The sequence below is a fragment of the Notamacropus eugenii genome, chromosome 1 (assembly GCF_028372415.1).
Source record: "Notamacropus eugenii isolate mMacEug1 chromosome 1, mMacEug1.pri_v2, whole genome shotgun sequence".
NCBI classification, from domain to species: Eukaryota; Metazoa; Chordata; class Mammalia; order Diprotodontia; family Macropodidae; genus Notamacropus; species Notamacropus eugenii.
In genome coordinates this window covers 285326034-285398122 of record NC_092872.1, presented here as the reverse complement: position 1 = coordinate 285398122, position 72089 = coordinate 285326034, and the positions used below count along the sequence as shown (strand labels likewise).

The window sequence follows — 72089 nt, the reverse complement described above, 5'->3', positions numbered from 1 at the left end:
TCGCACACACACGCACACACACACACGAAAATCATGGCTTCCTATTTCTTCCAGAATAAAATGCAAATTCCTTACATGAGTGTTTAACACATAACATGTCTCTCATCTACCTCTTCAGATTTATTGAATATCTGCCCCTTTGCCACAATCTATATTTCACCCAAACACTATTGGTCATCTACTTATCTCATATACATTTTCTCACTTCCATACATATTCATATAGATTTAACCCAGAAAGGGAGCTCAGTGTCAATATTATGAACTCCTAATTTCCTATTCAGAATAGGTGGGATAGATTTCTACTTCCCAGTCAGCGTGATTCAAAGATTTTTCTAGTCAACTCAAGACTGAAGCGTTGTCTTAAAGGTAATGCCAATTTAAAGAGCTCAGAGGCCTCGCCCCTAGAGAAAAGGGAACTGATTAGAGAAAGAAAAGGATCTTAGACATTTTGTTATTAGCAGGGTAACAAAGTATAAGGGTATGTCATGGGAGAAGGTGGAGAAGGAATGAGGTGTGGCCAGAAAGTAGGATGTTGCCACCCTTTGCTGATTCAGTAAGTATTGGGACAAGGGAAACCCAGTGGAGGTAGGGCTATGACTATCTAGCTGCCCTGGTGTGTGTTTGTTTTCTGGATGAGGACGAACAACACGAAACATGCTGGCTCTCCATAGGGGAATGGGGGATGTACTAGGGAAATCTCTTTGGGAGTTCTGTGGATTTGTCAGAATTTTCATGTGCAATCCCAAAAGGATTTCTCAGCCATTATGAGTATCCGATGTGTTTTCTGTAACTTTTTCTGGGCTCCTATGAGCCCTTAATATATGTTGTATTTTCTTTGAGCTGTAATAAAGGTTGTCCTCTACCTATATGTGTATTTGTTACTTTGAGTTCCTGTGTGGGAGCTAGGAACCTGTAGTTCTCATTTGCAGAAGCTTAGAAACAAATAGAGTGTTCCCCCAATTCTTAGTATAGTTAAAACTGCTACTCTAGCTTAAACTTTATGACTCTGTGTATCAGGATATTTAGCCACAGTAAACCCCTGCTGGGGTCAATGAGACGCAGATACTGTGAACCTTTGGGGTTTTGTCCCAAGAACAGATCTGATCCACTTGAACCCAGAATCTTGGGATTTCTTGGTCACTGGTTATGTATGTCAGACTGCTTCCTTACATCAAATTTACTCCAAACTCTTTTCAACTATGCCCATGAGTGGAATGATGCCTTTGCCATAATCCAGTGACATCCCTAGGAGAAAGTTAATCAGTAGTTTCATGACTCAGAATGGTGTGTGTCTCTGTGTGCATGTGGTGGGGTGGAAATTAGGAAACAAGGCCTACAGGAAGTATGTATGATAGGTGTGCTTTGATTGAGATATGGTATAGGAAGCTAGGTAGTGCACCGGACAGAACATTGGGTCTTGAGTCAGGAAGACCTGAGTTCAAAGGCAGCCTCAGACACTTACAAGCTTTGTTACCTTGGGCAAGTCACTTAACCTCTCTGCCTAAGTTTCCTCAACTCTAAAACGGGAGATGCTAATTGCACCTGACCTCCCAGGGCTGTTTTGAGGATCTGTTGAAATAATTTTGTAAAGCTCTTATCATAGTGCATAGTAGGTGCAATATAAGTGCTAGTTATATGAGGATGTCATCATAATTACTTTTATGTTTTATGGCAAAGATATTCCATACCTTCATAGCTGGATTCACATGCATTCCCAGTGGTCATTCAGAGTTTCACATTCCAATTATATGACAAAATGCTTTTACTTTTTGATTCACTTTTCTTGATTCACTGCGTCGGAGTCCACAAATCTCTGACTAACAGGGTTCTTTGTATTGGACCATGGAGAACAGGGAAGGACTAACAATTATTCTCAAAGAAAGAGATAGCCTTTGCTGACCTCATGGCCTGGTCACTTTCCTCCATTTGGTACATGTAAGCCTCAAGAAATTCAGGAGGTTTTCATTGAATCCAATACTTATGTCTTTAACAATAAAAACACCAGCCCAAAAGCCTACACTAGTTCTGCTTTTATGGGGACAGTCACTGAAAGGGAGAGAAGCTGCAACCTCATGCATTATAGTGACAGGAGCTGCCTTTCTATCCATAAATAAATGGGCCTGACTGATATTGTCACCCACTGCTTCCATTTTAGAACTACAAAATCGATTTTTAGGTGGTTTCAGGATGTTTATTGATGTTTTTATTTTCCCACATTTCTGTTTCAATTCTAATATCTGTTCAGGAAATAGAGAATTGTACACAAGTCCTCTCAGAAGCTCGCATTTTGCCCTGAGGTTATTAGAAGAATCCATTTAATGATGCCTTAACTAACATACGGAATCATAGATTTTCAGAGTGGGAGGGACTTTAGTGGTTGTAAGATCTAACACATACCTCCATACAGGGTCATCTCCAGTCGTCTTGATCTATATCTGGCCACTGGATCCAGATAGCTTTGTAGGAGAGCGTGAGGCTGGTGACTTTGCACAGCCCTGCTTCACTTAAATCCAATTCACTTGCAAGTCATGACATAGGAAAGGTGATGTCACCTTGGAGAACAAAGGACAAACAGCAATTCAACATGTGGTCAGTTAGTCTATCTTTGCTGAAAGGCCTCAATTAAGCAGAACCCCACCACGGCCCAAAGTAATCCAGACACTCTTGGATCAGTCATTAGAATGAAGGTATTCCTGACACTAAACCAAAATTGTCATTTTGTCCCTTCCAGGTTTTGCTCCCAGTTCTGCCCTCGATGAACAGAAAGTACCAAATGACCCTTTCCTCACACAGTAGTAATTCAAGGACTGGAAAGCACAGTCACGTCCTGCTCTGTGACCTCTTGGTGAGTCAAGATACCTAGTTCTTCCATCTAATTCATTAAGCCATCTAGCCAACAGCTAAGAAGCTCCTACTCTGTAGCAGGAATTGTAATTATATCATCATTCTCTGGTGATATGAAGACAAAAAACAAAATAGTCCCTACCCCTGGGAATCTTGCATCCTGCTGAAGGAAATAAGAATAATAATATTCGTAAGGTACTTTAAGATTTGCAAAGTACTTTACAAAAAAATGTTTTGCTTGATCCTCACAACAACCTTGCTAAGTAGTTATTACTATGACACCCATTTGACATTTGAGGAGGCTAAGACGGATAGCAAGGGACTAAGTAACTTTTCCACATTCACACAGTGATTTTGAACTCAGATCTTCCTGACTCTGGGCCCAGTGTTCTATCCACTGGGTCTCAACAGGGATATCTAGGAAAGGAGACCTCCCTGATGACTTGGTGCTCCAGGATCTTGGCTGTGAAGTACATGGAGGGCCATTGGTTCTGCACCAGGAAGCCCAGGTTATAGAGGAGAGAAGAGGCATGGAAGGTTTTCATTTTCCCCTAACTATAGGTTTGGAGAACATTTTAGTACTTGCTGATATGTGGAACCTACTGAAAAGACTATTCCCTGGCACTATAATCAATGTCCTATTGATTTGGCACCTGGCTGTGGGTGGTGTTAATACATTTCTCCATTAATAAAGTTCTCTAAATTTGAGCAAGGCTGTAAAGCAAGATTTCTTTTTTAAGCTCCTGATGGATCATTTGGGGAACTTTAAAGAGTAGAATCCTCCAGAGCCTCAATTAAAGGTTGGTTAAGGCAGAAGGCTTAGGGTTAGGGGTGGTTTGAGATTCAACAAACAAACAAGTGCTCACCTCCCCTTTGATCACATTTCCAGCTTCTCATCTCCTCAGATATCTCCCAACTGCCACTGGTGTCTTCATGCTGCTCCCTAGGAGCTCACCCTGAGCAGAATCCTGGGTCAGGACCCAGGGGCTTGGGAGGAGCTGCTGCTGGGAGCCCCCTCTGAGATCATGTGTCCCTTGATCACATGTATGACTATAGATGTAGGGCTGAAAGAAAACACCCTCATTTTAGAGAAGAAGAAACAGGGAGATCCAGGAATGTCAGGCCATGGTGGAGAGTTGTGGCATCTTTCCTGAGAAGGCTTGCCCGGTAACCCAGAGTCTCCCATGAAACATAATGCGACTGACAAATGTAAATTCTTGCTAGAAGGAGACCTCAAGGTGATCCAGTTCAAAGCCTTTGCTTTGTGAATGAGAAAATTTAAATATGGAAAGATGAAGGAATATACATGTCCAAGGTTATCCACATGGTCAGAGCCAGAACTGGTCTTAGAACGCTATTGCTTGTCTTTCCACATCTCTCTCAGTCTCCTGCTCTATGTTGGAGAAGAATGTGGTTTGACTTACAACATTCCATTAGTAAATGTGGCTAACCAGAAGTAAGTGATAAAAGGTTCTTTGAATGATGACCTGAAATGGTTGCTCCAAAGGTTGAGATGTGCGCTCATCACCTCATCTGATCTTTGCCAAGGCAGCACCTGCTTCCCAGTGATTCTCTAAAGCAAGGACACATCCCAGGCTGCTTAGAATGATGCCTGTATTGGCGGCAAGCATCAGATCTTAAAGGAGCTGGGGTCTGGTTCTCCTGTGACATTCCATCGTGGCACAGCCTTATGAAATAAACAATACTCACATCAGTAAAAGAACCCAAATCTAAAGGGGTGCATGTCAGTCCAGCTATCAGGAGCAGATCCCTCATCCATCTGGAGTTTGTGGAGAACCCTTTGCAATCAAAATAGATTCAGGGAAAAGCAAGGCAGATAAATCAGATAAGACCAGATCCCCAAACATTAGCATTTCTCAATACACCCTCTGACAGTCAGCCTCTCCAATACGAAGTTGGGTTCATTTATCCCATAGCTTTTGGCTCCTTTCTCCCACCCCAACCAATGTCACAATTAAACTCCAAATGTTAGGCCTTGGTTTGATTTTCTTAGCAGAGATCATGATAGATTCAGACCATATGCAGGGACCTGTCTTGTGTCCTTCCATGAAAATTTCACGGTCATGTAGCTTGGCTTTAGCTAAAAGGGAAAGGGTGTCCCAGGGATGGTGGGGGTTGGAAGTGGAGGATGTTTTCACTTGGAACACTGAAATTTCACCCTGTTTGACCTCACACCACCATACTTTTCCCTTAGTGTTCCAGTGACTTTTGATTTCACTCAGGCTAAAGTCCTTTAAAAACTGATCACATTTCCAAATTTCTGGAAGCATTTGGGAACGCTGAGATGCAAACTAATAGTTCTAATTGGTCAAGTTATAGGAATAGTTTCATTTTTCTGATATATGTGCAAGTGTACATATATGTTCACACAAGTATGCACGTGTGTATGTATACAAATATGCATGTGTGTATTATCTCTGTGTGATACACACATGCACATACTCATGTATATGTGTGCAGGAGCATGTGTTTATGTGTATGTAAATGTGTAGATATGTGTTTATGTGTGTACACATTTGTATATATGAGCATAGGAATGTTTGTTATATGAATGACTATGTATAGGCATATGTGTTAGGTGTATATGGATTTTGTTTAGTCATTTCTCAGTCATGTCTGACTCTTCATTACCCCATTTGGGGTTTTCTTGGTAGAGATACTGGAGTGATTTGTCATTTCTTTCCCCAGCTCATTTTACAGATGAGGAAACTGAGATAAACAGAGTGAAGTGACTTGCCCAGGGTCACATGGTTAGTAAGTATCAGAGGCTGGATTTGGACTCAGGAAGAGGACTCTTTCTGACTCCAGCACTCTATCCACCAGGTCATCTAGCTGCACTATGCATGTGTATGTGTATACATATAAGGATACATTGATGTGTGTTGTGGATGTATATATGAGTGCATATACATTTTGTGTACCCTCTTGCTCATCACTACACCAATCACCTAGCTAGTTAGAGTACTACATAGGGTCATTGTCTTTTTCCTGACTTCTTCAGAGAGCTGTTTGTCTCCTATGAGGAGTAATCCACTGGGAAACTTTACTGAGTATCCCATATGTGTCTCAATGAACCAGATATGGTGGAGAGTAGATTCTTCTCAAATATCCTTGATGCAGTTTTTCCCAATCAAGACTTTAGCTTCACATTCTCGCTACATTGATTTCATCTGTTCAATGTTTCAAAGTACTGAAATCAAAATCATCTCCATTTTCTGTCTTTTGTATATAGAAATACAAATCTGCAATATATATTCTACATAGAAATATATAGAAAAATAAATCTATATATCCATATAGATATATCTATATTATATCTAAAGTAATTATCCATACAAAATTATATGACAAAAAAACTTAAGGATGCAAAAGAAATTGCAGATAACTCAAAAAATAATAAATTCTACATATAGAATTTACATATTCTCTCTCTAATTATATCTTGTATACCTCCCTATAATTTCCCTTGAGATTCTAAGTGTTTTGTTCTATATATCTATATAGATATACATATCTTTGTCCCCTATATAGCATGTGCACACCTCACATTACTTTATAAAGCAGTGATCATCTAAACTCTTTACTGCTGTGGCCCTACTCCCTCCCTATTCAAAAATATACACTTTCCTGGCGCTGGGATTCTTGCCACATGGGGAACTCCTATCCAAGGAACATCAGTGCCAGGACTGGATAAAATGTAGAAAAAAAATTAATCAGCAGAACAACAAGATCAGAAATAATTGAAATCACTAATCCAATGTTTGATGATCCTGAGAAAATCATTTCAAATACTTGGGGAAAAACTCGTTATTTGATAAGAGTTACTGAAAAATTGAAAAGAAGCTTGGTAAAAATGTGATTGAGATCAACATAGTATACTATTAACCACTCCAAATTTGTATGTTACCTGAATATATAAGGTTACATCATTTAAAGAAGGAAATTAGGAGAACTAGGTTAGTTATTTTTCTCAGTTCTAAGTGGGAGGAAAACTGTTAATTAAATAAGAGGTAGAGAAGATAATAAAACATAAAATAATTTTGTTTATATGAAATTAATGCACTTCTTGGACAAAATCCACATATGTGAGCACAGATGGGGATGTATAAAATCCATGGTGTCTTTAGAAAACTTTATAAAACTGTGGGCTGTGACTGAGAGAAATATCAAATCATGTGAAAACGGAAAATAATCACGGTAATACTTCTAGTTCATAACATGATTGAAATAGTTACTAGTGCAGACAACACAAGAAGAAAACAACAGGTCTGAAGACTAAATGGTAGACTGAATAATTAGTAGGTCAAAGAATAAATCACATAAAGAATTAATAGCTTGGAAAGAGAATGAAAACAACAAAGTAATATACCAAAATTTCTAGGATGCAGCTACATGTCTTAGAGAGAAAAAAATATTCTATCTCTAAAAATATACATCATCAGAAAAAGAAAAAGGAAGAATTGATGAACTGGATATATAATTAAAAATAAACATGAAAACCATGGAATAAACCCCAAATGAGCACAAGAGAAAAAAAAAACAATCTTTGAAACAAGAAGAAATAGAGATAAATTAGGAAACGCAAAGACATCAGTAGCTTGGTGGTGCAGTAGATAGAGGGCTGGACCTGGAGTCAGGAAGACAGGAATTTAAATCTAGCCTTAGATACCAACTAGTTGTGTGACCCTGGGCAAGTCACTTAACCTGTGTGTGCTTCAGTTGCTTCATCTGTTAAATGGGGACAATAACAGTGCTTACCTGTGACGGTCCAATGAGATAATTATTGTAAAGCACTTAGCACAGTGCCTGGCATATAGTAGAAATTATATAAATGTTTATTTCCTTTCTTTGCTAAAATGATAAATAAAATTAAAAGCCTTCTTTTCAAAAACTTAAAAAAAGTAAAAAAGATTTTCAGCAAATGTGATTTTTTTTTAAAAAGGAGGAAAATAAGTAACATAGAATGCTGGACTTGAAAACAGGAATCCTGAACTTTCGTTTTATTTATTCATTCATTTGCGTGTTTATTTATTTTTTGCAGGGCATTTGGGGTTGGGTGACTTGCCCAGGGTCACACAGCTATTAAGTGTCAAATGCCTGAGGCCGAATTTGAACTCAGGTTCTTCGGATTCCAGGGCCAGGTCAGCGTTGTATCCACTGCACCACCTAGCTTCTTCCTTGAGGATTAATCTTGCTTCAGTCAACTATTAGTTGTATGACCCTGGGCAAATAATCACTCTCTTTCAACCACCTCCTTATCTGTAAAAATGGACAGGAATAGCATCTCCCTGATTTGTTGGGAGGACCTAATAAATCCATTTGTCCAAAGTGCTTTGTAAGCCTTTTGAGTTCATATAAATTAGTCGTTTTTATAGTTTTATTATTTTATTATTAAATCAAGAAACAGAGAAGGAATACAAGGAATCATCTAAAATAATTATCCATAAAAAATTATATGACAAAAAAACTTAAGGATTCCAAAGAAATTGCAGAGAACTCAAAAAATAATAAATTCTACATATAGAATTTACATATTCTCTCTCTAATTATATCTTGTATACCTCCCTATAATTTCCCTTGAGATTCTAAGTGTTTTGTTCTTATAAATGAAGGTTGTTATTATTATATTTAGTTCTATGAGTTATCCCCTTGATAGTTTCCTCAGGTTAACACTACTTTTCTAAGTTAACATATAGAATCTATTTATATTATATTGTTGTGGCCTCAAAGTATATGTAATTTTTTTTATTATTTCTTTAAAGATTGCTTTCTTATTGTATTTTGTTAAGTATTCAATATGTCTTGGTAGATTGACTCAAATATATTTTATGTGGTTTGTATTTACTTTAGATGGTGTTGCTTTTTACATTATTTGCTCCTGATTTTGTTTTTCTCAAAGAAAATATGGATGATTTTTCTATCCTGCTACTTTCCTGAAGATACTGCTTATGCTATTCACTAGTTTCTTTGCTCATTCTCTAGGATTTTTCTATCAAACTATCATGTTATCTTTTTTCATGGAGGCAATTTTACCTTCTCTCTGACGATGTCTCGTCATTGCTATTACTGAGATTTCTATTTCTACCAAGACTATCATTTGGAAGAGGTCACTTCTTGCTTTACTCCTGAATTCCTTGGAAGAGTTTCTAGCATCTCTCCATTGTCTGCAAAGGTGATCTTGGGATTTAGAAATATCTTTCAATTTTAACCATGTTTGAGTGACCTACTATAGCTTTATTTAAGCCTAAATGAATACTATACTTTTGTTATAATATGATTTAACAAATAGAATTTCTTTTGACTTGGAGATAGAAATTTCTGTGTTAACATCCTTGCTAAGATACTTAGTAGCTGTGAGACCTGGGACAAGTCATTTAACCAATTTTAACCTCAATTTTCTCATTTATAAAATGAGGATGACAATAACTCCTACCTTTCAGGATTGTTGTGAGGACCAAATGAGATAAGCTTTGTACAGTGCAAAAGTGCAAAGTGCTATATAATTGTTAGCTTCTTTTTTTTTATTAATACTTCAATCTGTGCTATAGATATATTTGTGAGGACTTTTTACTTTTTAATGTGATTATGGTATTTTTTACTGATATTGAAATTCCAGCCACCATGCTCATGGTGAATGTTTTTTAGGTTCGTTGCTGTAAATTTTTTGCTACAATTTCATTTAAAATGTTTGCACCCAAATCCCTGAATGGCATTGTTCTTACATGAAGCTTTCTTTTTCTTTTCTTTGTCTTTACTGAATTTAGTAGTAAAATTTAAAATTTTTAGAATAATTTGTGTAGTATAGATATAAATCATTTCATAGGATTTGCCCATGAAGCTATCTAGAACAGACCTTTCTTTTTTTTTAATTAAATTTAATTTTAATTGAATCCTTATTGTGGCATCTTCAAGTTTCTCTTCCACAGTCAGATTTTGTAAACCTCTGTTGAATCCATTGACATTTAAAATTGGGACTATCTGGTGCCTACTTTTGCTTCATTTATTATTTCCATGATGATTTTTTTCCCTCCTACTTAAGTCACTCATTTGTCCCTGTGATTACATCGGTAGGTCCTGCTTTAATGGGATCGACCTATTCCTCCCAGATCTCCTGCTGTCTGTGTTTAGCTGTCCTCTCTGAAATGCCAGCCAGTGGAGCCAAGTGGATGGAACATGAAGACCTGGCTTCAGTCTCTGTCTCTCATGTCGATTATCAAGAACCTGGGCAAGCACGGTAACTGGCATACAGAAAGTAATTCATAAATGCTTGTTGATTGACTGCCTGAAGTCTCAAGCTCTCAGTGCATTGGGGAACTCACTCTGACTGTGGGTTATGGAAAAGTACCCAAGTAAATGGAATGAATGATGTTTTAGCTAGTGATTTCACTAAACTATAGAAATCCCAATGAATGTCAAAAGTTGTTTTTACATGCAACTGGAAAATAAGATATATAGGCAATGGGCTACAGAAATCTATCTTACCCTACAAGAAAATAGATAGGAAGGAGAAAAAAGAAGGGAGGGGTGTAATAGAAGGGAGGGCAGATTGGGGAAGTGGTAATCAGAATGCATGCTGTCTTGGGGTGGGGAGAGGGGAGAGATGAGAAGAAAATTGGGAACTCAAAATCTTATGGAAGTATCTGCCGAAAACTAAAATAAATAAATAAATAAACTTTTAAAAAATTGAAAAAAGAAAAGAAATCCCAAGTCCAGTCTCCATCGTGACTTGATTGCTTCTCTCCTCACTTTGACCCATCTTTTTTTTTCCTTCTCTGCATAAAAGTTCACTGCATAAATCTTTTTCTGCTACCTCTTTTTAGTAAAGTTTCTGCTGTATCTTTTGTTAAGACATTTTTATTTTCTTTGTATTCATTTTTCTTGCTTCTGGTTTATTCTGATTTCTGTTACCTGAGTCTCAAACTCTATCCTTACTTATTCCTTCTTACTTCTATCTCTGACATCCCAAAGGAGTAGGTCTTTTTAATGACCAAATCTGAACTCCTTTCTTTATCTCATTTATAGATTCCTGCATTTAGAGGTCTTACTTACCCATTCTCCCTATTCTCTGCTTTGCTTCATGATTAGAAATATCAATCCATGATGAAATCATAATTAATAGGAACCTATGCCATGGGACAAGATGGGTAGTTACTCTACGTCCTAAATCTCAAGCCCAGCCCTACTCTGATCATTGTTCAATCCTAATACCAGCTAATCCTGCATCTCCTTCGAGGTCTTTCTTATCACTGTGTGCAGGCTGTTTCAAAACCCAGAAACCTCTAATCCTTGGGTGTGGGCAGTCTTCTATAATCCAACTCTTTTTCCAAGATGGCAGTCTCCATTATATTCCGATTTTCCTCAGTGGAAAGCCATTATTGATCCTCTGCTGCTTACTGGACATACAACTCCCATCCCATAGAAATATACTTCCGTGGCATCCTTATCTTTTCTCTTTATAAGGCTGTTCCACTTTGCTATCCACTTCCCACTTCCTCCTCTCCATTGTTCTCATATTCCCTAATCTTATTGGAATATTAAATAAATGAATATTCCTTCACTGTTTACCCTTGGATTTCATGGGGGACCATTTCTAGTTCCTCTCTGTCTCTTGCCTCTGTGCCCCCTGCCCTTTCCATCTGTCTTCCACAGGATTCACCTTCCCACCAAAGATCTCTATTCACTTATAGGAGTTCAGGGGATTTAGCCCCAAAACTATTAATTTGCCTCTTCCTCCTTTGCTTCTCCTGATTATTTAAATTTCTCTCAAATAGATACTATTTGTCCCTTGGTAATCCTTCTTTGTTCTTTCTTTTACATCTCAGTTCAATTATTTTTTAATAGCTTACATACAGGAGATAATTGATTTTATCATTTGGCCTTTATTTATAATTGTATTTATTTATCTTTATTAGTTTCTGTTCTGGGGTTATTTACAAGTCAATATCTGGCTCACCTTTTATTTTTGATGTTTCTCAGCTGGATGGTTAGTACAAATTTCTCAAATGCCTCTCTTATGAATGATGCTCTTTTAATATTGATAAGCAGGCTGGGGTTTGCAGAAGATCATATTCTGGGGTTGCAGCTTTTGCTTTCTTCCCTTTCCTCTGATTTCTCATGACTGTGAAGTAATCTATGGGTAGGGAGGCTAGGGGTTGTTCAGATGAGCATCCTGCTGCATTTGGAGTCTTTCCCTTGTGTAGTTAGAAAATCTAGAGTTAGGTATGGAAACTTTCACTACCTTCTGACTTGGCCTGAGTTTTGTTGTCCCTATTCCTGTTTTCTCCCAGCACTAATCTGTGACCTCTATTCATTCCTGATTTCTCTATTGTCTTCATTCAAATTGTCTCTGGACAATTTGTTCATTTTATTTACTCTACTGTGACATGTAGATTTGCTTTGTTTTCTCATCCTATCCTAAGAGACATGATTACTCACTTGTGTCTGCTCATCCTGTCCACATCTTTTGGGTTGGTTTATTTTAGTTGCTTTGGCTTAGACAGATTTATCATTTGTGTAAACATTGCTACCGTTTGCTTCTCTTTTGTCAAATGGTCATCTATTTCCATAGTCTTCTTCTCTAAAAAAGTTGCATTCCCTTTGACAGTCTTTTTTCTTTTAGGAAGAATGGCTGCCCTCCATTCCATTCTCTTCCCTTTGTTTCAAAGCTCTATTAAAACCTCGGATTCTGACCTAATTGTCTTCCTAAGATCTTATTTTAATAGCTTCTGAAGCATTATGAAGTTTCTTGTCAATGTTCCAACATGTCTTAGGAATTCTCAGAGTAGGTATTTGATCTGTACATTTTGGTTAATTGCCCTTCATGGTATAACACATGTTCATAATATTTTCATTTTTCTTTGAGCTCTGCTTCTTCTTTGTTCTGTCTTTATGTGCCTCTCTCTGTGAGCTCAGTATTTACTTAGGTTTTTCTCACTCTGACTTTTGGTCTTTGAACTTTGACTTGTAGGGCCCAAGGACTGTTTTTTTTCCCCCACTCTTTGGTCTCTTACCTTTCTACTGTCACACAGTCCTTTGAGAAGGCTGTATTCTATCTCTTTAAATTGAGAATGTAAATAAGTTGGTTCATCCTCAGATAATAATAAATAAATAAATTGGAAATGTAGGTGTGGGGAAGGAGATGAAAAATAAAGACTTTGGGGAGAGGACTGGACACAGAAGGATTTCCAGTTCTTTTTTTCTGCACGTCAAAGCCTAAGGCATTACTCTGCGGGCATTCTCTACAGCCTGCTTATTTATTTGTTTTTGTGTGAGTTTTACCACTAACACTATTTAACCTGACTCAAGTTTCTTCCACTCACTGGGCCTCAATTTTCTCCTCTGTAATGTGGGAGTGGTGAGTAATTACTAGATTTCCTTCCTTCTCACAGAGTCTGAGACAAACATAACCTTTCACAGTACATTGCGAGATTTTTGTTTCTCAGTCCAGAAACATGGAAAACTGAGACAGCAAAGAAAGGAAATGAGAAACTGGGGGGAAAATGACTTTTCTTTCTTAATGGCAAAGAACAAAAGTAGAGAAGTCTTGGTGCGGAACCCAGGTGGAAGCACTGTTATTTTCATTTTATTTTATGTTTTCCCATCCCTAATCAAGCATACCAATCAAATACGATCATTTAATTACCATATCAGGTTCAAATTCATTTTTACTGATACAATTAAAAGATTGGCAAATATTATATTACAAGTGGCTTTGAATCGCGTTAACAAAACCGTGATTGTAATTTGATGTGAAACTCACATGATCTGATGGAAAAATTGATTTTTAATTGTGTCGGGGGGAATCCTCTGCCTGCTTCTGCTGGCTCTCCTCACATCCACAGTATCTCTGAGAATTAGACAACAGAGGCATTTCTCTGTTTGTGGAGGAAGTTGAGCTTACGCTGAAGGTACAGATAACCAGCTCCTGCTACTGAAAGCCCTGGCTCAACCCTGCTCCCCAGCTGTCTGGCTTAGATGCTCATTTTCAGATCACATACCCTGAAAGTGTTTCATTTAAATCCAGGGTAAATTGAAAAAGATCTGCTTTGTACAAAGAGTAAAGGAATGCCAGTTTTGGCTTGGCCTGGCCCTTCCTTGCATAAACCTATGGTAAGTGTTCATTGTCTGCCACCCCTCCTAAAACAATACATTCAAGCCCAAGATTCTTCTAAAAGCCCCCTTTGTATCTGTACAGATAACACAAAGTGAATTCTTCTCCCCACAAAGCAAGTGAATTATTAATTTTTTCCACACACAAAAATCTGAACAAGATTTTTTTTCAATTAATGTTTTTTTTTCTCCCGTTTCGTTGGTTTCCACCTGACACCACAGATGTAATGTTGTCTTTCTCACAGCTGGAGACCAACTAAAATGGCCTCTGGGATAATGGGAATATGTCAAGCAACAAAGAATACGGCATTTAAAGCAAGAGAAGGCCGTATTTATGAATAAGCCTTGCCCTTTTCTCATGCTCCTTAACCAGCTAATTCGGAGGGGTACCTGCAACTTTCTGACCTGCCAATTAGCTGGAGAATGTGCAGGGAGGGAAATGACCCCAGCTCTCCTCCCTGGCTAATATTCTCACTCCCAGGATCTTGACCCTCTCTTGACTCCAAACTTCACATGATGTCACTTAGTGTTCTGTGCCCCAGCTGATGGCAGGGTAAACGTTGGTCTCTTCTACTGAGGTGATCTCCCAAGCACCACTCACTGCAATCCCCTCCCGGGGAATACAAGAGTGAGCTCTTCTCAAATCTCTACACTGCTGACTTTGGGGCACAAAATGAGCCACTGAACTCATGGCGCAGCCAGTGGAAACATTAAATATCCACTCTGGGCAGCTATTTGGTTGAGCAGAAGAAAACAGTGTTGTCGTCTCAGCTTTTTCAAAAAAGAATTTCATCAAATCGGTTTGTCCAAGTCAATATTGAAACTCAACTTACAGGCTCTCAAGGACTGAAATCCCTGGGTCTTGTGTATGGATGCTGTGACTCCAGTGAAGGATTAACAAGTGTTTTTTTGATGGTGATGATGATGACAATGATACATTTGAAGATGAATTCAAATAATCTTAATGAGAAAACCCAGATCCTAATGATTAGTTGTTTCTTTGAATCTTTGTGGTTTGGCTTCTATTTCTTCAATTTTAGACTTTACAATTATTCTAAAGAGATTTGCTATAGCATCTGGATTTGAATCTCAGGTTTTATATTTCCTAGCTATTTGACCTTATGCAAATCACTTCCCCCTTTAGGGCCTCAATTTGTTTAAATGAGCAGATTGGTCTAAATCTTTTTAATTATTATTTTATTTTTTTCTCAACTACATAAAACAACGATTTTTAACATTCATTTTTTTTTTAAATTTTGAGTTCCAAATTTCTTTCCCCCACCTTGAGAAGGCAAACCATTTGATATAGGTCATATATGTATAGTCAAGAAAAATATTTCCACATGAGCCATATTACAAAAGAAAACATAACCAAAATAAATGAACACAAATAAAATTTTAAAAGTATGGTTTGATCTGTGTTCAGACTTAGTTCTTTCTCTGGAGCATTTTTCATCCTAAGTCCTTAGGAATTGTCTTAGATCATTGTATACCTGAGAAGAGCTGTCATAGCAGTTGATCATTGTTACTATGTAACTGTGTTATGTACTATGCTGCTATGTACAATCTTCTCCTTGTTCTGCTCACTTTATTTTGCATCAGTTCATGTAAATCTTTTCAGGTTTTTCTGGAACCTTCCTGTTCATAATTTCTTGTAGCACAACAGTATTCCATTCTAATCACCTACCACAGCTTGTACTACCATTCCTCAATTGCTGGCCATCCCCCCTGCACTACCCTCAGTTTCCAGTTCTTTGCCACCACAAAAAAGAATCACTATAAATATTTTTGTATATATAGTCCTTTACCTTTTTCCTTGCTCTCTTTGGGATACAGACACAGTAGTGGTTTTGTTGGGTGAAAGTGTATGCATAGTTTTATAACCCTTTGTATATAGTTCTAAATTGCTCTCTATTGGTTGGATCAGTTCACAAATCAACAATGCATTAGTGTCCTGAATTTCCCACATCTCCAACATTTATCATTTTCCTTTTTGGTCATATTTACCAATCTGAAAGGCATGTGGTGGTGTCTCAGAGTTTAATTTGAATTTCTCTAAACAATAGTGATTTGGAGCATTTTTTTATATGACTATAGATAGCTTTAATTTCTTCCTGTGAAAACTACCAGTTCACATCCTTTGATTATCTATCAATCAGAGAATGACTTGTATTCTTGTAAATTTGACGCAGTTGTCTATATATTTTAGAAATAAGGCCTTTATCAGAGACACTGGTCATAAAAATTCTTCCCCAATTTTTTGCTTCCTAATCTTAATTGATTTCTTCTTTGATAGATTTGTTCTGTAGTAGTAGATTATTCTGTTTCCAATTAATTTTAAATCTGTTTCTATTACCTACCATTAAAATGTATTTTTATTCGTTGTTATATGAAAAGATGAATTTAATTTTTCTGCTTTTCTTCATTTGGTAGTTAGGTTTTTATACCCTGATATATGGTCAATTTTTGTGAAGGTAGAATGTGTAGTTCCTTTCTGTTCTCATTCAGTTTTCTCCAATGTTCTTCTTATCTAACTCTTCTAAAATTCAGTTTATCTTCTTAACTTATTTCTCTTGTTCTTCTTATTTTTTTTTGTTGTTGTTACATTTATGTAGTTCTGAAATGGGAAAGTTGAGGTCCCCCACTAGTTTAGCTTTACTATTTCTTTCTTCCTGTAATTAATCTAACTTTTCCTTTAAGTATTTGGAAGCTATACCATTTGGTGAATATATGTTTAGTATTTATATTAATTCATTATATATGGCATCTTTTTAGCAAAAATTAACTTTCCTGCTTATCTAATTAGATCTGGGGTTTTTTGCTTTTTCTTTCTCTGAAATCATGATTACTACCCCTATTTTTGATTCCATCTGAAACATAATAGAGTTTGCTCAAGCAGCTTATTTTTATTCTGTGTGTCTTTTTCAAGTGTGTTTCTTGTAAAACAACACAAAAACAAGCAAACAAAATGTTGTTGGATTCTGGTTTTTAATCCATTTTACTTTCCACTTTCATTTCATGGGTGAGTTCCTCCCATTAACATTCATATGCATTTCCCTCTATCCTATTGTCCCCAGTTTCCGTCTCTCTCTCTCTCTCTCTCTCTCTCTCTCTCTCTCTCTCTCTCTCTCTCTCTCTCTCTCTCTCTCTCCTCTCATCTCACCTCAAAAGTCTGTTTTGCTTTTGACCACTACCTCCCTTAATTCACCCTCCCTTTTTTCAGCTTCTTCCAGTTTCTCTTATCCCTTTCCCCTGCAACTTTCCTGAATCTTTCCCTCCACTGTAAAAGCTCTTTCTTTTGCATATCTTTTAGATGTTATAATTTCCCCTATTCTACCTCTGTCTTCTACTGCATTCTTCTTCGTTATCCCTTAATTTTATTTTTTGAAATCAATCAATCTTTGTCAGCTTACTCCCATGCTCTCTACCTAGGCATACTACTTTTAACTGGAATTCATTGGAAAAACTTTGATTTTTGGAAAAGATTGAAGACAAAAAGAAAAGGGGATGGCAAAAGATGAGATGGGTAAATAGCAATAAACATGAACTTGGACAGACTTTTAGGCATAGTTGAGGACAAAAAAGCCTATCATGTTATGGTCCATGAGATGACAAAGAACTGAACATGGTTGAATGGCTGAACAACAACTTTTGTGCCTCTTTTACCAAATTGTTAATTCTCTTTTCATAATTTTATTGCATCACAGTCTTTTCTTTTCCCAATTTCTCCTCTAACTCTCTTATTTGATTTTTAAAATCTCTTTTGAGTCTTTCAGAAGCCATTTTAGGCTTGTGTCCAATTCACATTTTTCTTTGATGCTTTGCATGTAGCTATTTTGACTCAGTTGTCTTCCAATAAATTTACATCCCGATCTTCCTTGTCTCCATAACAACTTTCTAGGTGAAGTTCTTCTTGTTGTTGCTTGTTCATTTTATCATCCTATTTCTTGACTTTTAACTCTATGTTAAAGTTGGACTGTGCTTCCAGGATGAAGATGGCATTGTCACTAGCTTCAGGTTTTTCATGCTGCTATTTTCAGAGTTAGAGATTTCTGTGAATCTGTAAGTTTTCAATTCTTTCAAAGTGGTATGCTCAAAAGATAGGTGTGATCACTGCTTTCCTGGACTGAGCACACTTTTCCACCCTGGCACTGTGATCAGGGCCCCTGCTCCCCTGCTGTCACAAGTTTCATATCTCCTTTTGTCCCTAAAATGTGATTCAGCTGAATAAGGTGTAGTATATGACTGTACCAGAATACTATTGTGTTGCAAGAAATGATGAATAGATTGATTTTGGAAAATCATGGAAAGACTTGCATGAAATAATGCTAAGTCAGACAAGCAGAGCCAAGAGAATGTTGTGTACAATAATAGCAATATTGTTCAAAGAGTAATGATGAATGGATATAGTATTTTGAGTAATATGAATATGCAAAACAACTATCAAAGACAAATCAAGAAAAATTCCATCCACCTCCAGAGAAAGAACTAATCTATAGAACTATGCATTATATGTTGATACACACACATGTATATGTATATGTATGTGTATGTGTATATGTATATATGTATATATATATATATATATAATATAAAATATTAGCCTTCTCTAATGCAGGTTGGGAAGAAGAGAGGAAGACAATTTAGAACTCAAAATGCAACAAAAGTTAAATATAAGTCATACATATATATGAGTGTATATGTATGTATGTATGTAACAAAGAAACCCTATGATGAAGTATACTGTAGAAAAGTTATTGAAAACCCTTCCTGCTTGACTTTCTGCTCCTTTTATATGTAAACATTATTGACTTTTCCACCATGTTTAATGAATAATGTTCAGTCTCTACAAAGACATCACAGCTGACTCACCAACAATAGGGTGTAGATAGAGAATGGTTTTCTCAATAAGGCTGATGGGTTTAAGGCGAATCAATTTGATGTGACTGGGTTTCCTTTGAGAGTGAAGACACACATCCAAGAATCTTGTCTAAGACTACAAAACAGAGTAGAGACAATCGGTGCAGAAGTAGCCAGAACCCAAGACCTCACTGTGTCAAACTGTAACAGACTGAGTGAATCAGGCATCACTGTTGTCTGCAGTACATTTGGAGATTTGTAGTCACCATGGAAATGTGAGACTGTGGTGGCTGTGTGTGTGTGTGTGTGTGTGTGTGTGTGTGTGTATGTGTGTGGAGTGGGGTGTTGAATTTTATCTGTCTGTGAGAAAAGGATAATTTCTGGGATTTCCTGACATCCCAGGATTCACAAGGGATCAAAACAATGTCTCTGAGTTCCTTTGAATTCCTCCACAGAAGCACAGTGGAGTTTAAACTCCCAGCAGATACAACCCTGGAGTTGCAACAAAGAGAAACCTAAGGTCAAGCCTTAGCTCTGACCTTTATTTACTGAATGGATGACCTTGGGCAAGTCAATGACTTTCTGAGTTTCCCCTTACTCATCTCTCAGCTGAGAGGGGCTTCCCTTCAAATGTCTATCTGTAAGCCCCTGGAAGTTAGATTATACTCAATTTCCCATTTTTTTCAGGAAGGAAATGGGAAATGGAAATGAAAATGGGAATCAACAACCTAGAAGGTGTTTTTTTTCTTCTTCTGTGCCTCTGCTTTTTGTTGCTGTCTCTGCCATTTTCACTATTTTATGGATCATTGATTTCCTCCATGTGGTATTCTCTGCATCAACATAGAGTCCAACAAAGGAGGAAGTGATCTCTGAGATTATAGGCCACAAATGACTAAAATGAATCCCACCTAGTGATGAGGCTAGCTTGCAAGGTCCTCAAGAAACAGATGTAGTTCATGGCCAAGTCTACACTTGAGCCCTTCCTAGCTTGGCAATGAAACCTATTTCAGTTTCGACTGCTCTGGCAGAGCCCTACATCATCCCTGGGGTCTGACACAACCGGAAGAGGCAGCAGAGGCTGATTTCATGTTTCTTTGATGTTCAGTTATAATTTTGGTATATAATAAGGACTTGGAGCCTGGCAATATCCTATGATGGCTTCTGAATCAATTCAATTCATCTCATTTCGATTTCATCACTCCCACATGCAACACATTTCATTTAGGCATTAAAGAGTCATTTTTTGCCCAGTAAAGACTGAAGTTCAAAAGTATTTTATTCTGATTAATTCTTTGAAAACTAACAAGTCATGTGAAGCAGATACTGGTCATTACTGGTTAAAGGTTCCCAGTAATTGGTGGAGAGAAAAATGTTCTCAACATGAAGTCAAGAAGACCTAAATTCATACCCAGCCTCAGACATGGACTAGCTGCGTGATCCTGGGCAAGTCACTTAACCTCTGCCTTGACTTGGTTTCTTCAGTTGTCAAATGGGGATAAAAATAGCCTCTGCCACACAGGATTGTGGTGGCGATCAATGAGATGGTATTTGCAGAACTTTTTGCAAACCTTGAAGCATTATATAAATACTAGTTATTATGATGATTAAATGAATCAGAGCCCTCTGTTTCCTGGTAGTTCTTGATAAAAGAGACTTTGACAGATCATGTTGCATCTGTCTCATCCTCCACTCTTCCCACGCCTTCCTTTACTAACTCAAGGGTCCTTTATTCTATGAAAGAATATTCAGCTTCTAGAAAGAGGGATCCTAACTTCAGGCAGATTCTTCCATATCCACGTCATCAACCTGGCCTGTTTTCTGCATTAACTCCCTGTACATATTATATTCCAACAGATTTTTCAGACAGTGTTTACCCTTTATGAAAATGGACTGGCGACTTGATTTCTCCAGATGTTTTGTGATCTCATCTCTTATTAATGTCTCCAGGATTTCGCCAACCACTGGGGTCAGATGATTATCTGCTATTTATGTGATTTCCTGGTCCTTTTCCTAGTCCCTTTTTTTCAGGGATCAGTTACTCTCTTCAGACTATCAATGCCGCACAGTTCCAAAGGGGCTAGTTTTAAAAAGCAAGCAAACAATGATTGAAGCACTTTGCTTTCAGTTCTCTTATTAAAGATTCTAGTGATTATAACTCTCTCATTTGAGTCTGCCTTTGTCTTGGTTTAACATCCTAAACCACCTTAGGTTCCTTCTATTAAAAACAAAAACTCATATTCCCAAGTCTTCTTTCCATTTCTGGCACCTGATTCCTAGTCATCAGGCAACTCAGCAAACATTTCTTAAATAGCTACCATGGGCTAGCAGTATGCTAAGTGCTACTGATACAAAGGAAAAAAGAAACAAACGCCTTTGCTTTCAAGGAGGTCACAGTCTAATGGAAAAGATAACATGCAAACAACTATGTTCGTACAAGATATAGACAGGTGAGAACTGTCAACCTTGACCAGCTTGGGACCATTTTTAAGGTTAGTTCTCTCAGCAGTTATCTCTCTGGGTCTTTGTGCATGACTTCCATCAGAGTCAGTTAACAAACATTTATTAAATATCTGCACATGCCAGACACTGAATAAACAGAAAAAAAGGGCAAATTCCTCCCTTCAAAGAGTTTGTGTTCAACTGTGGCAGGGCATTTTGTAAAATCCGGAAATGAATTATTCTAAGATTTTACCTTAAAAATAATTTAGATAGAAGTATATTTCTTTGGTAATGAGTCCAATTGTCCAGCACATGACAAATCATTCTGGATGAATCGTTCTTTTCTTTCTGTAACCTTGGGAGCAGAATATATTGAAGGAGCCTCTTGCCTCAGTTTCCCTTTATGCTTTCCATAAGAAGTTTTCAAAGAAAGTGAAATCCAAACCTAACAATTAATATCTTGAGTTCTATTACTTACTGGAAAGAATATATATATATATATATATATATATATATATATATATATATATATATATATATATATATAATGTCAATTTTACTTTAGCTGTGCTCATACCCTAAGGAGATCTTTTGTGAAGGGGAGGAATTTCAATTTGAATAAATAAACAAGTAACACACCTATTTTGAGGGATGATGGGAAGGTTTTTTTGTTTCCCAAAGTGTGTCATATTTATATGCTGTAAACCTTTATTTACAATTTCTTGGGATACCTTCCCTGGGCATTTTTTTCCCTTGAGCAAAACACCCATTACTTGAGGCAAGAGAAAGTTTTACTCCTAGTACTTCCCACTCCCATTTAAAAAAAGATTCCATTAGGAAAATCACAGGGAAGGACTTTAGCCTGAGCCCAATTTTAAGAGAGAAACAAAGCCCCATAGTTAAGAAAATCTAACCCTTCTCTCCACTCTGGAGGACCTTTATTAATGAGTGTGTATTCCTCAGGCTCTGATGATTTTCTCTATCCACCCCCAAGACAAGAAGAGAAGAAACTTACTACCAAAATGAGGATTTAAAAAAAACCCTCCTCTAGCCTGGCTACTCACCCAAATTAATCATCCCTTCCACTCCCCCAGTATCTGGGAAATTGCAATATTTGTCTTAATCACTTGCATTCAAAATATGCTGGGAAAGATGTAAATTCCAATTTCAAAGCTGTTTGGTTGGAAACTGGATTTCACATGGAGACTCTCCCATTGCCATCCCAACTAGTTATCTCAACCTGTTGAATATTTCCCCCTCTTCCAAAAGTCATTATTTTAGTGGAGATCTGAATTGTTTGTTACATGACTGTCTCTGATGACTGACTCACAGTTAAGAAGCTGCAGGATATTAATATTAACAACGTAAATAACAGACAAGTCATCAGAGGACCCAGGAACTTGTCTCTAATTTTCAAAGGATATGCTTTACTTAACTAAGGCTAATTAGCTGTGATCTCCACATAAGCAAGAAAAAGTCTGCGCTTCCTTTCACATTTCAGCAGACAACCCTTTTGCAAAGGGAACTTGTGATCATTCACCAATTGTTCAGAAATGCACACACTCTTCCCTTTAGCTGTTAATGGGTTTCTTTGTGGATGCCTGCTTGGTAAGGGGTGTGTTCTCCCCACCAAGCAGGCTCCCAACTGTTCTCGAAGGGTCACCTTTTCCAGCTGGTTTTCTGTTGTTGAACAACTTTCTTGGTGTCCTGAAAAGTCATGATTTTTAGACCAAGTTAATTTTGAGCTTGTTTTCATCAGGGGCTTTCTGCACAGACAGCTCGTTGACTTAATTCCTTAACCTTGTAGTCTGTGAGATGCTGTGGATACTGCATGGTATTAAAAGAATATTAAAATCCATAAACAAAGGAGAAGAGAGGATGCTATGGCTTAGAACACTTCCAACCTCAAACCATCAGTGGTGACAGCTGTCTCCTCCCCTTGATTTAAAGCAGATTGGAAACATCTTCTATGTTTTCATTGCAATAATTCTGTGTCTTTGTTTGCTTTTCTTTTATGACCCACTGTGTGGGTGCGTGTGTGAGTATATGTGCATGTGTGTACACACATACATTTACATACATGTATCTGTAGATGTATACATGCAATTTGCTTTTTCCCAAGCTAGGCTCAAAGCAAAGCCCCAACAAAGATCTCTGGGCACATTCTTGATTAGGACAGGATGTGACCGGATGCTTCAGAAGCTGTCCTGCAGCCTTCTCCTCCCAGGGCTCTTCCAGGCTCACCAATTCAGGCTTTGATTTCTATTCTTTAGAGATGTTCTCCATTTTCTCTATGACTGTTACTGTAATTACGTAATTGATCTGGTACACCGTCACTTCTAGTTAAAGGTGTCATCAAAAATTTAAAAATTCATGTCAAATCTGGAAATACAACTTTTAAGCAGATAGTTGAGACCTAATAGGTTTCTGTTGTGGTTTCTTTAACCCCTTACAGGTAGGCAGGATATTTTTGGAAGTGTGTGTGGGGGGAAGAGAAGGTGGCCCTGCAATTTGTGCAAAGTGCATTCTTGTCTTCAGAAGCCCAAGTAAGACCTGAATGAGTCCAGTGCGATTAGCTGATATTCTCTGGGGGCTCTCTAGGGATGCAAACAAGAAACTCCACTGCCTAGACCCAGAGCCTGGGGAAAAGAAATAAACAAACACACCCACGTATACAAACACACACAATTTATAACATGGAGAGAAAAGAGGGGATTGGAATGTTTATCCTTTTCTTTGTCTCTTTGTCATGATAAAGTATATTAATTAAGATTTTTGTGGTACAATTATATTTATAAAATGACGTGGAGATATTTACTGCTGGACAGGACCTTAGAGGTCATGCAGTTGAACCTCCCTTTTACAGATGAGGAAACTGAAACAAAGAAAGGAGTTAGTTGCAAAGTGACAAAGTCAGGATCTGCACCTGGGCCCTCTGATTGGAAGTCCTGTCCCCTTTCCTCTCTACCTAGGACTCCAGGGAAAGCAAGAGTTCCCACAAGCAATTCTCAGTCATTCACCAATAGAATTGATTGTGCTGTTAGATGATTCTAGGATCCAAATTAGGATAGTCCTTGAGAGGCCATGTGGTCCAACTCATTGATAGATAAGTACATAGAGGTTCTGTTATGTAGCCCATAGTGTCTCAGATCAGAACGGTAATGACATGCATCTTGCATGTCATACTTGAAAGTTTTGCAAAACAATACCATGTAGCTGGGAGTTTAAGAAGTGGTTATCTTCTTTTTTCCAAAGAGGAAATTGAGACCAAAAACCAGGGACAGGAGTAAGAGAGCCAGCCCCCAATTCCCCTCACCCCAGTTCAGCAACTTCCACAGCCTTCAGTAAATTTGTCGTTGATGCTAAGTGAGACTTTTACTACATCCAAAAACACCATTTTATAAAATTTAAAAGAAAATATTTTATTAAATCAAATCAATAGAGATGCATGCTTTTGGCTCTTGATAGGATTTATAGTAGTCAATACTGATGTCATGCTTTGAGGTTATGTTGTCTCAGTAGATCCCTCCAATATCCCCCAAGATGTAGGTTGTCCACAATCACACTACCAGTATCTGAAGCAGGATTTGAACCTAGCTCTTCCCAATTCCCAAATCTACTACTGTGTCTACTATAGACACAGCAGAATCCAGGCCTGGTGGTTCAGAAATAACTTTTTTATGTACCTTGTGAGTACTGACCTGACAATACTATCTGAGAATTAATTGAAGAAACAATGATTGACAATTACTTCCTCTTGACTGAAAGGTGGTAGCCTATGGATGTGGCATGCTACATCCTATGTCAGTCACTGTAGATACATAGTATAGATTGATTAAACAAAAGCAACAAGGAAACATTCCATGTTTAATAGGAAGTTAATTATGAATTGTGGAAAATGTCTTTAAGTCATTTAAACAGAAGATATGTTTAATCTCAAAGTCTTAGGACAATGAAAGTTTCCACCATTGACTGGACATTGTGGAAATCCCTGACTTCCACTGGCAAACCTCTTTCTTCAAGACACACACACACACACACACACACACACACACACGCAATCATGCACTCACACGATCCAACAAGCAGACAATACAATCCTACACACATACACAATTGCAAATATATATATATATATATATATATATATATATACACACATAACCCCACAATTACACACATACACATAATCCCACAATTATACATATATAAAACCTCACAATCCCATAACCCCACACAATACAATCCCATAGTTATATACATATATACATATACATATATATATATATATAACCCCACAATTACACACACACACAGACAGTACCACATCCCTACAATCCCACACACATAAAGCATATACCCAAAGAGAGATTTCAATGACAATACAAAGACACCAAGAACAGGAATGTTGTGGGCTGCTCCAGTCCAGCTGAGTGCCCCCCAGCCCACCATCCTGACCCTTCCCAGTCTGCCCTGGGGATTTGAGATTGTGCTCTGTGTGGCTGTTTTGACATCGTCAAATGGAATGCCTCTTCATGCAGGCGTCTTCCCAGTTAGTGGGCAGAGATATGTTTGGCAGCATCTGGTTATCCCTTGGCTCCTTTGCTCATCCTGAGTTTGGTTGGGACTGGCAGCTTCTCCCATTGGCTGCCACTGCATATTTTTACCAACAACTCACAGGTTGGCTATCTGCCTCCAAGTGTCCACAGGTTTGAGATTCTTGAAGTGTGGAGTGACATCCAGTGCAAGAACCCCATGTCCCCAAACTTGCACAGTAGAGAAGCAGCAAGTCTCCTTGACCTGCTCCACCAGGAAAGTGCAGAAGGATTCCTGGTTTCATGACACAAGCAAATTCTTTAATGAATAGATTATGAAACATGAAGAAGGGAAGAGAACACAGCTGTTCTGAAGCTCTTGGTAAGTCTAGTGACTGTTTCCAGGCTGCCATGAACATGTAGAGGGTCCAGATTCTCAGCAGATCCCACAGTGCCTGATATATTGAGAAGGGAAGAAAAAGGAAAACTGGATGCCCTCATATCTGCCAACTACTGTTCCCCTTCATCTGGAAGTGTTTGGGCTCCATGGACTTCTTTTCAGCTGTTTGACTGAACTGAATACAGTGAATATTATGGCATGAATGTTGACTCACATTACTGGCAAGAGCAAAAATTCCCTGCTGTCATAAGGGTCTGTGGTCAGTGCTTTCTTCCCAACCCAACAGGTACCTGAGATCCAATATAGTCAGGACACTGAGTCCAGAGAAAGCTCCCAGGACTGGACTAGGTGCCTGCAACTCTGCAAAGGGACAATTGGTCAGAGAGCTTCACCCCATCAGGTCATAGAGTGTACTCTAGGGGCCTACTATGTGCCAAGCACTGTGTTAAGTACTGGGGGTAGAAAGAAAGGCAGTAACAAAACCAGTCCATCTCTCAAGGAGGTAGGTCATTGTCTAATGTTCTAATAAGGATAAGGAAGGATGACCAGGCCTACAACTCCACACCAACAAGATTTCTGCAGGATAAATGAGAAAGAATCAGAGCTAAAGTATTGGCATTGAGGGTCAGGGTCAGATATTGGGTAGCAACTTCTAATCCACTAACCCCTAGGTCCAACTAGGACAGGCTAGGAAAGTCAAACATAAAATTTTCAGTGTGATCATTTATACCTCAGAAATTGGCGAAAGCTACAAATCAGTGGGTCTTATTTTATTGTTTTGTTTATTGCATGGACTTAAGGAAGTGGGAGATGTGGAAATGTTAATGATGAAGATCCAATTTAAAAATGTGCTGGATTACATTTCCTCCCAGAAAGCTGGTTGTTAAATATTTTCCAGTACAACACTGTCATGTACAGACCTTAGAATCCAACTCCCTCATTTTATTGGGAGGAAAAACCCAACAACAGCAACCTGAAGTAAAAAAAAAAAAAAAAGGTTCAGTGAAGAAAGGAGAAATAAAAGCATAAATGGGGAGGAGCAGGTAGGATTGAGAGAAAGACACAGATAGTAATTGTAACTGAGAATGTGAATGGGATGAATTCTTCCAGAAAATGGAGGAGGACAGTAGAATGGATTTAAAAAAACATACTGCTACAATATGTTGCTTACAAGAAACACATTTGAAACAAGGGGATATGCACAAGGTAAAGGTAAAAGGCTGGAATCGAATATATTATGCTTCAGCTGAAGTAAAGTAAAAGCATGGGTAGCAATCCCAATTTCAAACAAAGCAAAAGTAGATCTAATCAAAAAAGATAAGGAAGGAAACTATATCCTGCTAAATAGCAGCATAGAAAATGAGGAAACATCAATACTAATCATATATGCACCAAGTGGATTAGCATCCAGATTCTTGGAGGAGAAGTTAAGGGAATTAATTATAGGAAGAAACAGACAGCTAAATTATACTAGTGGGGGACCTCAACTTCCCTCTCTCTGAACCTGATGAATCTAAACACAAAATAAACCAGAAAGAAGTTAAGGAGGTGAATAGTATTCTGGAAAAGGCAAATATGATAAACCCTCTGGAGAAAACTAAATGGGGATATAAAGGAATATAGTTTTTTATAAGCACTACCTGACACATACACAAAAAATGACCATGTACAAGGGCATTAAAAACCTCACAGTCCAGTGAAGAAAGGCAAAAATAGTCAATGCATCCTTTTCAAATTGTGATGTAATAAAAATCATATGTAGCAAAGGGCCATGGAAAGATAGATCAAAAATTAATTGGAAATTAAATAAAGTAATACTATAGAATGAGAGGGTCAAACAGTAAATCATAGAAATAATTAATAACTTCTTTCAAGAGAATGACAGTAGACAACATACCAAAATTTATGGGATACAGTGAAAGCAGTTCTTATGGGAAGTTTTATATCTCTGAATGCTTACATGAATAAAATAGAGAAAGAGGAGATCAGTAAATTGGGCATGCAAATGAAAAGGCTAGAAAAAGAAAAAATTGAAAATCCCCAATTAAATAACAAATGAGAAATACTGAAAACCAAAGGAGAGATTAATAAAATTGAAATCAAGAAAACTATTGTACTAATAAATAAAACTAAGAGATGGTTTTATGAAAAAAATAAAATTGATAAACCTTTCATCAATTTAATTAAAAAAAGAAAGAAGAAAACCAAATCACCAGTATCAAAAATGAAAAGGGTGAACTCACCTCTGATGAAGAGTAAATTAAAACAATAATTGGAAATTACTTTGTCCAAATGTATGACCATAAATTTATGAATGAATATTTAAAATAATATAAATTGACTGTATTAACAGAAGAGGAAAAAATATTTAAATAATCCCTTCTCAGTAAAAGAAATTGAAAAAGACATCAATGAATTCCCTTGGAAAATACCTCCAGGGCCAGATGGATTTACAAGTGAATTCTATCAAGCATTTAAAGAACAGTTAATTCCAATACTATATATAGACTATTTGGGAAAATCAGTGAGGAAGGAGTTCTACCAAATTCTTTTTATGATATGAATATGGTGCTGACACCTAAACCAGGAAGAGCCAAAACAGAGTAAGACAATTATAGGCTAATTTATTTAATGAAAATGGATGCAAATTTTTTAAATAGGATATTAGCAAAAAAAGATCACACACCTTGGAGGTAGAGCCCAGTAACACTATTGAAAATGTCAAGGCCAAAATCCAGGACAAAGAGGGCAACCCTCCTGACAAACAGAGGTTGATCTTTTCAGGCAAACATCTGGAAGGTGACTGCATCTGGTCTGACTACAACATCCAGAAAGAATCCACCCTTCATCTGGTCCTGTATTTTAGAGGTGGTATGCAAATCTTTGTGAAGATTCTGACAGGCACCATCACCCTGGAGGTAGAGTCCAGTGACACTATTGAGAAGGTCAAGGTCAAATTCCAGGATAAAGAGGGCATTAATCCAGACCAAAAGAGGTTGATATTTGCAGGCAAGCAGCTGGAAGATGGCCACATCCTATCTGACTACAACATCCAGAAAGAATCCACCATTCATCTTGTCCTGAGTCATCAGGGGTGGCTGATAACTTTTGACTTTTATAGAAGCATAAATTGACAACACTAGCATCATTTTGAACTTATTAGCTCTTTAAAGTCTTACTATTAAGTTCTGAGAATATCAGGTTTAGTAACAACAGAGCGAAATGCTAATAAAGATTTTTTGTTGCACATTGGGAATAAAAAAGATTACAGCAACTTATCACAAGAATAATACACTTTGGTCGGGTAGGACTTATATCAGAAATACAGGACTGGTTCAATATTAGGAAAACTATTAGTATAATTGATCATATGAACAACATATCCAAAGAAAACTATATAATTATCTTAACAGATGCAGAAAAAGTTTTTGACAAAATACAACACCCATTTCTATTAAAAAAAAAACCTGGAGAGCATAGGAATAAATGGAACCTTCCTTGAAATAAGAAGTGTCATGTACCTAAAACCATCAGCAAGCATTACATGTAATGAGGATCTGATAGATGCATTTCCAATATGATCAGGGGTGAAACAAGGGTTTCCATTGTCACCACTGTTATTCAACATGATACTAGAAATATTAGCTTTAGCAATGAGAGAAGAAAAAGAAAATGATGGAATTAGAATAGGTAAAGAAGAAACTAAGTTTTCACTCTTTGGAGATGATATGATGATATACTTAGAGAAACCTAGAGAATCAAGTAAAAAACTACTTGAAGAAATTAACAACTTTATCAAAGTTGAAGGATACAAAAGAAACCCACATAAATCAACTGCATTTCTATATATTAATAACAAAGACCAACAACAAGAGATAGAGAAATCCCATTTAAAGTTACTGCAGAAACTGTAAAATATCTGGGAGTCTACCTGGCCAAACAAACCCAGGGACTAAATGAACACAATTACAAAACACTTTTCTCACAAATAAAATCAGATCTAAAGAACTGCAAAAGCATCAATTGCTCATGGGTAGGCCGAGCTAATATAATAAAATGATAATTCTACCTAAATTAATTTACTTATTCAGTGCCTTAGCAATCAAATTTCCAAAAATTATTTTATAAAGCTAGAAAAAAATAATATCAAAATGAATATGGAAGTACAAAAGGTACAGAATGTCAAGTGAATTAATGGATAGAAATGCTGGGGAAGGTAGCTTACCCCTGATAGATCTTAAATTGTACTATGAAGTAACAATCATCAAAACCACTTGGTAATGACTAAGAAATAGAGGGGTAGATTAGTGGAATAGGTTAAGTATACAAGACAGAGTAGTCAATGACTATTGCAGTCTAATGTTTGATAAAATCAAGTACCCCAGCTTCTGTGATAAGAACTCACTGTTTGACAAAAACCATTGGAAAAACTGGATTATAGTGTGGTGGAAACTAGGCATAGACTAAAGCCTGATATCACATACCAGAATAAAGTCCAAATGGTTACACGATCTAGGTTTAAAGGCTGATACTGTAAATAAATTAGGGGAGCAAGGAATAGTTTATTTGTCAGGTTTACAGAGAATAGAAGAATTTATGACCAAACAAAAAATAGAAAACATTATGAAATGCAAAATGGATAACTTTAATTACATTAAACTGAAAAGTTTTTTGCACAAACAGTCAATGCAACCAAGATTAGAAGGGAAGCAGAAAATTGGGGAAAAAATTTTGACAACTGCTGTCTGTGATAAAGGTCTCATTTCTAAAATATGTACAGAACTGAGTGAAATTTACAGGATATGAACAGAAAATATTTAGTGAAGAAATTGAAGATCTATGTAGTCTTATGAAAAAAGGCTCTAGGGGGCAGAGTCAAGATGGCAGAGTAGAAGGATGACCTGTAGAAGTTCCCCCCATAGCCCATAAAATACCTATAAAAAATGACCCTAAACAAATTCTAGATTAACAAAAACCACAAAATGACAGAGTGAAAGAGATTTCCAGCCCAAGGCAGCCTGGAAGACCAACAGGAAAGGTCTATCACACAGGGCTCAGAGCAAAGCACAGTCCATGGAGCCCGGCCCAGCCTTGGCCACCCGGCGGGGCAGGGACAGGACTGGAGCAGGTTTCAAGATGCCACTGGCAGCAACTGTAGTTCCCAGATCCCTCAACACACAAATACCAGAGACAGCTTCAAAGGTCAGTGATGAAGCTCTTTCACTTAGGTGAGAAGGGTGCAGGGTCCTCCCCTAGCCCCAGCCCCAGGCAGTGGCAGCAGCAGCATCCATTTTGGGAATCTTTGACCTAAATACCCTGGAGGAATTGAGAAACTTATCTGGAACTCATCCCTGAATGGCAGTCCTTGGGTAAAGAGAAGCACTGACTGGCATGGTGGAGTAAGTGGAAGCTCTGGAGAGAGAATTCTACTCACAGATCCCAGGCAGAAAAACTTGCAGCTCCTCTCAGATCAAAGCACAGGCCAGAAGAGAAGTAAACACCTCTCCCTTGATTGTGCTACCTTGGAAAAAGTGAGAACTTACAGGGCCCCAGAGTATACCCTCTTCTTGACAAAGGACTCAAAGTCAAGTAACTGGTTGGGAAAATGCCCCAAAAGGGGAAAAATAATAAGACTTGGTTAACAGGTATTTTCTTTCACCCATTCAGATGAGGAAGAACTGTGCATACCATCAGAGGAAGACATAAAAGTCAAGACTTCTTCATCCAAACCTCCAAAATAAATATGCAATATTCTCAGGTCATGGAAGAGTTCAAAAAGGATTTTGAAAATCAAGTAAGATAAGTGGAGGAAAAATTGAGAAGAGAAATGAGAGTGATAAAAGAAAATCCTGAAAAGCAAGTCAACACCTTGCCAAAGGAGACCCCAAAATTGCTGAAGAAAATAACACCTTTAGAAGTAGACTAACTCAAATGGCAAAAGAGAACCAAAAAGCCAATGAGAAGTATGCTTTAAAAGCAGAATTAGTCATATAGAAAAGGAGGTTCAAAAGCTCACTGAAGAAAATAGTTCTTTCAAAATTAGAATGGAACAGATGGAAACTAATGACTTTATGAGAAACCAAGAAATTAAAAACAAAACCAAAGGAATGAGAAAATAGAAGGCCATGTGAAATATCTCACTGGAAAAACAACTGACCTGGAAAATAGATCCAGGAGAGACAATTTAAAAATTATGGGACTACCTGAAAGTCATGATCAAAAAGAAGAGCCTAGACTTTATCTTTCATGAAATTGTAAAGGAAAACTACCCTGATATTCTAGAATCACAGGGCAAAATAAATATTGAAAGAATCCACCGATCACCTCCTGAAAGAGATCTGAAAAGAAAAACTCTTAGGAATATTGTAGCCAAATTCCAGAGTTCCTAGGTCAAGGAGAAAATATTGCAGATAACCAGAAAGAAACAATTCGAGTACTGTGGAATTATAATCAGGATAACACAAGATCTAGTAGCTTCTACATTAATGGCTTGGAATATGATATTCCAGAAATCAAAGGAACTAGGATTAAAAACAAGAATCACCTACCCAACAAAATTGAGCATAATATTTCAGGGGAAAAAATGGTCATTCAATGGAATAGAGGACTTTCAAGAATTCTTGATGAAAAGACCAGAGCTGAATAGAAAATTTGACTTTCAAACATAAGAATCAAGAGCAGCATGAAAAGGTAAACAGGAAAGAGAAATCACAAGGGACTTACTAAATTTGAACTGTTTATATTCCCACATGGAAAGATAATATTTGAAACTCTTGAAACTTTTCTCAGTATCTGGGTAGTTGGAGGGATTACACACACACACACACACACACACACACACACACACACGTATAGAGAGAGAGACAGAGACAGAGAGCACAGGGTGAACTGAATAGGATTGGATGATAGTCAAAACAAATAAAATTAAGGGATGAGAGAGAAATATATTTGGGAGGAGAAAGAGAGAAATGTAATGGAGCAAATTATCTCTCATTAAAGAGGCAAGAAAAAGCTTTTTCAATGGAGGAGAAAAGGAGGGAGGTGAGAGGGGAAAATGAAGCTTACTCTTACCACATTTGGTTTAAGAGGGAATAACAGGCATACTCAATTTGGTATAAAAATGTATCTTACACTACAGGAAAGTAGAGGAAAAGGAGATAAATGGAGTGGTGGGGGATGATAGAAAGGAGGGCAAATGGGAAGAGGGAATAATTAAAAGTAAACTTTAGGGGAGGGACAAGCTCAAAAGAGAGAATAGAATAAATAGGGGGCAGGTTAGGATGGAGGGAAATATTATTAGTCTTTCACAACATGACTATTACTTTAGCAAAACTACACATAAACAACCTATGTTGAATTGATTGCCTTCTCAGTGGGGATGGGTGGGGAGGGAGGAAGTGAGAGAAGTTGGTATTCAAAGTTTAAGGAATGAATGTTAAGAATTGTTTTTTCATGCAACTGGGAAATAAGAATTACAGGTAATGGGGTATAGAAATCTATCTTGCCCTACAAGAAAAGAGAGAAGATGAGGCTAACGGAAGGGAGGGGTGTGATAGAAGAGAGGGCAAATTGGGGGAAGGGATAATCAGAACACATGGTGTTTTGGGGTGGAGGGAGGGGAGAAATGGGGAGAAAATTTGAAACTCAAAATCTTGTGGAAATGAATGTTGAAAAGTAAAAATAAATTAATTAATTAAAATAAAAACAAGAAAAAAAGAAAAAAAATGTTCTAAACTACTATTGATGAGACACATGCAAATTAAAACAAGTCAGAGGTACCATATCTTACCTATCACATTGGTTAACATGACAAATCAGGAAAATGATAAATATTAGAGAAGATGTGGGAGGGTTGGAACACTAATTCATTGTTTGTGGAGCTGTGAGCTAATCCAACCATTCTGGAGAGCAATTTGGAACTATGCCCAAAAGGGCTATAAAAATGTTCATATATTGCTGTATCCCAAAGAGATTATAAAGATAGGAAAAGGATTCACATGTACAAAAATATTTATAGCAACTCCTTTTGTGGTGGACAAAAACTGGAAATTGAGTGGATGCCCATCAATTGGGGAAAGGCTGAATAAGTTGTGATATATGAATGTAATGAAATTTTGTGTTATAAAAAATGATGAGTAGGCAGACTTCAGAAAAACCTGCAAAGACTTACATGAGCTGATGCTGAGTGAAATGAGCAGAACCAGGAGAACGTTATATACAGTAAGAGTCACAGTGTGTGAGGAATTATTTTAATAGATGTAGCCCTTCTCAGCAATGCAAGGACTTAAAACATTTCCAGAGGACTCATGATGCAAAATGTCATTCACATTCAGACAAAGAGCTATGGAGTCGGAATGGAAAATGAAGCAGACTATTTTCTCTTTTTTTGTTTTGTTATGTTTTGGGTTTTTTTGTGGTTTCTCCCATTTGTTTTAATTCTTCTATGCAACATAACTAATGTGAAAATATGTTTAATAAGATTTATGTGTACAGCCCATATAAGATTGCATGATGTCTTGGGGAAGGAGGAGGAGAAAATTTAAAATTTATGGAAGTGATTGTTGAAAACTGAAAACAAGTAAATTAATAAATTTTGGGGGTAAAAAGAGGTCCAGTGATCAGCTGGGGGTCTCAAGACTAGATAGTGCCTAAGATAGAATTTGTATCTAGATTTTCAAATGCTTGGAGAAATACTTTACCCATTATACCATAACACCATTCTATTGAATAGTTTCGAACTACGGAAGGCCTAAATCAAAGCTCACAAAACTTCTTGAAGAAAGAGGGAATAAAAAAAAAAATGGGTTCTTTTTTCCAGTGAATGTGTTTGGTGCTTGCTTTTGTTTTTTTGTTTTTTCCCTCTTATGTTAATTCAATTCCACTGAACTAAACAGTGGTCTTTCTGCAGAATGAAGAAACTATGAACCCCAAAAGTTAGTTTCTCTGGGGATCTATCCAAAGCATAGGAAACTTTTTTAAAGTAATGAATTAGTGTTGATTAAGGGCTTTGAAACACTCCCAGGCTCTTTCTGCTTGTGGCTATGATGCCTGCATTCCTTCTGCAGGAGGACAGAAGTATTGCGTGACTAAAAGCCTCCATTCATGGGGAAAAGTGGAAGGTGAAGGTGGTTTCCAGAAACCTGCTGCTTTCCACTGCTGCTGGTGCTACTTTCTACTGCTGCTGCTTTCTACTACTGCTGCAGCTCTTTGCTGTTGCTCTCTGTGGGCTGGAAGATGGAGTCTGAGATTCTCAACTCCAAGGACTTCTTGCTGGAAGACTCCTGATGAGGATTGGAGGTCTTTACCTTCCACTGATGGTGACTGTCATCTTATGTATTACAGTTGAGTTATGTGACTTCATAGTCACTGTCTTTATATTTATATAGGTGCATTTTGTATTATATACCTAAAATATACATGTATGTATATGCCAACGTTCTGGGCCTGGAATCAAAAAGACCTGAGTTCAAATTCAGCATCAGACACTAGTAACTATGACCAAGTCACTTAACCTTGTTTTGTTCAGTTTTCTTGTCTGTAAAATGATCTGGATAAGGCAAACCACTCCAGTACCTTTGCCAAGAAAACCCCAAATGTGGTCACAGAGAGTCAGACATGACCAAAAGAACTGAACAACAACAAATGCATATGCTAAATCTAAATTTGTTCAGAAATGTATACACGATGCCCTCTTAACCACCAAGAAATTTGGACACAATATCCCTCTAAACTGTTATTTATTGACTGCCTAATATGTGGGTCATTTTGCAGATGGAATAACTGAGGCTCTGTGTGCTTTGCTGAACAATTCCAAGTCACACAGTCAAGCAACTCCAGAATGGAGCCTCTAGATTAAGACCATCCTCCAATATTTGAAGAGCTGATATCTGAGGCAAAGTTTAGGCACAAAGTATATGGCTTCAGAGGGCAGGACAAGGTACAAAGAGCAGAAATTATAAGATGAGGCTGGAACGAAGGAAAAAGCAATAAAATTTCTTAGTGTCAAAATTATCCCAAAGTGGATTGAGTTGCTTCCATGAGTGGAGAACTCTTTGTGGAGTTTGAGTGATCCCTAGTCTGGGATAGAATATAGAGGCTTCTTGTTCTGTACAGTAGAACTATGTGAACCTGGAGTGGCTTTCAATCTCTAAGCTTCTGGGGTTCCCTGGGACAAATTCCAAGTTTAGGCAGCAGTCTAGTTTAGTCACTGGATGTTGGGGCTTATATATTGACATTTAACATAAAGAATGACTATTTTCAACCCTTAAATCAATCTTTATTATGCCATAGCATCATAGCCTCACAGGGCAAGGCATCTGGGCCAACTCTGGCTGAACAAGAATCTGTCAAGAGGACACACTGGACTTGGGCACTGGGGCTCTCAGGGAGGGCCCCTCCGTATTCCTGTAGTCACACAGTCTGCTTTGTACAGTCCTCACCATGAGGACATTGTCCTTTTACCAAACTTGAATCTGCCTCTTTACAGTTGGAACCCTCTAAAAATTTTGGGAGATTGGAGAGCTCAAATGGGATCAATGCAAACTCCATGCTGTCTCCTTTTGAAAGGCCCAGAAACCCTTCTCCTAAGATGGAACCATCTCATTCAAACCACTATGCGCAAATCTGTGTTTCTGTGTGTATGTGGTGGATGTCAAATATTTACACACACGCATATACATTTATAGGCTTATTATGACATATGTATTTATATATGTAAATGTGCATATATATCTGCATAAACTGTGCTTATTGAGGAAAGTCACCAAGTTCACTTGGAATCTCTTGCCTTTTTCAGGAAATGATGCTTGTAACATCTTTGGAGCAAAGCTGAGAGGTCATCATGATGGCTTGTGCACTGAGCAGGTCTCACTCAGTGGTCAGGCATTGCCGGGCGCTCCAAACACACTTTGATACAAGGGATACAATCTCTTCCCATTCATCACTGGACTCAGTCCTATTGATTCACTATTGACTCAGAGGTTGCCCATTTGTCTCACACTAGAAAAGGTGACAAGTATGGACACTGCTTTTCCTTAGGGGATATGGCAAGCCTGAAAGCCACTGAAGTTTGTCTTTCAAAGATCACCTCACTAAAACACATTCCTTAAGCTTTTCTCCACTCTTCACTCTTGTACCATTTAGCGCTTTGGAAAGAAGAAATGACAAACAGTGAAGTCAACTCCAGCCAGTTCAACAGATGTGAATGTATGTTCAGTACCAGGAACTGGACTGGGTGAAATGAATAATGAGACAAAGTCCAACAGCGCCTGCTCCCACAGAGTTTACATTTAGGGAGGTGGGGTAGAGTGAACATGGTATGGGAAGACTCACACACAAAGGCAGCTAGGTGGTGTGATGGAGAAAACAATGGGCCTGGCATCAAGAAAACTCACCTTCATGAGTTCAAATCCTGCCTCGGACACTTAATTTGCTGTGTGACCCTGGGCAAGTCACTTAACCTCTTTGCCTCTGTTTCTTCATCTATAAAATGAACTGGAGAGGGAAATGGCAACTTGTTCCCATTATTTTTGCCAAGAAAACTCCAAATGGGATCATGAAGAGTTCAATATTACTGAAATGACTGAACAACAACATGACTATCCACAGATAAATACATGCAATACATATAATAATTTTTATAATCTCAATAGGGAAACAATTGGAGGTATGAGGATAGGGGGTAGCATGTGAGCTGTGCTTTGAAGCCAGGAATTCCAAGAGACAGAGGAATCCTTGATCTACTCATTCCTTAGAGGAATGTGATTTTCTGTTTCATTTAATTTGCTGCTTGTATGAAGATGAAGGAGAACAATTTTTTTTTGATTCAACACGAGTTGTTGAAAAAGCTTTGTTCTGCTTTTAGCCCAAGTATACCAAGTATATACTGCCCAAGGCAGGGTTATAGGAAAGAATAGAATATTGTACCAGGAGTTAGGAAGACCTGAGTTCAAACCTTGCCTCAAACAAATATCTGCTATCTATTATCTATATCTATCTATCTATGCTTGTATATATCTGTCCATCACCATCCATCCATCCATCCATCTTTTCAACTATATCTATCTATCTATCTATCTATCTATCTATCTATCTATCTATCTATCTATCTATCTATCTATCTAATCTCCATCTACTCTACAGAGGCCTGCATTCTATAATGAGTTCGCTATGCCAAATGATGACACAAAGATGTTGTAAGAGGCTCTGATATCAGAGAATAAAGGATTCACTTTTGGCATCTTCATATTTACACAACTATGCATAGGTTGAAAGCCCTTCAGGCATAGTTCCAAATTGCTTTCCAGAATGGTTGGATGAGCTCACAGCTCCACCAATGATGAATTAGTGTTCCAATTTTCCCACATCTTCTCCAGCATTTATCATGTTCCCGATTTGTCATGTCAGCCAATCTGATAGGTGTAATGCATCATCTCAGAGATGTTTTAACTTACATTTCTCTAATCAATAGTGATTTAGAGCATTTTTTTCATGTGACTATAGATAACTTTGATTTCTTCATTTGAAAACTTCCTGTTCATATCCTTTGATCATTTATCAATTGGGAAATGACTTGTATTCTCATAGATTTGACTCAGTTCTCTACATATTTTAAAAATGAGGCCTTTATCAGAGACAATGGCTGTAAAAAATTTCCTAGCTTTCTTCTTTTCTTATAATTTTGGTTGCATTGGTTTTGCTTGTGCAAAACCTTTTTAATGTAATGTAGTCAAAATAATCCATTTTGCATTTCAAAATTTTCTCTATCTCTTGTTAGGTCATAAATTCCTCTGTTCTCCATGGATCCAACAGGTAAACTATTCTTTGCTCTAGCTCAGCCTACCCATGAACAACTGACATTTTTCCAGTTATTTAGATCTGACTTTATTTGTGTGAAAAGTGCTTTACAGTTGTGTTCATATAGTTCCTGGCTTTGTCTTTGCCCTTGTGATTTTCAATTGATGTCAAAGAGTTGTCCAGACCCAGTAGTTTTTAGAAATGGCTATTTCCTATGATGGTATGGTTAGTATAAAAGATCACCCCTCCCAAAAAAAGTAGATAAAGGAAAGCCTGCCATACAGCCATGAAGACATAGAGAGACAAGGGCAAACTCATAGAGAACATGGTCTTCTGTGAGTCCCCTTCAGATATTCTGAAGCTTGAATGCTGGGCTCTTTGTGGAACCCCGACCTGTTCTCCTCATTGTATTCACTCTACCTTCAACTACTGAAAGATACACCAACATCAGCCCTTGTTGTACTGAATACACATCTAGGGCCATGTGGGATGTTCAAGGAGGCCTAGCATCTCTGGTGGGAGGGTTTGGCAACCCCTTTTCAGAGCTGCTCATGTGCCTTTGGCACCTTTCACCTGTGGTTCCAAGAAACCATAGCATTTGCAGAGGAAATATTCTGATAAACCACCTTGGCAGAAGGGCTTGTGATTAACTAAGGGTCCTCAAATCTGTCAGTGAGTAAAAGGGAAGTGTATGTCAAGTCTGTGAAGACTTAGCCCCAGAAGAATGGGTAGATGAGAATGATGTGTTCCAACTGAAGGTGGCTCAAGCAGGTGCTGTGGAGAGATTAGAGCTTGGTCAGTCATTGAAAACACCAAGTTCTCCTCTGAATCTTGAGCCATCACCAAGTCTTGGCTTTTGTCCTGGCATTGGACTCTGATGATTCTGGAAGAGAAAGTGAGGCTGACAACTTTGTGCTACTCTGCCTCCCTTAAACCAGTTCACCAAAGAGTCAAAAGAACACTCTGTGATGTCATTGATCCTCTTCAAAAACGAAGGACAAACAACACTTTTAGCAAACAAATGAAAAAGTACGTCTTCGGACCCACCAGATTTCAAAGGTCCTTCTCTGGTGAAGGGGGAAAGGCGAGACAATTGGGACAGAAGCTAGCAATCCTTTCCTTCTCAGAGGCTTGGTGGGAAGGTGTCTGCTCTAAGCTGCCAGATGCTCAGATCTTTAGGTCATGAGCTACTCTGCCATGTTATAGACCATCCCCAGGGCATGACTAAATGTCCCCAACCAGCTCATCCTGAACGTACTTCTCTTACAAAATCCCAATGGTTATCCAATAGTTTTCACATATAAACTATCAGACTATTTTGCATTTGCTTCAAAGCCTATAACTGCTTATTGCAAAAGACATTTGTTCTCACTTGATAAAGGTATCAGAGAGCAGCATCTTTTCAATCACTTTAAGAAGAATGAGTTGATTTGACTGATTTATTTATATGACACTCTTAGAAGGGAAACTCCCCTGTCACCCAAGGCAACCCATTTCACTTTTGGATAGGTTCTGTTGTTAGGAAGCTTATTCTAGCATCAAGCCAAACTCTGCAATATCTCTATGCTATTTCTGGTTCAGTCCCTTTCTTTCATCACTACCCATCTCCCCTCAGAGAGAGAAGAATCCATTCAGGGTCCATCTAATTGAATTCACTTTCCAGGACTGTGCCACCAGATCAAACAAGATAATGCATGTGAAGTGATTTGCAAATGTTAAAGTACATAATTAATTAATGTTTGAAAGCCACTAGCCAAAGACCAAGATACAGGATCCTGCTCCTGAGGGATCTCTGCACATGACAGCTCACTCCAGGAACCATAGTGCAAAGCCTGTTAGGATGACCTCCTACTGGCCTCCTCCTTTCAGGTTTAGTTTGGTGAAGCATTGGTAGCCTTCAATGCACCAGCTGTTTTGTGGAAAATGTCAAGTAGATAGCTCAGAATGTTGCTCCAACTGGACTAACAATGCATAGGCTGACTATAGATATCAGGCATCTCAACTCTGCTCTTGGTCTGACATTCAAGAGTCTCCAGTGTCAACTCCTAACATTCTTGTCTAACTTGGATCTGCCACTACTTAGTGATCATTTCCTTTGACTCCATCACGGACCTCTACTCCCTACCTGTGTCTCCAATTGCATACTCTGTGCCTTATGTGTTTGCTCCTGAAAGGTGGGGTAAAAATCACCGCCACTCCACTTAGCTCTGCTACATTGATCAAATGAGAACTCATCTCAATTACTCATTATTTGGGAAGAAAGCCTGAATATCTCTCTAAAGACAAACAGTAGTAAATCTATCAAGATTGGCTAAGAGACTTATGCATACCTACCAAAGACTATATAAAATAATCAACTGGTTAGAATGAGGAATTCAAATATCTGGTAGAAAAAAATGAGAGTGATTTACTCCCTAGGAAGAGTCCTTCTGGTCAAGTTGGGGAGAGAAGCCCTCTTGGTGTTTGCCTTGCTCTCCTCTCTAATAGAAGAAAGGAGGTCCAGAGGATTTTCAACATCCCATTACCCTACTGACTTCCTACAAAGACCTGGCAATAGCTAGTGCCAGTGTCTGTCATGGGAACAAAAGACAGATTGGACAAGATGGAAAAAAGCAGATTCTATACTCAATGAAAATCCCTCCAGAAAACTCATGTTTTACCTAAGGGGAACCTGTGAAGATTCCTGCAAAGAGACTGCTTGCTAGGAGCTGTCAGTTGTTCTCCTTTGCCTCCTGTGGTCTAAGCATGAGCTCATTTTTCACTGGACTCTATGAGTACTAGTGGGAGAATGTCATAGACTTCTGTGGGGAACATTTGTACCAACTGGACTAACTCTATTGTTATAGTCAAATACCCTTTGTCTAAGAGAGATTCACATTTGACTGGCTAATTTTTATCATCAATAATAATGGCAGAAAGGAAGAATACCAGAGGGGGCTTGTGAGCTATAACATTAGAAGGATGCCTCCCTTCTATCCCCACCCCACCCCCTCAGGGTTAACCCTGGAGTCTATGGTGGATGTAGTAACTGCCTTCTGGGGACACAACATACAGTGTGAATGGAGATTTGGGGAAGAAGCCTCAGAGCCCAGGTTATACCACATACCCTCTCTGCTCTTCTCTGAAATTTCACATGTTTTTCCAGAAGATTTATAGCCTACAGGTACTTTAGATATAATTCAATTCAATTTTAGATGGGGGAACTGAGACTGAGAAGCTAAGTGACTTTCCCAATTTCAAATAGTGATGATCTCACACAGCAAAAAATTAAACAACACATTCAGTGTCCTTTCCCTGCACCAAACTGCCTCTTTCATGAAGTCTTCCTTGACCAAGCTCACCAGCCTGAATTTACCTTCAAGCTCCTATGGTTCTCCATCTATGCCAATCCATGGGGGCACCTATATCATTATTATCTTCTTAGAAACACATGTTTTGTATCTTGAACTAGATGACCATGTCCATGAGAGTAGGGCCTATGTTTGAACTTCATCTCTCCTCTTGGTAATCTGCAGGGGCCTATGGGTTTATAGGAGCCTTGCTTTAGATCCAGAAGAGAATGTAAAAGTCCTAGAATCACAGACTGAGATCTGAAGGGGAACTTGGAGGCCCTACAGGCAGATCCCTTCATTTTGTAGATGAAGAAACTAAGGCCTGAAGTAGAAAGAGACTTTGACAAGGCCACACATCTAGCTAACAACAGATACAGGATTGGAACCCATGGTCTTAGGCTTCAAATTCTAAGCTCTTTCCATTGCACCCATAAATCTTTTCTGATAATCTCTGTTATTTGTCCAAGACTTAGACTTCCTTTCCCCTGCTAAGCCACCATTACTCAGAGCCAGACTCTAAAGAGAAGGAAAAATGCTACTGAAGAATGTACAATAGAGAGCTTCCCTGCCTCCATCCTTTACTGTAGGCTACAGAGTTCAGTCAGCCTCCAATCTGATCTAGGGGAGAGCTCTGTAGAGATGGTCTTTGAGGTAAGTCCTCAAGAGTATTCAATTCAATTCTCCCTTCTTTATGTCTCCCCCTGTAATAACCCAAAGAGAAATTCTTGAAAGCAGCCCTTGGGTTAGCCTAAAGTCTCCAGAATGAACCAGATGCAGAGCCTCCACAGCCAAACCACCAAAGCCACACAACCCAAATGTAACTGGACATGCCTGATTGCAGCAAGATGGCTATACAAAAGGCAGCCGGCTAAGGACCACAATTACATCTGTTTTAGATTTTGCTCTGAGGTTTTATAGCTAATTAATCAAGTGACCATATACTCTAAAAACCCATAAAACCTCCCAGAACCAATCAGAATCTGCTTCCAGGTGGAGGTGTCAAAGTCAGGAGGGAAGTGTGAAAAAGATTTCCATGGCTTGTAAACTAATGAGCCCTGTTTTAGCAATTCCAGAAACACTTGAAAAAATGCCAATTTCTCCAAAAGAGAAATCTCCAGAAAGTATTTTTTAATAATAAAAATGACCAACGTTTTAAACATCTCCATATTAGTTCAAGAAGAGAAAAGGACTGGGCACTAGGGAATCAGTGAGAACAGCCCATGAAATTTTATCACTTTTAGAGGAGGTATAGAAATGACTCTAGGTAAGGGGAATGAAGAGTGTGATTGTTATTGAGGACAAAATATATTTATAATAACTAGTGGCTTGTTCCCCAGGTGAGTGTATTACTTTTTGAGTATTCTGGAAAGAAAACTCATAATGATTTACACTGGTAAAGTCATTTAAGACATTGCCTGCTAGAAGATCCTTCACTTGAGTTCAATCCAATAAGCATAGGCTAAGCGCCTGCTAAGGCATAGGCACTGTGTTAGGAACTGGAGCTATAAGGAAAAAATAAAAGTCTTGGCTTAAAAGGAATTTGGGGCAGGGATGGGGTAGTGGAAAGGAGGAAGTGTTATTCAGATAAGAAAATTCAAAAGGTATGTGGATGCAAATAGTGTGTGTGTGAGGTGTGTGTGTGTGTGTATGTGTGTGTGTATGTATACATATATACACAGTATAGTATATAGTATATATATACATATATGACATCCTTGTAAAAATTATATATATACATATGTGTGTGTGTGTGTAATGTATATAATGTGTATTTGTGTAGTGGTGTTTGTGACAGTAACAATGAAATGGTTATAAAGTGAATATTGTTAGTTGGGGAATGGCTAAACAAGGAAGAGTCCATGAATGTAATGGAACATTTCTGTGCTGTAAGAAACAACCATGAATCCAGAAAACCATGGAAATATTTTCATGAATGGATGCAGAAAGAAGTCAGCAATGCAACAATAGCCACAAGGACTCTGACAATGCAAATGAAGGGCATGGAAGCCACAACACAATCATGTTGTGCAACTACAAAGAAGAAGTTGTTCCCAAAGAAAACAGAAGTCACTCCATCTCCTTGCAAATCATGTCCATTTTTTTCAGTATTAATTGTTTTTTACAGTTTTCTGTTTTTCTTCTGAAAATTAAACAAAACCTTTTTTGTTTTTTTCTGTTAATTTATTTTTAGTTTTTAATCTTCACTTCCATAATTTTTAAATCTTCTCCCCTCTCTTCTCTCCTCCCTCCCCAAGATGGCAAGCAATCTGGTATGGACTCTACATACACATTCCTATGAAACATAAAACCTTTGTTTTAAGAGATGACTTTCTGCAAAGGGCAGAGGAAAAAGGTTTCAGGAGGAATGTAGACAATGTTAAAACAAGAGGTGTTATTAAGAAGCATTTTAAAAAGTAAATAATGAATTTGACTGCTCTTGGTTGAACATCTCATAGCATCCAGTGACAGACAATACCATCAGAGGAAAAGTCCTCTGTGACATCTCCTCAGGGGCCATGGGGCCCTGTGAAATTAGGTGTAGAGTCTTTATATGTTTAAGCATTTGTTATGTTCCATTTTAGGTGAAGGGTGAAAGGTTTCTCTTCTATAGACATTTAAACATTGATTGAGCAGAGAAGTAAGGAATGACCTTTGACAGTGACTTTTGAAACTTAGTTTAGACTTAACAGAGATGAGGACTCATCTGGTTCTATGTTGCATCTGGACGTGTCCTTTCTGGGACTGATGTCATATAGAAAATGTTCTAAGGATTAACCTATTCTTTTTAGATACTGCAGTGGCATAGGGGAAATTATGTCCCCAAAGTGTTGTGAGCACATTTGTACTTCTGTTCCTGTTGCCTTTAAGTATATTTTGCAAAAACTAATCAATGTCAAGTGATCCTGGGCAAGTCCTTCAACCTCCATTTTCTTCATCTGTAAAATAAAGATAATGAGGAGCATGCATCTGCCAGGACTGCTGTGAAGACGAAATAAGATATTTACAAAGCTCTTAGCATAGTTCCTGGCACATTATAGTCACTTAATAAATGCCTACTTCATTTACTTTGGATATAACTCAAGACTCAGTAGTGATTGACAGAAGTCCCAGTTATCACTTGGATCCCACACAAGCTTAGGCCCCTCTTCTGCATGTGGGATCACTTGTTGTCCTGGTGCATGACCTTGTCCCTGGTGTTCACAGACCTCTCTCTCTCTTTTCCCCTATTCATAATCACAGGAAGAAAGGAAGGAAGGAAGGAAGGAAGGAAGGAAGGAAGGAAGGAAGGAAGGAAGGAAGGAAGGAAGGAAGGAGGGGGAGAGAGGGTGGGAGGAAGTAAGTAAGTAAAGAATGGGAGAGGAAGGGACAGAGAGAGGGAGAGAGGGAGGAAAAGAGGGAGGGAGAGAAGGAGAAAGGAAGGAAGCTTCCTTTCTGGACACTAGGCTGTGTACCAAGCAAGTAGCAATGGTCTAACTTGAACCCTAGAAGTGGAGCAGGGTCACAGTTGAAGCTTCTAACCCAGTCAGAAAACTCCACTGGAATCACCAGGTTGTGAAACTCAGCCCAAGAACAATTTTGCTACTCTATAACTCTTAACCAGCACAGCCTTTCAGTTGGCTAATGGTGGCTAAATCTAGCAACAGTCTACTCAACTCCAAATGGGGCAAGTCCACACATGTGCTGCTCAGACCCAAACCCGGGTTAGGAGCTTGCAGAGCTCAGTCTTGGGGGAAGTTAGGGAAAGAGGTGGAGCAATCAGACTTTATTCTTGATAAGATCACTTTGGGAGCACAAAAGACTGCACGTCCCTAGCTTGGGTTGCTCTTGAGATCCTAGAGTAATATAGCATCTAATACCTAAGGAAGCAACAGTAGAGCCACTCTAGATGTTACCTCTAGAAGTACAAAAGGTACAGTCATAATACAAAGAATGAAGTCAGGAAGTAGACTGAAGAATAAGTAAACAAACAAAAAAGAATCTTACTCAAAGGAAAATAAAAGTATTAAGATGATAGAGACACTGAAGGCAAAAATTAAGAAGTAGAGAATGCCTCCAAAACAGCTATAAGCAAAGCCTCAAAGAAAAATGCTGCTTGATCATAAGCTCAATTAGAATTCTTAGAAGGGATGAAGGTAAAGTTATTTTTTTTTTAAAGTTTTGTCTATTTGTTTGCTTTTTTATTTGTTTTGGACAAAGCCAATGTTGAAATTTGACCATACCTGTTTTTAACAAGGGATTTATTTTTCCTTCTTTCACTATTTGAGGGGAGGATGAGAGGAAGAAGAGGAGGAGTTTTGGTGACTGAAAATGTAAAATTTAATTTTACAAATCTTTATATTATCCAAATGTTACTTGGATAAACATTATTTTTTTAGGCTTTACTAGTTATGTATGAAGAGAGAGAGAGAGAGAGAGAGAGAGAGAGAGAGAGAGAGAGAGAGAGAGAGATATGAGGCTATCCTCAAAGGATTAGTGCAGTTTCAAGCTTATATATATATGATATATATATGAAATGTATCAGAGTATCACAGGTGGGGACTTTGACTCCTACCAGTACATTGGCATTCTGTCATAGTTTCATTTTCCCCATATTTTAGCATGTTGAGGGTCACTGTAACTCGAGAGATGGTGGGCCCAAAGGAATCAGGAATATTGGAGCTTTGAACGTGAAAGAGGGAAGAAGAATCATTCTGGTACCCAATCCTAAGTCAGTTTCTGCATGGACCATTAGTCTGTGTTCCTTATGCATAACCTGGAGTATCTTACCTAGACTCCATTTCAGAAACAGCTCTGATTGAGAAGACCCAAAGTTCAGCAGAGTTCCAGCTCCTCTTCAAGGTTAGAAGAGAATGGGGTGGAGATACCATAGCGCGGTGTAGAACCAAGCCAAGGAGAAGTTATACTGTGAGATTGGGGTCTCTTCCATGATGAGCAAGGGCACTGAAACATAAGTCAAGCTAACATGGGGGAGATTGTATGAATGGAAAGCAAACAAAAATCTTCTCTTTACCCTCCATGGGAGGTGACCAGGGAGAAGCAAGCTTCTCAGTAGGTCCTTGTCTGAAGGCTGGGAGACGAGAGAGAGAAATATGGATTTCAGCACAATAGGGTTTCTACCTTCAGAAGGATCTGAGTTGGATGATGGAGCTGGGATTTTCGGGCTTCATCTGCTGTGTACTGAGTATTCTTTTCACTCTTACTACTGTTTATCTAATGATCATTACTCTACTTCCTTGAATTTAAGGTGAATCAAGGAAGAGCATATACACAAAGAGCTGTCAGCAACATGGAGGCCTGAGCCACAATCTGATTGGTTGAAACAATGACCTACACAATAGATAGACTATAATATTAGCCACCCACAAAAGGTCAGAGTCACAGGGTGAGTGTCAGCCTGGGAATCTTCAAGCCAGAGACATGCACACTGAAGGTCATTTCAGAATGCTCTCATATTGGTAAGATAAATAGAAGGTGGTAAGATAAATGGAACCCTGTACTTTGGAGACAGGATTACCTGATTTCAAATATTACCTCAGACACTAGCTGTGTTGATCTGGACAAGTCACTGAACACCTCTCAGCCTCAGTTCCCTCATCTGCAAAATGATGATAATAATAGCACTTTCCTAGTAAGGATATTATAAGGATCCAACAGAATAACATTTGTAGAGTGCTTTACAAATCTTAGACAGTTTTATAAATGCTAGCATGCTGGCTATTCTTGTTGATAGCTATTATTAGAAAGTGCACATAAGAAAGGAAGATGAGTACTTCATTGAGAGCACCTGATCTAGGTGCTCAGCCCCTTGCCCTACTGTGTGCACCCCATAAAATCACAGCATCTGCAAGATTCATTTATAATACCAATATGGTCCCACATTTCTTTCTGAAGCATCCTAAGACCCTCACAAAAGCCCTTTGGATGATGTATTGCAAAGTTGATTATCTCCATTTTGCTAATGAAGAAATAGAACCAGAAAAGGTAAGTGAATTGTCTGAATTCATATCAGATCAGCCCTGAAACAGGAACTCAACCAAGTATTGAGTTGTCCCCCAGTTTCTTTTCATTTCATCTCTGCAATTTACACCTGGACATTCATATACCTAATTGATAAAGATGCCCCCTGACTAAGTCACACACTTGTTCCCTTCGTCCATGGAAGGACCTCCCAGTAAAACCTTGTTAGATGATTATATTTGAAAGGCATCATGTCTGCTGAGCGGGGCAAGTAATTCAGTCCTGAAGCCTCTTCAGTGTGTGACGCACCTAAATGAACTGGAGGCGTTGTACAAAGGAATTACGAGATTCGTATTAAATTGTAGCTTAGGGACCCATCAGCATGTGATGCTCACTGCTTTCAACTGGCTTTGTTTATCACAGAGAAGGGAACAGAATTAGCATAAAACGCTACCAAATAGTAAAAGACTGGCTAATTTCTAGCACCCTATCAGCTTGCCCGACTGTTGACCCAGCCTAATTCATATTCTCCCAGGGATTTTTTTAATAGGTCATTTCCATTCTGAAAATTAGGTCAAATTGTGGATTTATGCCCCATCATTTTCCCCCTATTCAAAAGTACATTCTCCTATTTGGAAAATGATAACTTTAGCATTGGGACAAATTTAGTCTTCTTCTCCTTCCCCTCCTCCACCACAACCACTACAGACCTGCCCTGTGTAGTGAAAATACAAATTCAACTTTACTTCTGAAAGGATGGACTGAATTCTCTGTATTTGGAAAGAGTGATAGTTGGTGAAAAATTGATATCCTCCTCAGCCCTAGGGAAGAAACATTTGTATTATTGGTCATTTGCAAATTCTACCTTAATCCACTGGTGACCAGTTATTAACCTCTATTCAACAGTAAGAAGTGAGAAATCAAAAGGGTACTCAGTTATGACGTAGAAGTTGTTGGCATATTTACAGACGTGTATGATTGCTTTTAAAAACAGTTTCCTTTGATTAACTTGATTATTTTTTGCTATTTATGCAAAGCATTCAGGAGATGAAAATGCCAAGCTGTATTGGGCCAAATCCCCATCCCCCTCAAAGCTACTGCGTCTCTTCTTATGTCCCATTCCTGCTAATTTCCCAGGGTGCTTCAGACATATGGCAGTACCTAGGCTGAGGAGGGGTAGTCCAATGAATTGTAGGACTTGATATGTGGACAAGCACCAACTTAAGTTTTGATATTGAGTATCCACAAATTAAAATGACTTGCCTGTGATCTTGGAAGACGAGAGGAAATGAAATGGTCAAAATGTCTCAGCTATAGGCATAATTAGGCTGAGACAACTGAGGACTTTGTCCCACAAGTCCACATTTACAGGATGATGACAGCACTCATTTATTTTAAGTAGCACAAATAAATTATGTTTTTTTTTCTATAGCAAGAATGAATAGTTAACTATCCCAGTTGAGATCCTGGTGCTACCTTGATCTCTCCCCTGGCAGTGGTTTCCCCAAACTGAATGTGACTTTGGGTCTTTGGCCACAAAGATTGTGTCCTTTGCTGCAAGTCAATGTCCTGAAGTATCTGCTGATGACTCCATGGGACTAAATTTGCCTTGAAAAATGGACATGTCCCAGGGTCCTTCTTGCTCTAGGCACCAGAGTTACAGATTCTAACTCTGGGCATTGATCTCTATCCTACCATGCCTAGGTGCTTGAACTTCTATTTTTAACAAGCAGGCCAGCAAAGCATTGTACATATGGGCATGTGTGCACATGTATGCAAGGATTTATCTCTAAGAGCATTTCTTGAATACTTTTCTTAAGGAGGGGGGAGGGAGAAGAAATGAGCTGCAGCAGCAGCTCCCGAAGCCCAAACTGATGAATTGTTGTGCCAAACTGCTTTATTCGGCTTAATAAGAAATTAGATCACAATGGGGATTTGAGGAAATTACCTCCAAAGGATTGGGTGTTTGAACGACTGAACAACCTTGCTAAGATTACATTTCCCAATTTTGAATCCTGAGTTGGAGGGCTGGTGCCAATTTGGTTAATCAAGATGCAAGTAGGTAAAAACAGTCTCTGAATGGAACCTATTTTAACAGTCAGCCCCCACCTCTGCCTTCTTCAAAGGTTGGAACACTGAGAACCTTCTCTTCTCTTCATCTTCTTCCCCTCCCTGCCCTTCCGCTGGTTCTGGGGCTGTCAAGAACCTTTAACACATTGCTTCATTTCTGCCATAGCTTGGATGAGATGGGATGTAGTGACTCTGTTCCTTCCAGTAATAGGAAACAAAGACCAACAAGACTCACCATCACCATCTATGCCCAGGAGACCCCTAATGTTGTCATCTGACCTATTTATGCAAACTAAGAACCCTTGAGCCTAACTATTCAACTTGGAGATGTTGTCTTTCTCAGACAAGGTGTGAGTTCCTTGAGAGCAGGGATTATTTCTCTGTCTCTCTCTGTCTCTATCTATCTCTATCTCTGTCTCTCTGTTTCTGTCTGTCTCTGTCTTTCTCTCTCTCTCTCTCTCTCTCTCTCTCTCTCTCTCTCTCTCTCTCTCTCTCTCTCTCTCTCTCTCTCTCCACATCACCAATGTTTAGCACAATACTTGGTATACAATATATTAGAAATATTTTTCACTGATTGATCCATTCATTTCTTTCATTTATTCTCCTCTCATGCCAAGAATTTAACAGTTCATTTTGAAATGAATCCCATCCCAACACTTTGTCTTGGATGAACTCAAAAGCCAAAATGGTAACCTATCTTTTCACATTCTTCATACTCTCCACCTGACAAAGTATTTGCATGTTTGGCCTTAGAAAGGGAGCTGGATCTATTAAGCCCTCTGAATCTAGAAAGTGCCCAATTGACCACAAAATTCCGGGGAGTCCAGGATCTAGCATTAGGAGCCATGAAACCTAGACTAATGCCCAGCCTGCCTCTGGAATAACTTTGGAAAAGCTTTTAAGTCAACCTTGCATTTCAGTCAACGGGGAAAGTTTGACCTCTAACCTCCCAACAACCATCTGTTTCATTATTGATCTGAGGGAAACAGAGAGTTTTTGTTCTTCACCAAAAAAGTCCCTGACAACAGGCTATTTTTAATAGCTGAAATTGTTCATTCTTGTCACTCTCCCCTTTGAAAATACAGGTATTTTCATACAACCCGTAGCTAATGAGAGAAACTTTGGAATCCAACCTTTCTCTATAATCACAGGAACAGGGATTAAAGAGGTCCCACTAGTGAGGAACATGAAAATTAATTATTGAGCTCCTTGTCTTATCCTCCCCATCTGTCTGATATTCTGGAGCACAGAAGGAGTTAGACAATTAAATCTCTCCTCCTTTTAGCTCATCAGAATGCTCTGTCTTCCTTTCCCCTAACTCCAGAGGCCCAAAGACCCCATCCATTTGCTGAGGGTAAATCGTTGGGAGGGGAGGCATCGGAGAAAAAAAAAGAAAGTTAAAAAAATCACATTTTCTTTCCTTTCCTTCTTTTTTTTCTTGTTTGCAAGGTGGGGGAAGGGAAGCGACCGGGTTTCTTTTCAAAGCATTCACATTTGCCAACCCTGATAAGAAACGCTTCTTGCCCTCCCTGAGCTCCACTGAAACAGCTCACAAAGAGGGAAAAGTGACCTCCAAGCTGGCAGGGGAAGATCCTGTGTTTGGCTCTGATGGAAAATCTGAGTCTGTGGGAAATAGGTTTTGTTTCCTCCTCATCTTGATTCCTAGATTAATGCAGAAAACCGCCTTTGTTTCTAGACACTAGTGAGGATAGTTGAATCAATTAATTTGTTTTATTGAACCATAAAACTGTCATTCCAAACTGGGGCGGTGAGCTCTAGATCCAAGGGGTGGCTGATTCAGCTAATGGAAGTAGGGCCATGTGGGCTTGTCTGGGGAAGTGATTTTGCCTCTGTGATGATGGTTTGGTCAAAGGTTCAGACCAAAGCCCCAAACATCCCTGAGGGGCCCTAGACCTGGGCACATTCCTGCCTTAGGCACCTGTCTTGAGCTTTCTGAGTTAGAGGGTCTTTCACTAGCTGTCACCTATTAACCCTTTTATTTGATAAAAAAAAAAAAAAAAGAAGTTGGGGTCCTAGGAGGAAAAGCAACTTTGTAGGATATTGCATGGAACTTCCATTTGTGGGGGAGGGGAAGACTGTAAACATCATTTCTCTTTTCTTTTTACTCCACCTTTTTCCTTTTAAAGATGAGGCATTTGCATGGAGGGAATATAGTGACTTCCTCAAAGTCCCACAAAGATCCAGTGCCAGGTCCAGGAGCTCTCCTATTTTGTCCCATGTTCATTCCATCACAACACACTGTATTCCAATAGGATATAAAGCAAAATCCTTCAAGTACAAGACTTTTTAATCTTTCATTAAAAAAAAAAAACAGAGTTGATTGTTTGGATCAAATATCTTGATTCTCATAGACACCGTGTTAGTTAATCTAGCAGTAAAATTCACTGACAGCTCTATTCTAGGTCAAATAAATGGGGGTGTGATGAGAACAAAAAAAAAAACCTTTGATTTAAAAAAAAAAAGTTTACATTCGCCTAAAAGTTTTCGCAGAAAGAATAATTCCATTCTTGAATATTTTAGGTCATTAATTGGAGGAGAAAATAATATTTCAATATCGTAATCAATTGGTCACAGCATGAGGTAGGCCCTGGGGTCTCTGAAATAAGGAAGAACACTCTTAATATGTGAAGATCCAACCTCAGTCCCCCAGATATTAGAAATTTCAAAAGGGATAGGACTGCCTTCTCCACTGAATTGGACTTGAGAAGTAAACATTCTATTCAGGGACTGTAGTAATTTGTATTTAACATCTACATTTAGAAAATTCACCATAAACTTGGTCGCCATTCTATCAATAGTCTGGCTATTCTTGGTGTATATATATATATATATAGTGATGACAAAAAGACAACTGTAGAGACAATGTAATACGGTAGATGAAGGGATGACCTCAAGATTAGAAAGACCAGAACCCAGGTCCTGTTTCTAATATATGCTGGCTGTATGACCTTGGAGAAATTGCTTTAACTCATAGACTAACTCTCTCAGGCTGTGCCATTCAGAGATGATGGCAATCTGCACTGGAAGAAGGAGTTTACTAAACTGAAAGGTCCAGATGCTTGTGAAATCCCCATTTCTAGTTCTAAGAATATTACTAGCCACTGGGAAAAAAAAGTAAGATAATGTCCACAGCAGGGAAGGACATGAATAACTTTATGAACTGTGCTTGTTTGCACATCTATTCCCAAAGTTAATTGTTTAAATAAAGGCTTCTGCCTGTGTTGTGGCCATTGATAAATACAAGGCGGTTTCTATTTCCAGGAGTGTGTTTAAATTTCATAAGTCTTGCATTTCGCAACAGGGAGCCAGGCTCACTAAACACTTACATTTGCTAAAAGCTCTAATCAAGACAAAGGACTTACTTAAACAAATGATTAGCCTTGAGAACAGAAGTGTAAAATGAACCATAATTCATGAATGTGCAAATTGGTTTTCCCTGCTGTGACCAGGAGCCAGAATTCTATCTTTAGCTGCGACACATGCAACTGCATTCATGAAGCTACCATGCAAGTTCTGGAGAATGCGTTATTTCATGCATCCTCCCCCAAGGATGATTCCTGGTTTTTCCTGAGCCCAATGGCAGTACAGAACCACTTTCTAAAGGGTACAAGGCTACTTGCCTATCCATGGACTCTAAAATGGCTGGATCCCTGGCACTTGAGTTCTCTCAGGATAGCTGTGGTTGTAATTGATGATCTTTGGAGAAGGCTGGGGGATCAAGTTACACAAAATCAATAGAGAGGAGCAATAGAAAATCCCACTGCCCAATAATGTCTCCTACCAAGGTTTCACAAGTTTGAGATGCTGTTCAAACCACAAGGCACTCTTGCTATGGAATGCTAATGTATGGGAGAAGGTAAATTTCTGATTTCTAAATGAGCTAACATGTTTAGATTCCTACTAGGTCCTGTGATAATGATTTGGGATTCAAAAGCAAACAACAACAAACAATTCCTGTCCTCAGGAAGTTGTGTGCTACTGGGAAAATATACACAGATTAATGCAATGTTGTTGCCTAGTTCTATCCAACTCTACATGACCCCATTTTAGGGGTTTTTTTGGCAAAGATGCTGGAGCACTTTGCCATTTCCTTCTCTGGCTCATTCTTAAAAAGGAAGAAAATGAGGCAAACAAAGGTAAGCGACTTGTCCAGGATCACACAGCTAGTAAATGTCTGAGGTCATATTTTAACTAAGGAACATGAGTCTTTCTGATTTCAAGCCCAGTGCTCTCCCTACACACCATCAATCTGCTCACTAGATGACTAATAAATAAAAGGTGATGTTTGAAGTTGTAAACATACTAGGACCATAAGGATATCTAGGAGACATAATGGACAGAGTACTGGGCCTGGAGTCAGGAAGACTCCTCTTTGTGAGTTCAAATGTTGCCTTACACATTTACTAGGTGTGTGACCCTGAGCAAGTCAATTCACTCTGTTTATCTCAGTTCCCTCATCTATGAAATGAACTGGAGAAAGAAATGTCAAACCACTCTGGTATCTTTGCCAAGAAAACCCTAAGTGGGGTCTGACAAAGCATTAGACACATCTAATCAACTGAATAGCAGCAAGGGAGCTTGTGGGTGACTAATCTCTCTTCCACAGTCTCAAGTCCCCATGAGAGATGTCCCTCAATTTTAAGGGTCTTACCTCATTACTATTTAACTACATAATAGTCAGATGAAACACAAGATCCTTCTTTCTTCCTTTCTATTCCCTAAGTAAGAAGTTGGGGGCACTGGTACATCTAGGGATGTAGTTCAGGGTGAAGGAACAGGGAACCAGTGAGATATTGGGGATCTCACCAAAACAAAAACTTTGTGCCTAAATGGAGCTGAGATAATATGAGGATGCAATGGCAGATTTGAGCCATACTGTAGTAGGCTTTTAATGGTGTCCTGAATTTGGGGGTTTTATCATAGATTCCAGGGAACTATAAAGGATTTTGTTTTTGTTTTTAATTCGGCCATTGGAAGATTTATATCTGTGTTGGCAAATACCAATTTGGAAGATGGGGAGAGTATGGATCATAGTAGAAGAGGTCTGAGTCAGGAAGAACAATGAAGAGGCTAACGTGATGATCCAGGTGAGAAGTTACAGAGATCTAGACCAGGGTTGTGGCCATGTGGGCTGAGAGAAGAGGAATTATGGCAGAAAAGCTGGGAGGCAGCCTCACTGTAGAGAGTCTACAGCCAATGGGGATGCCCATTAAGCACTGGGAAGTAAGTCATCAATAGTATTTGCATAGATTAGAAGAAGATATATAATGGAAATGGGAGAGATCAGAGGCAAGAAAACCAGTTAAGAGTCTATGACAACAATGCAGATGAGAGATGAGGAAGGCTTGAATAAGGAGAGGCTCTATGTTAATGGAGAGAAAGGGATGAATGTGAAAAATGATGTAAAGATAAAAATTGACAAGACATAGCAACTAATTGGATGGGGAGGGCTTATGGAAGGAGGAAATGAAGGAAAAGGAAGAGTTAAGGATGACTCCAAGTTGTGTGCCTGGGTGACTAGAAAAAACATTGTGCCCTCCACAAGAATATGATAGAGGGCTAGGTTTGTAGGAGAAATATAAGGATTTCCATTTATGGAATATTGATTTTCAAATGTCTGTATGACATCTGAGTAGAGGTATCTAAGAGTAATTAGACAAGCGAGCCTTTGATTGCATGAGTGAGTTTCAATATAGACATGGAAAGAATTTTAAAGGTATCTGAGTAGAAATGGTGATTGAATTAACAGATGCTGATAAGTCCACCAAGAGTGAACATAGAGAAAGAAAAGAGAAGAAGGATTAAGGCAGAAGTTTAGGGGTTCCCAATTATCCATACCTTAGCTTCCATCATTTATATTTCATCAGTTCTTAGTTGAAATCAACCTCAGAGAAGGGGATATTGAAATATGGGAGTGGCAATGGTCAAGACTGACCACACTTACATGTAGCCCATATGAGAGTGGTGACATTATCCATATCATCATCCTAGGTTCCAATGCAGTCTAAAGCTTTATTTTGATAGCTGATAATTTTCTTCTTTTCTCTCTAGGGTGCGCTCCTGTAGACTTCTCCATGAGGACCCAGAAACTCTTCTTCCTGGAAGATCATCCAGAAAGAACCCTCTGACTCTTGAACCATTCCCTCTCATTGAAAAATAGAGGACTTCCATTTAAGGATGTACCTGAGGCTAGCTATCTCTTCATTTCCCACCAGGTTGAAATTTTCTAGACATCTCCATTGTGCCCAGGCTTTGGGTACCTTCTGTCCCTCAACCCCCTTTTCAGGTTCTCTGTGCATTTACAGGAAAATTCATGGGACCCAGGTTAAGAACCCTGCTCAACATGAAACTCCTTTGTCTCTTTGACCTAAATAAATGTCAAAGTTACTAGCTATGTTATTTATCAACATTGTAATCAACAATATAACATATATATGACACAATTCCCTTCCTTCCTTCCTTCCTTCCTTCTTTCCTTCCTTCCTTCCTTCCTTCTTTCCTTCCTTCCTTCCTTCCTTCCTTCCTTCCTTCCTTCCTTCCTTCCTTCCTTTCTTCCTTTATTCTCTTATTCTTAACAATATATTAGCTAAGAGAAAGAGTAGAGCCAAAGTCACCTAAAGAGCATCATTACAAGAACTTACCTCCTCAGTTCTGGAAACATGGTTCCACCATTCAGTTGTCTCAAGATACCAGTCAAATTATTCTCTCAAGAATTACCTTCATGTTTTTCACAAGATTAAATCCAGTTCTTTCTGGAAATACATTCTCTTAATATTTAGTCTCTGTCTTCTCTTCACCTATCAGTTAACAATCTCTTCAGATCTATAGTTAAACTGTCTCCTCACAGAATTCTTAAAGAAAGAGAGTTAAACTGTAATTCAAAAATCTCACTGCCTCTTAAAGATACAAAGACAGTATCTACAGTCTCTGTGGGAGAAGCTATTGATGCTAGTGCTATATAGTCAAGGCAGACAAGAAGGATGATGGAAGGATAATTAGGGAGATGGGTTTCTTCTGGAAGCATATATCCTCCTAGGCTGAGTAATTCTGAATTCCAGACAGCAAGACAAAGGCACTGGGCTCCAGGGGGAAAAGAAAGGAACTGAGGGGTAAGAAGCCAGTGGGATGTTTCAGATTACAATAGAAAGGATAGGTAGGGTGTAAAGGATAAACAGGCTGGCTGGGGAGGTCAGCACATCAATGGATGTCTTCACATCTCAGAGCTGAAATGACCTTTAAGGTTATCTGATCAAATCCCCAAACCATGAAAGGCAACGTGGCACTAGATTTGGAGGTAGAAGACCTGGGTTCTGTTCCTACCTTAGCCACTTACTAGCATAAGTCTTTATAACCTCTCTGGGACTCAGGTCCTTTATGCATCAAGTTGAAAAGGAGAGGGGAAGGCAGGTATATATGAATGCCAATCTCTTTAAAATTCTAAATCCTCTGATTCTCCTATATTTCCTAGGGCATTGATTAATCTCAAAACCAGGGAGGATGTTGAATCTGCAGGCTGGGGTTAAGTGACCCCAGCTGTGGGGATAGAGTCAAGGCAGAGTGGTGGCAGGAAGCCAGGCTACTCAGGGGGGACCACAAAAGAACTATGCTCACTTTGCCATTTTGCCTAGGGTCCTGGTGGCAGCTGAGCTCAATGATCATTGTTGCTTTCTCTGGCACTCAGAAGGGGTGGAGGCTGCCAGTGTTTGAGTTGGAATGTCAGGATGAAGGCAGAAAACTGTGAAACCTTAAGCACTCTAGGGTTTAGGCCAGGCTCCTCCTAAAGTTTTCATACTGGCCCCTCTCAGTCAGCCCAGAATGTCCTGCTCAGGTCTCCTTCAATTCTTCCAGGATGAAGAGGAGAGGAGGAAGGAAACAGAAAAGAAGAATGCTCTCATCACTTTCTACCTTTGGTCCCCTAGCCCCTTCATTTTCATATGGGCTAGTCAAGATCCCTCTACCTAGGAAAGGCTATGAAAAATACCCTTGTGTGTGTGTGTGTGTGTCTGTGTGTGCATATATCTATATATCCATATATGTAGATGTATGTATATACATATATTCATATATTAATAGATATTTTTATTGTGTTTCTATGTGTGTGTATGTGCATATGTGTGTGTATCTATCTATTACTCTGTCTATCTCTGTATCTCTCTATCCTTCCTGATAATAGGTTGTATCACCAAGGACCAAGGCATACACAGGAGAGCCTGCTGTATAAATTCTTTGATCTGCTTTTCTAAAAGGAAAGGCAGCTTTTGTGAGCTCAACAGTCACTTTAATCAAGCACATTTATCATTCACTTAGTTCAGGGGAAGAGGTCAGCACCCTGAACTTCAGAGAAAATACAAACAGAGAAATAAAGATAGACAGGGCTTCCAACTGTCTAACCATAAGCAATACTTACATCACAGATCAACGGACAGATTCAACTGTTTGACCATTACATACATACATAGTTACCAGAGAGAGATACACCAACATCTGGGTTTACAAAGCCAGTGGGGTCTCCCAGTAGCGGCTACCCAGTGTCTCATTTGGCCAAACAAACATTGTCAATGAGTAAGCCCCAAAATAAAACCTCACCTCAGAGTATTTATGCACTTTTCAGAGCCAGTGGGCTTCATAACCCTTGAGAACCAGTACCTCATTAGAAATTAACAAAAGATATGGGTCTTCCTACAAAACAAATCTCCCTTAATCAAACTCCCTTAACAGGAAGGCCTATTAACTGGTGCGGAAGATCTTTAACTCTCATAATTACCATTACATAGGTATAGCCAGGCAAAAGCAATGGTGGGACCACTGGGGAAAAAACATGGAAGTCAACTAAAAGAAATTCTTCCTCAAGGTGAACTTTGCTTACCAGAAATTTGAATTTATATCTGCTTTTAATTTTTGTAGCTTAAATATTAAATGACCCAAAGAATAAAACAGGGAAAATAAAAGTCGACTCAAAGATCCAGAGGATAAAGGAACTTATATAGCTATCTAGCATTACCCTTTCATTTGACAGCTGAGGAAACTGAAGCCCAGACTGGTCAGCTGACTCTCACAAGATCATACAGAAAGAAAGCACAAAAGCCAGGATTTCAATCCAGGATCCCAAACTCCAGAAGCAGAATTCTTTTCTAAACTCCATTGGATCTTTACAATTAGGAAAATACTAGGTCAAAGAGATTTTTTTGTTTTAATCTCAAAGGTCTAATAAGGCAAATTTTTCATATGAGGATTCAGAAGATATAGGTTTGAATCTCTTCTCTGACAGTTACTATCTGTGTGTCCTTGAGGACTCTGATAAAATCTCTGGGCCCTCAGTTTCCTGAGCTGTCTAGTGAGGAATTGGATGAGGTGAACTCTATGTCCCTTTCTCATGTCACATTTATTACATCTTAAGTACTCTGTTTAGATTCCAGAGAATAAAGACACTAACCATAATAGGTAACATTTAAGGTTTTGCTGAATGGAGAGGTCAGGGGAAAAAATTCTCTGAAAAATATTTCTGCACAATACCAGATATCAGGATATTGGCCGTTTTTCAGTCATGTCTGACTCTTTGTGACCCACTTGGTATTTTCTTGGCAGAGATACTAGAGGGGTTGCCATTTCCTTCTCCTGTTCGTTTTACAGATGAGGAAACTGAGGTAAACAGGGTGCAATGACTTGCCCAGGTTGCACAGCTAGTAAGTGTCTGAGGAAAGATTTGAATTCAGAAAAGTGAGTCTTTGTGACTTCAGGCCCAGGACTTTATCCACTGCACCACTCTGCTGTCCCTTATCCTCAATTATCTCAAAAAACCCCTGATATTTAATATATTCACTCATTTGATCTTTTACAAGATGGTTTCTTATTGACCCATTTCACAGATAAGGAAACTGAGGCTCAGACAATCCTAGTAATTACCCTTATAAATGTGAGATGCAGAGTCCTCTTAACTCCAAACTTATAGCTCTGTATCCATGAGAAAAAACATAGAACCTCAATTCACCTCAATTTTTTCAGGTCTAAGACAAGGGCAGTAACTTCTATCATACCTGCCACTCAGAACTGTTGTAAGCTTCAGGGGAGTTAACATAAGTAAATGCCAAACATTGTTGTAGATAGGTGAGAGGAGAGGATTGATGAGTTCTCCAGGTCCTGCTGTATTGGTGTGGACCAGTCTTACTATGAAGGAAATGCTTGTTTTCCATCTGCCTATGCTGATGTCAAAAAGATAGTGTCCTGGCATGCATGGTGATCAAAGGCCCTGAACCAGGGTGGGGCGAGGAGGGATTCTGCTGGGAGAAGAAACTTTGTGGTGGAGGCATAGGCAATAAGTTCTGGTTTCCTCACCTTTCCTCCTCTCCCTTCCTTCCTCCCCTAAGCCTGTGTAGTCGTTGACTGCCCAGGACAGACACATCCTTCATGGCTTGGACTTTGAAGTCACCACCACCCCCTCCTTCTCAGGTATTTTGATGCTGTTGTCTTACCCCATTAGATGGTAAGCTCCCTAAAGGTAGGGACAAGCTTTCTTTTTTGTGCCTATACCCCCAGCACTCAGTGCAGTGCCCAGCACATAGTAGGTACTTAAGAAGTATTCATTGACTAGTTTTCATGTGAAGGACATTTATTTTTTAAATTCCGTGTCCCTTCCCTCCTCCCAATAAAACATTACTGAAAGGATTTGAAATCTTGTGAAGATCTTCCTTAGACTGACAAAAATGACAGTCCTTGTAGGTACAAAAGCGGGCCTTTGGGAGGCGTGGTGTATTTATCCCTTTTGGACCAATATAGTAATGAGGAGGTTCTCTCAATTTTCTGGGTGAGTCCTTAGACAATATTTATTCATTCATCATGATTCATTTCTTAAGCATCCACTGTGTGCCCGGCAGAGTGCTGCCTTTTGTGAATACAGAAGCCAAAATAATCATCACAAGCACAATACTCGTAATAATATCTGTATAGCCTTTACTATGTGCCAGGCACTGTGCTGAGTGCTTTATACATAAAGTCACAGCCCTCATAGGCCTTACTTTCTATTGATGGATACAACACTCATTGAACATTGAATAATATTGAACGGTAAATTATTAATCTAGACCCAGTGATATCCTAAAAGGAGGGCACTACTTTGAGTGGGGTTGAGACAGTGAGACAGTCTTTCTGAGGAGAGGGCAATTGATCAGAGCATCAGGTACAGGACCCTGGAGATCTTATCTATGGCCTTGGAGAACTCAAGATCCTTCCACCCCATAGGGATGAGAGGTTTTGGAGAAGGACTCTAGAGAAGGAAGGAAGAATGCAATGAAAACATCCCCTCAAAGTTGTAACCCCTGAGGCTTCCAAATCATGGCACTTAATCCTATTATGGATAGAAGGTGCTGCTCATTTTAGATGGAGTGATTGAGGGTATGTGACTGATGGACTGTGTCTAATCAGTCAGTGTGGGAGTTGAGACTGGCTAAGAAGAGCTTCTCCACTCACTAGATTAATGTACAAATAGCAGAGATAGTGGGGGAGAAGGTTTTATCACTGATAGAAACATCTAAAAGAAGAGGTGATGAAACACAATGAGAAATTAAATTGTAATAAATTACTGAGACCAGATGGTATTCATCTGAGATTTCTAGGGAAACCAAAGACAGAGATAGTTGAGCTCATCATAAAAATAATGTGGTTTTTAAAATAACATCAATCACCAGAAGTTGGTCAATGGAGGACTCACTTGAGAATGGCACATTAGGGTGACATAGGGCTGTGAAAGGGACCAAGACCTTTGGATAATTCCCGCCTTGATTCCTCATCCCCAGAACAGAAACTCAGAAATACTTATGAACTTTTATTTATAACTCAGAGGAGACTTGTGTGGGGACAACACCCAGTTATTAAACAAAGTTTAGGACTTGGCCACTCCATAAAGAGCAGCCTAGATATGGACTGAGTAGTAAAGAGGGGGCAAATGAGTTTCAAGGACTTAGCATCTCAGAAGGAGCCTAGAGGAAAGGAAGGAACCGAGACAATCTCAAGAAAATGTGTGTGCCAGCCCCCACAGTAATATACGTAATAATTACTCAGGAACAGCAACTTAATAGCATTCTTCACTTAAAGTCTGGGCATGTGGCATAAATCATAACAACAAATAAAATAACTGGGATTTATAGATCTCTTTAAGGTTCTCAAAGTGCTTTGCAAATGTTACCTCATCATATCCTCACAACAACCCTGGGAGGGAGGGGCTATGATTACTTCACATTTTACAGAGGAGGAAACTGAGGCAGACCAAGATGGAGTGATATGACCATGATTGCACATCTAACTGTTTGAACTTGGTCTTCCTGACTCCCAATCCAACTCTCTATCCCATACAAAAGATTTCTTCACTATTCACTGGTCCATGTTCAGTTCACATGATTAGCTCAAGGTAATTTAGTAATAGGACATTGGATCCCTGACCCGCAAACTCCATGCACAACTGTCTTCCAAGAAGGATGACAAAGATATCTAAAAAGATGAATTTATATGTTGGGTTATTAGGGAAACATTCTCCATGCCATTTGTATTCTGTTGTATTATCTGGGTAGAGAGAGATGAGATGGGTGAAGAGAGAGGGAGGGGTTGAGGATCAGGGTGGAAAGGGAATTCCGGGGGGCTGGACCAGGACGACAACTGCCCTTATCAGTCCCTTGTGATGTAATAGGGATTCTTAATTGTTTAAGCTGCCATTGGACTCAATGATATTTAAGGTCCCTGAAAGCATAAGATCCTATAGTTTGTTACTGAGGAGCAATGGGTCAATGAGTGGGAGTCTTAAAGAAGCAAATTAAGCCTTGAAGTGTTTAAGTGTGTGTGAGGGGGCGGGGGGTACACATGTCCCAGTAATGTGAGCTATCTCTAATTTGGATGATCTGACTTGGGAGGTGGTGAGCTCCCTGTAATCAGAGATATTCAAGAAGAGTCAGGGTAACCACCTGAAAAGTGTTATATGGGAGATTACCGATAGTGACATGGTTCCTTTTAACTTGCAGTGGTCTAAGCAGAAGGAAATATTTGGGATGACCTGACATAATCTTCTGGTAATGCAGAAGGTGACATTGTGACATTGGCACCCTCAAGTCATTTCTTTCACTTTGACTCCTTGCTTCTCTCAGAGTCTTATTAGCAAACCCTAGCCATAAAATAATAATACCGCTATTCAGAAGGAACTAAGAATCTTTGGGCCTTGGGCAAGGGGGAAGATGGGGGTGGTGACTGGAGATCTAGGGGGGAAGGTGGAGAACCTCTCATTAAGAGAACGCCCATTAAGAGTTTCCAAGCTGTGACTTCCAAAGGACCCTTGACCATGGGTGTGCCCAGTTCAAGAAGGATAATGCTCTAAGATATTGCAGACCACACTTTCTCGAGTTTAGCCAAAGTTTAGTTGCCTGAATGAGTCAGAGATCTATGCCTGGGTCTCCCAAGGAGAGAACCTTGTAAAGCATCCAAAGAATTGCATATACATTATGCGTTAATGTTCATTCCCATTTAAATTGCCTGAAATTTGTTGTAAGTTTCTCAGAAAAGATACTGGAATCTTTCACCATTTCCTTCTGGAGCTCATTTTACAGGGAGGAAACTGAGGCAAACAGGGTCACACAGCTAGTACATCTCAGAGGCTGAATTGAACTCAGGGCTTCCCGACTTGAGACCTGTGCTTAATCCACTGAGCTACCTAGCTTCGCCTGCCTGGAATTTACCTCTCTCTAGATCTGGAATGAAAAATAGACCTGGTTCAAGTCCTGAATTTGATATATTCAGTCTGGATGACCCGAAGCAAGTCACTTCAATTCAATTCAATAAATGTTTATTTAGCAGGTACTATATACCAGGCAATATGCTAAACCCTGGGAACACAAGTATGAAAAAGAAAGATAATCTTTACCTCAAGGAGCTTACAATCTAATGAGGAAAGGCACATGCCACAGGAAGAATCTGGAAGCAGATTTGGGGGGAAATCACCAGGGATTAGATCTGTGAATTTGAAACCAAGCAGAGCTGGAGACGGAAAGTAGAGAGTGAAACCCTAGTCAACCCTCTAAGAGGATGGGAGGAAGGAATGTTTATGAATGAAGGGAACAAGCATTTATAGAGCACCTACTATTTGTCAGGTGCTATCCTATGCACTAAAATTCTCGACATGAGCCTTGGTACTCCAGTCTCCTAGCTTAGTCATTTGCCTTAGCAGAGAAAATCAAGATCCACAAGGTTTGATTTACTTATCTGAACCCCAAACCAAGTCATGGGCCTGCTGCAGTTAAAACACAGGATCCTGTTTCCTGGGCTTATAGCTATCCATCTCCTTCAACTCAAAGGAACAGAAATTCAGCACTGGAAAGCAGAAGGCTCAGAGTGGAGAATGGACTTAAGGTCCCCAGGGGGCAGGTGGTAGCAGTGGTGACAGGACCCAAACCCTGGTCCCTAATTTTAGCAATCCTCCCATTCCAGCCTGAAGCCTCTCAACCACTCTACTTATCTATATGAGCTCTGACCTTGGGCCAGTCCTTGAATAAGTGGGACTCCAGCAGTTGGACGCTCAGTGGTTGGATGCTCAGTGGTTGAACTCTCAGTGGTTTCCTCAGTTCTCCTCTCTGTAAATGAAGGGAATTGAAGTTGATCTCTGAGAGCCTTCTGAGCTCCAAAATCTTTCCAAGCTCTAGAATTCTGTGTTTTCAGGATTCTAAGATGCAGAAAAATGGAAAACACCAAAAATTTATGTATTTACTCATTTATTTTCCATCATGTTTGACTAGCAAGATGAGGTATATTTCTTTTGGTATCTGAAACACTATATGATGGCTATTTCTCTTTTCTTATCTTTCCCCTCCCCCAGTTCCCTAGAAACAGAATTTACTTTTAAGCCAGGAGTCCCAAAATCAATGGGGGTAAAGATGGAGGGAGTATTTTTTTTTTTTTTAGAAATGCACAGATGGATTAGGAACTGGGATTTCACTAAAGCAAAAAAGCAAGCCATAAGAAATTCTTGCACAAATTCTATTTATAACAAATGTGATAGACAATTATGAAATAGGACTATTCTAAAATAAAAAATGTAAACGGCTTGCAAGACTTCTGGTTCTAGAGATTCGCTAGCATCAGGAGGCACAGAAACCAAGATTTGGAGCTGGAAGCTTTCTCCCGAGCCATCTAGCCCCAGTGCCTCAGTTTATAGAGGAGAAGAATGAGACCCAAGAAGGGAAAGGGAGGAGTCTATAAGCAGGCAGCTATTAAGTGAAAGAGTCAGAATTTGAAACCAGGCCCAGTTCCAGTTCTCTTCAATCCCAGTTCCGCCCCAATGCTGTGCCTCAGATACTTTCTTTCAAATCCGAGGTAGAGTCTCCAGTGAATCCTCAGGTGCCACCCTGCCCAAATGGAGACCACTGGGCAAGCCAGTGATGGGAGACGCACTGGAGCGGGTGCCAGTGGCCGCTTTGCTGGCTGTGCGGCAACCCGAGCAGTGCCCGGCGGTGGCTGTCCCAGGTTTTCCTGCCGCCATGGCGCTGTGCTTTCCAGCTGATGGGTCAGCATCTAACTAGTTAACTTCTCTCTTTCTTTCTCTTTTTCTCCCCGACTCTGCTTGAGGCAATTACCACAATGCTGCATTTGTCAATCACACTCAGCCGTGCATGGTTTCCTGAAATAATTATCAGGTGAGTGGCATCTCGGTGCCTGGAGAGCCGGCTGCGGAGCTGCGGGCCCCAGAGTATTAATTACTGCGCGCAGAAATTTGCAGAGAAGCAAGTCTTTTAATGGTAGAACTGACGTAACATGATTGTTTTGATTTTTTTTACTAACATGACAATCATCGGCGGCCCCCTGGTCATCACCATAGATCAGTTCGAATTACCTGGGGAGGCCATTACGGAGCTGTGTACCATTTGATAAAATGAGGCGCTCACGGCCTGGTGCTGGGCTTGTTGATTTACACACACACACACACACACACACACACACACACACAAACTGGAGAGTCAACAAGTCTAATGCAAGTGGACTTCTGCCAGAGCCAGGCAAAGGAGCCCTCCACGGCGTGGGTGAGATGGGCCACTTTGGTGCCGCTCTCTCTTGGCTGGGAGAAAGCCTTTTAAGACTGCGCCTTTTGCATTTCTGACAACAGCGCGCCTCTCGGCAGGCCTTGATGCTCTGGTGTTTGGGGGGGTTGGAGGACATCAGCATTTTGTCAAATTTAACATGAAAGGTGGAGTATAGCTTTTTCTAGAGGCTCAGTTCATGCACGTTATCAAAATCCATATATCACAGACCGTATCCCCTGGTAAGGCAGAGAAAAGCAAGGGAAGGGGGAATAAAGGGATGTTTTCTGGCTGGTGTGCTCTGTTCTTGAAGGCAAATCTATTGAATCCAGATCACCCTCTCAGTGAAGAGAGGAGAGGAGAGGAGAGCGGGCCCTTTGAAGGAGCAGCCCAAGGCATGCATTCTCAACGCATTTCATTCGATGAGCCCAAGAGTATTATTGGTGCCGCCATTATTATTGCTAATAATAATAGTGAGGATGCTAAGCGTTTCTATTATGATTTTTGCCTCTTCATTCCCATGTTCTAGGCATTCTCTCCCCAGTGACTCCATCCCTTTATCATACTTAGCTTCCTTCCCACCAGACTCCCCTCCCCTTCACGAGTCACGTGCACACACACACACACACACACACACACACACACACACACACATACATACACACTTTATTTTTCCTCTGGAGTTTGAAGTAGGCTTTTATCTCCATTTAAGTGGGCTCCCTTTCCTTGGTATTCAGAATTCTTGTTTTTCCATCCCTGCTTATGAGGGGCAGCCCCTTGATGCCTTCTCTCCTCCAGAGCTGTCTATACAGTGTTCACTTCATCTCCTCCTTGGGGTTTCTCAGAATGCCTGTTCCAGGACAGAATATAAAGACAATTGTGTATTTTCACACATACACACACACACACACACCTCTTTTATTTAGGGGGGAAAATAGCAAAATCCCCCCAAAAGCACACTTTCTTGCACATAATGGGCTTGAAGGAATTCTTAAATTCATGTTGAATAGAAAAGGGTTGAAAAGAATTGAAGTGAACTAGGTTGGGTTGTATTGGATGGGATTTCCCAATTTCTAGGGTATAATTCTCAGTCGCTGTCCAGCTTGGCTTGAATTTCTCTGACTGTTTCCTGTTTCTGTTTCTGAGAAGAGAAGGAAAACCAGAATGTAAACATGTTATGTCATCCTGGATTCCTGATCTTATTTGGGCCCCATTAACTCTGACTTTTCAAAATAACTACTTGGGGGCGGGGGCAGGGAGAGAGGTGTCATGGATCATTCTTCTTTCTGTTTCATAACTATTTTGTCCTATCATGAGAACTGTCATATAATTTATGGGATGCAATTGTGTGTGTTTGTGTGCTTGCACAAAGGAAAAAAGAAGTCATCCACACACACACACACACACACACACACACATATTAGCACATTTAGAGAGTGAGAGGTATGATGTCTCGTTCTTCCAAAGCACCTGGTTTCCCCTTAAAGTAATAAAACTTATGAGGTTTAATGGTGGCAAAAGGCAGGGTTCCTGGGGTAATGTCATCCTGCAGGATGAAAGAGGCCTCCTTAATTTGGTTATTGTGAGACATAAAGGGCCATAATATTATATTCTTAAGCATGTCTAAGCTACTTTAGAAACTGATTCAAATTTATAAGAATAAGAAGCATTCCTTAAATAATAACTGCTCAAAGGATGGTCCTTTAGTGAAGAAATCCATACTCTCAATAGCCATATTGAAAACAACTTCAAATCACTTTTAATTAAATAAATATAAGTTGAAACAATTGTAATGTTCATCTCACTCCCATCAGTTTGGCAAAATTAACAAAAAAAAAGGATAATAACAAATGCTAAAGAGGCCAAGGTAAAACAGGCACATTAGTGTACACTTAGTGAAGCTGCGAATTCCTCCAACCATTATAGAAAGCAGAGTGAAATTCTACTCCATAAGTCAAGCTGCTGAGAATGTTTTTTGACTCAGCACTCTCTTCCTTTGGATCCATATATGAAGGTAGCTAAGTGGTACAATGCATAGAATTCTGACCCTGGAGTCTGCAAGACTCAAGTTCAAAACCTGACTTGGACATTTACTAGCTATAAGATCCTGAGTAAGTCATCTAACTGCTAATTACCTCAGTTTCCTAACCTGTAAAATGGGGATAACAAAGGAACCTATTTTCCATGAAGTGCTATGTAAAAACTAGCTATTATTATTGTTATCCTTACTATTAATAATAAATGGCAAAGCCAAACAATCATAACTGGTCACTAGGGTGTTGTCCATCAGCTTTGGTAGTGCTAGGGAAATTATAGAATATGTATATTGTGAAGCTATATAAGAAATGATGTGTGAAGTGTTTCAGAAAATCCTGGTAAGACTTGTTTGAACTGATGCAGAGTAAAGTGAGCAGAAGCAGGAGAACAAGCTATATAACATTGTAAAGATGAATAACAGTTTTGAAAGAATTAAGAATTTTAATTAACACTGACAAATCACAGTTCCCAGAGCACTCAGGATAAACAATGCTACTCATCTGTTGACAGAGAAGTAGAGAACTCAGGGTACAAAATGAGTCACTTACTTTTTGGAAATGACCAATGAAGGAATTTGTGTTATTTGACTGCATATGGGTAACAAATTTTGTTTCTCCTCCCCCTTTCTTGATATAGGAAAAGTTGAAAATAGGTATTTTTCATTGAAAAAAGTAAATCAGGTTAGATTAAGGCCTGGAGGATTATCAAGAATAATCCACACTTGTCTGTTCCTTCATTCAGGGTAGTCTTTTTCTATCTTTCTGTGGCTTTTATTTCTTCTCCTTTATTTTTGTTATTCAGCCCATGAGCTGATATTCACATTGAAATAAAACTTGATTGTGGAGGGTTGTTGACCACATCTCTCTAAGATCTGTTTGCTTCATGCCCATCATCTGGCCTGGTCCTTGGGGATTAGTCAAAGGGAAAGAGGGAAGAATGCAAAATCATGTTCAAATTAAGCAAACAAACACATATTTTGGGTTACACCAAAAACTCACTCAAAACAGATTCCAAACTCCAACAGAAACTCTCCCCCAGAGTGAAAATAAACACTTCCTGTTGTTTCAATATTTCTTTAAATCACAAAATCACTGATTTTAAGTTATTAATGAAAGTCCTAAGGATAGAAAAGCAAAAAGGAACATTATACTGAGAGTGAATGAAGACACCTGACCTGCAGCTTGCCCAAGAGTCCATAGAGATCTGGAACTGTCCAAGTTCCTATGGGGAAGCTACAATCATTGTGAGGGTTGGGGAGAGAGCATGGATGGTGAATGAAGGTGTGGATAGGAACACATGGGAGCCCAGGAAGGTTTCATGCTATAGTTCAACTCAGCAGGGACCAATGGGCTATGGCATTCTGGGCAGGAACATGAAGTCAAACCCACTTCTTTGTGGTAATGAAAAATGGATGCCAGGTAGAGATTTGAGTAGTACAGAGTGCATAGGTTCTACCAAAATGGTGTAGAATCTTGGTACCACTGATCCAGACTTAGGGTAATTTAACCCCCCACTCTTACCCCGACACACACGTACACACATCTTTGCACAATAAGCAGAATGACAAAATTAGAATCTTACCAATCTGTATGGGTTCCACAACCTGAACCTTTCAAAAAGTAGATAGCAGAGAAAGGTTGGGAACTCTGAGCATAACAAGAGGACATGGAGGAGAAAGTAAAAAGGTGGAAAGGGGGAAAAAGGAGGACAGAGAAAGAAGATAAAAAGGAGGGAGGAAGAGGAGGAAGGAAAAGAGGAAAGAGGAGGAAGGAGGACAAAGAGGGAAGAGGAGGAGGAGGTGAAAAAGGAAGCAAAAGAATAAAAAGGGGAAAAGGGGAGGGGAAAGAGAGGGGAGAGAGAGAGAAAGGAAAGTCTCTGTCCAGCAGATTAACCCAATACCAGGTCAGATGAGAAAGTGATTCAAATTAATGTACATGCTAGGACTCTTGGATTCCTCATTTTGTGAGTATAACAGTGATAAACAAGCAATCAAAACCTACCCATTCTCACCCCAGGAAATAAGAATAAGTGAGTGGTTTACTGGGATTTGGTATGGCATTATGGTACCTCAGAGATTCCAATAGCTTTTTTTTAGGGTACAGTCTAACTAATAGACCTCACTCCCTCCTCCACATCACTGCAGACAGTTGGATAAATATGGCTTTAAAGGTAGTTTTAACATATGCATTCTGCATTATGCCTCCATCTCATTGATCTTCCCAGCTGAAAAAGGCTTGGAACAAGCAGTTCCGTCATGCCATTATGATGTGCTTCATGTATTAAGATCTATGAAATGTGTTCCATATTTCATTATGAATGGTGTTTAAGAGGAGTTACAACAGCCAACTTTTAAAACTCAAATTGCATTTGATTTCTCAGCCATAAACAAGCTTTATTATGTGCAAGGCTTTTCTGAAAATCAAGAAGAAAGACATACATTTCCATATGACCCCTCATTTATTAGAATATTGCATTGGCTTGTAGGCCAAATAAAAATAGATTTAATTGGACAACTCAGATTAGGCATTAGAAAAGAAGAAAATGAATGTGCTGGAGGAGACTTCTCCATTCTTTCTTTGTAAGAATAGCTAAAACGGTCTGGGGCAAGGAGTACATTTATTATTTTATTGAATTTTTTAAAATGGTCCTACTCTGAGCCAACATGCCAAGTTTCAATTTGGAGTAATTTTTTTATGGCTCTCTTATATGAAAATAAGGGTTTTAGATGGAGATATTGATGTAGCCCTAACAGTAATGGTGCACACATTGATGCCCCCATAAATCACCCAATCACCTCCAAATTTCCCATCATTCCATCCAGGGGATTACCAATTTCTGTCTTCTGTTCTGGCTCCATAAAATGGGATCCAAAATGGAGTGAGAAAAACTCATTGAGGGGCAGTCAGGAGGATGAAGGGGACTCCCACACTCCCACCAAGTCTATGAAAATAAAGAAGAAACACACTGAGAAACTGAGTTTATCGTGGGCTTCATACTAGCTTGGGCCTTAGACCACTTTTCCTTGACTACATCCAATACTAAGCCAGTCTTAAACCCCTGTATTAACATGGCTATTGTGAAATGAAAATCTCTCTTAGTCATGATAAATAGGAAAGATCTCATATAAGCAAAGTTCCAACCAGATCACAAGCAAAATGATATTACATGGGGAAGAGTCCCAGGAAAACCATGTACCCCATCCTCCTGAACTAGTTAAGCCATCATGCTATAGAGAGAATGCCCATCTGAGCTGCTTTTAACTTTTGATGTTTTCTTTTTGGAAAACGCTTTCAAAGTGTATAAGAAAGAATGCTGCCTTTGGAGGCAAGAAGTAGAGCTTCAAAGTCAGGGGCTGCCACTTACTAATCTAGGATGCCAAAGAACATGTCTTACCTATACTCTATCTCTCTCCCCTAGTGACTAACACTGAAAGGATTATGCACAGAAGATACAGAGTCAATCTTCCTTTAATTGGTCTGAATCTGATTAATCTATGAAAAGTGATAAGGTCATAGATTCAGATCTGGAAGGAACCTTAGAGATCACCTAGTCTACCACACCCCCAATTAACAGATGAAGAAATTGAGGCTTACCATGGCTAAAACAATTTATAGGGCCAACAT

General features: G+C 39.1%; 1 long non-coding RNA gene across 2 annotated transcripts; it reads right to left on the bottom strand.

Annotated features, from left to right (window-relative positions):
- Positions 1–24643: 24643 nt before the first annotated feature.
- LOC140517633 (uncharacterized) lies at positions 24644–57695 on the bottom strand. 2 transcript variants are annotated; one of them, XR_011971659.1, is made up of 3 exons: positions 57028–57695; positions 56331–56484; positions 24644–26265 (listed from the first exon to the last, which is right to left on the bottom strand). It is a non-coding gene; the product is annotated as an uncharacterized lncRNA (long non-coding RNA). The 2 variants fall into 2 exon arrangements; XR_011971658.1 differs by lacking the exon at positions 24644–26265 and adding an exon at positions 26966–27183 and having other exon boundaries at positions 57028–57691.
- Between the last annotated feature and the right edge of the window lie 14394 nt (positions 57696–72089).